This window comes from Portunus trituberculatus, chromosome 41 (assembly GCF_017591435.1).
Source record: "Portunus trituberculatus isolate SZX2019 chromosome 41, ASM1759143v1, whole genome shotgun sequence".
In the NCBI taxonomy this organism is placed as follows: Eukaryota; Metazoa; Arthropoda; class Malacostraca; order Decapoda; family Portunidae; genus Portunus; species Portunus trituberculatus.
In genome coordinates, this window is record NC_059295.1 from 30,925,074 (window position 1) to 30,997,162 (window position 72,089).

General features: G+C 39.3%; 3 protein-coding genes across 6 annotated transcripts in view; 2 read left to right on the top strand and 1 right to left on the bottom strand.

The window, feature by feature from the left end:
* Nucleotides 1-7,775: 7,775 nt before the first annotated feature.
* On the top strand, nucleotides 7,776-18,733 carry LOC123516979 (activating signal cointegrator 1 complex subunit 1-like). 2 transcript variants are annotated; one of them, XM_045276781.1, is made up of 9 exons: nucleotides 7,776-7,909; nucleotides 9,038-9,140; nucleotides 10,639-10,748; nucleotides 10,900-11,051; nucleotides 12,619-12,782; nucleotides 13,947-14,113; nucleotides 14,408-14,547; nucleotides 17,828-17,990; nucleotides 18,587-18,733. In XM_045276781.1, exons 1-8 carry the CDS (start codon nucleotides 7,795-7,797, stop codon nucleotides 17,957-17,959), a joined length of 1,083 nt encoding a protein of 360 aa, XP_045132716.1. In that variant the 5' UTR covers nucleotides 7,776-7,794; the 3' UTR covers nucleotides 17,960-17,990; nucleotides 18,587-18,733. The 2 variants fall into 2 exon arrangements, with proteins under 2 accessions (XP_045132716.1, XP_045132715.1); XM_045276780.1 differs by having other exon boundaries at nucleotides 7,783-7,922.
* A 4,195-nt stretch (nucleotides 18,734-22,928) lies between these two features.
* Nucleotides 22,929-37,223, bottom strand: LOC123517044 (homeobox protein aristaless-like). The gene is made up of 6 exons (XM_045276875.1): nucleotides 35,862-37,223; nucleotides 28,187-28,556; nucleotides 27,685-27,808; nucleotides 26,872-27,196; nucleotides 26,175-26,276; nucleotides 22,929-23,649 (listed from the first exon to the last, which is right to left on the bottom strand). The coding sequence occupies exons 1-6, from the start codon at nucleotides 36,118-36,120 to the stop codon at nucleotides 23,111-23,113; spliced, it is 1,719 nt and encodes a 572-aa protein (XP_045132810.1). The 5' UTR covers nucleotides 36,121-37,223; the 3' UTR covers nucleotides 22,929-23,110.
* A 14,150-nt stretch (nucleotides 37,224-51,373) lies between these two features.
* The window catches only part of LOC123516817 (anoctamin-7-like), a 219,194-nt gene continuing 198,478 nt past the window's right edge, over nucleotides 51,374-72,089 (top strand). The window contains exon 1 of one of the 3 annotated variants that reach the window (XM_045276513.1): nucleotides 51,374-51,656. The gene's annotated coding sequence lies outside the window, so the exon portion shown is untranslated. The remainder of the gene's footprint in view (nucleotides 51,657-72,089) is intronic. The other 2 variants (XM_045276516.1, XM_045276517.1) reach the window with 2 other exon arrangements.

A 72,089-nucleotide genomic window follows, 5' to 3' on the forward strand; every position in this document is an offset into this window, starting at 1 on the left:
GTAACACCAAATACCAAAACAGGCGAGAGAAAAGTTAGGAAGGGAAATGGGTGATAAGATAAAAAGAAAAAAAGATGTATCGTCAACTTTACATATGAAAAAAGAGGAAAACATGTTAGCATAAAAAAAAAACAATGGGAAAAAACAAAATGACTAATAAGATGAGTCAGAGAGTTTGAAGCATCGACACTATGGAAAGGTTAAAGTAGACAAGGAAAAGCTGGCGATATGGAATGAGCGGAAATTAAGGAGTCATTAGAGAACGTGTGACCTTTCTTTTTAACATGTCACTCTATTATCTGTTGATGGGGGTGTTTCTGTTAAGACGAGTCTGACAACATCAACAACAACAACAGATACTACTACTACTACTACTACTACCACCACCATAGCCAGTGAAGGAAAAATGTGTGTACGTGTGCGTGTGTGCGTGTGTGACGTTTATTAATGAGAGGCAAGCAAATAATACAAAAGAAAAACATATCACATTGTTATTTTAGGTTTTTTTCCCCCCACATCTCCCGTCCTCTCTCTCTCTCTCTCTCTCTCTCTCTCTCTCTCTCTCTCTCTCTCTCTCTCTCTCTCTCTCTCTCTCACACACACACACACACACACACACACACACACACACACATCCCCCCTACTTGTTTACAAACAGCGTCCTTCTGCTGCTGTGATGAAGGAAAAAATGGGAAAAAGAAGACAATAAAAACCTAAATAGACTTGATTTCAGTAATTTACTGTTCCATGTATTAACAACAATGAGGGAAGTTGAGATGGGGAAGGTGAAAAAAGGTAACGAGAGAGAGAGAGAGAGAGAGAGAGAGAGAGAGAGAGAGAGAGAGAGAGAGAGAGAGAGGATAATGTTGATGATAAAGGATCGTTTTCGAAAACAATAACACGGAAAACAACACAGGAAACACAGCATTGTCCCCTTGTAATTTAATGTTTGTTTTTCTTAGATATGGATTAAACAATGAAGAATTCCAAAGATATATGCATTTTAGGCTAAAGAATACTTAGCTGTAGTATATCTTATAATGAATTCAAATTCTTTTTTACCTGATTTGTGAGGTTCTTATGGTGAAGAGCCTTATAACACCCCGTGTACATTCACTATAACGTTTTTCCTCAATCTTCGTCCTCTGAATCATCGAAACTCTATTCATTATTTCATCAAGTAATTTTAGGGTTTAACATTGAGAGAAAATAATACAAAATATAATAAGGGTCGTGAAGACAAAAAAATTATTCAAGCTTCGGATCATAAATGTACCATATGATATGTCAAAACTCCTGTCACAGTGCCTCAATAGGGAGGTTCTCAGCTCACCAAATACTTTATCATCTATCAAGTGTCGCAAGTTCTATGCGACACTCACTTTCTAAATCAACAGTGAAATGTAATCTGACTTTCTTTCGATTACTGCCACGAGGGGTCGTCACAACAGATCAACCTTCTTCAATGTTCTCGGTCTTTTGTATCTTCCTAAATCACACTCACTACAAGCAGGTCTTCTTTCACTCCGTTTATAAACCTTCTTTTAGATCTTTCTCTCTTTCTTCTGTCAGATAGATCAATCTTCAGCATTCTTATCTGACTCCATATTGTGATGTTTATTCTGAAAGCAGCGTCTGTGATATAAAGAGAGATTCTGAAAAATCAAAAGAAAAAAAAAACTCCCATGAGAACAGACTTATCACCTGGATTTTGCTACCCTTACCGATCATCTACATCAGTTGTGCTTAATTAGCCTTTTTTGGGGTGACAGGTCCACATTAAATGGTCAATATGTGATAAAGGTCTCATATTGTCTTTAATATGTCACTTTGATAGCCATTGTACTAGATTAACTCAACATATCACCTGTGCACTAGCCTGCTCATCATAATACGTAACATGAAGCTCATACATAATTTGCAGTTCCACCTTAATTTCCTCTCTCAATCATACATTCTTGTCTCCCTAATGATTCGCTTCCTAATATGTGCAGTCAAGACAGCAAGTTAGGGACACTTGAATACATTGGTCAAGACTCATCTTTCTCGGTGGTCGTGAGCTTAGTTGAAGGAATTAGCGTTCAAGAAGTGTGTGTTTGGCTGGTGATGCAGATAAGTCACCATTTCCTTTGATAACAAGGGAAAAACCGTTTGAAGTAGCCTCCTGCTAAGCTTGTATCCAAACCCCATTACACACAACCCCATCCTGCTGGACCTTAAGCCACCACAACACCCTCCCCCAACATCCCTCTGACGGTTAGCAGGTCAGTCTCCCGGTGGCTGTGATAAGAAGGCACGACTTGCCACTATCACATGCCTCACATCCGTTAATTACTTACCACGTTCCCTCAATCCTCAAATTCAGAGATGGACGCGTCATTCACGCAGGGTATTGCGGAGATACGGACGATGGAAAAATGACACTAGTTTTGTGGTGGAAGATTTAAGTAGGTAGATGTGTGTGGGAGGGTTCTGAGTATGTATGGGGCGTGGAAAGGAGAGGGCAAGATGACGCAAGGTGGTGGTAGTGGGTCCTCTATGGGAAGTCGGTAACTCTTGCACTCCATCAGGCATCAGGCAGCTACGTACGTACAATGACAGGGAAATAAGTCTCCTATTGCATCATAGTTAAGAAAAAAAAACCTTACTCCACAACTTTCTATCTTCAATTAAACTTTTTTCGCTAAATAGATACAAGGTAGCTAAGATCACGTATGTATACCACTTATTTCATTGAACCTGTATGTTGAAACGATTCGTATACTCATAAGGATTATTTCCAAGAGACACAGAGATCATCAGTCAGGTTCTTAAGGTCATCTTTTTCTCATGGACGCTGACGTGAAAACTCCAGTGAATACTCCCTATAACTTCCTTTAAAGTTTGTAAGGACAGTCGACATAATGCTGCGAAATGCTTGAGAGTACGATTCTGAGTCGTTGTTATTCTGGCCGGAAGAAGACAAGTTTTTAAGGTTCATAACTCATTCTCTAAAAAAATCTTTCCCGTGCTTAAATGTCTTGTCCTTATTCACAGACATATAAGGCTGATTATGAACATAAACAAATAAGACAACCATGTATTGTAATTAAAATCAGAACAGAATTTTACATAGTAGGTTAACAACACTAAAGAGGAGTGTGCATAATCAAGCGTTTGTTGTCTATATTTAGCAGTATATTGAAGGAAGGCGTTTGTCACGGTCTCCTGTCCCGCCTCGATATGGCATAACTGGTTGCCTCTTTCTTTTCCTATCCTTTGAGCTAGGCATGGACAACTTGTATGTTTGTTTATACGTTTGTTTGTTTATTGGTTTATTTATCTATTTATATGTTATTTCATTTATCTTTTTATGTTACAGTAAATGTTGTGGGCAACAAATTTGGTTTCGAGTCCTCGCAGTTACTCTGTACTAAGAGGGATAGACTCGACTGGAAAATTAACCATCACAAACAGTACACTTATAGAGTGCGACCAATTTTTGGAAATAAATAAGAGTGAGGCCAGTCTCTCTAAAGCATCACTTGACTCTCCTCCTAACATATATTTCGGTGAATCCATCTTTTGCTTCCTTCTGAGTGAGAAACTGGAAACTGAAACCAGCAACAGTAGTGGTCAGGGGCATTTCTTAGGAATGAAAATATTGGGGGATGAGGAAGTCTAGGGGATCCTTCCCGGAAAAAAAAAACTTTATTTCTGTGATTTCTTTAGCCTTGTGGTGACTTCAAAATGTGTCAAAATTCAATTATATTATATTGATAGAACAAGGATGATGCACGTATAGATAACACAGGGATTAAAGCAAAAAATAGATATTTTGACTGAAGCGAAGTCATATTCTCCCACTGCTATTTTTTTTTTTTTTTTACATGTGAGAGGTTACATGATTTTCGATTTTTAGTTTCTCTTGAAGTTGAATTATCCGGGGCTTAAGAAAATATCCGGGAGCTAAGGCCCCGGGTGCCCAGGCCAGGCGACGCCACCGGTAGTGATTTATTCTTTAGAGTTCAAACAGCTTGCAAATATGGAAGAGAAAATTGAGAGAGTAATATACATCCAATTTAGTAGAAATGTTCATAAGGTGAAGATATTGCATCATTTTTTCTGTTGGTAACAGGCAGCAGCAGCACTCTTGAACCGTTCAATCTCTCAAGACGAGTCGATTGTAATTATCTCGTTGACTAATCTTAGTATATATATATATATATATATATATATATATATATATATATATATATATATATATATATATATATATATATATATATAGAGAGAGAGAGAGAGAGAGAGAGAGAGAGAGAAGTTACCAGGCGGCTACGTAAGCTCTGACAGTAAGCTTAATTAACTTGCGTGCAGTTAGTCTCCCATTTTGTCTTGTACCATAGTATCATACGCTGCAACGATGGACTATATTGTGCATTGTTTGTTCGTAAAGTAAAAGCACAAGGCTTTCTTCGTTACAATTCAATAAACTAGACAGCTTTCCTATTTCCATAAATACCCCCTTGGTACTTACGCACCCTTGTATTTCTGGCACCTTACTTTGCTGGAGCAACGCCTGGACCAATAGGATACCTACTGAAAGGGCAGGAAAATGTGTACTGCTTTCTAATTGGATAAGACTTAGAGGCTCGCCTTAGGTATGAAGCCATTCGTTGAACCCTTATCATGATAAATGTTGTAGCAACTCGTTTCCTGAGATTGACAGTGAGTTAGGCAACGCACAATTAAAGATAGGAACAATAAAACAAATGAGGAAAATATGTACGGTAAATTCACAGCTCACATTCCTTTCACCACAAAGCTCACATCCAATTCCACGACATTATATAATTAGCTTCGATTCTTCCTTTTAACGGCTTTCTAACCTACTTGTGTATATGAGTTGCTCCGCGGGAGAACAATTAAGCGCCATCCCACCGAAAACGGGTATTTCTGCGCAAACGGGAGCTCAAGGCATCCGCTTCCATTATATACGCAACATTTAATCAAAGTTTAGACATTATGGTCATGGAGAGATAATCATCTAAGCAACATCTAGTGGAAGAGGATGCCTTCAGCTCCCGTTTGCGCGAGAATACACGTTTTTTGCTGGGGATGGTGCTTTGATCGTTCTCCCGCATATATATACTGTATATATATATATATATATATATATATATATATATATATATATATATATATATATATATATATATATATATATATATATATATATATATATATATATATATATATATATATATATATATATATATATATATATATATATATATATATATATATATATATATATATATATATATATATATATATATATATATATATATATATATAGAGAGAGAGAGAGAGAGAGAGAGAGAGAGAGAGAGAGAGAGAGAGAGAGAGAGAGAGAGAGATATGCAGGACGTCCATGCCTCTAAAGGCTCACACTTACTGTCACTCGTTACAGTTAGCGCTTCCCCTTGATCAGATATTGGTCAATCAATAGCGGAAGTGTGGACAGAAGGCAGAAGGGCAAAACGTAACCGTTGGCAATCTTCACTAATTTTCAGCTCATTTGACATAGTGGACGTTGCCGTCACTCACGAGTCCGTCAGCTCCATGTCTTCATCACAGCATAGGAAGGCACGATCCTTCTTTCGATTGATCATTAAGATAATCAATGAGTTAGTAATTACTCTTGGCAGAGCCAGGAGGGTTGAAAGGTCATTGAAGAGAGTTTGATGGGACTGGAGAGAGAGAGAGAGAGAGAGAGAGAGAGAGAGAGAGAGAGTATACGTACAACTGTGGGTTTACTGACAAGTTCATATTCACGATAGTATGATATTCCATCCCAATGAGAGAGTATACGTTAAGCAATTGCGACCACGGGCAATTCCTTCACTGGTAAATCACTTAATCGAACGCAAACCAAAACCGTGTGAGCACACCACTGGTAGCGACAAGGAAGAATGGCAGTGTGTACGGGAGATCACTGAGGCATCATGATACCACTAATTAAGGAAGCAGGAAATGGTCGTCTCTAATGGCAGGCCCACTGATTAGAGTATACATGTACAGTACTATGTGCCGTGGAGCCTGACGGGCAGCTGACTATCGCCGGCGACAAGAAGATAATGTTAAACGAAAATATGAATAACAGGAAGCCATGTGACGGTGTAACAGGTCTGAGAGAGAGAGAGAGAGAGAGAGAGAGAGAGAGAGAGAGAGAGAGAGAGAGAGAGGAAACCTACTGTTTTTCCTTTTTTTCGCATGTAAGAGGGAGTCTGGCCTAGATAAAAAAAAAAAGTAAATAAGAAAACAAAAACAACAAAAAAGTCCCACTGAAACTACCTTTCGATAATTTTTAACTTAATAAATTTGTATACTTCAGATTTTCGAGGCACCTTCAGTATTCAGAGGAACTGCCACATGTAGCCCTGCTGATGCATGGCTTATTGCAGCTTCTCTTATTTTCTCATGTTCTTGTGTTCTGATGTTTAACAAGAATTATATATCAATTGAAAAAAAAAGTAAATAAAAAAATCCCCGAGTATCTTACTGTAATAACCTATATCAACTGGCCCTTACATGTATTCTTGAGAGAGCTAAACATTTCAATTCAAAGGGCTGCAGCGCAAGTCACTGTTGCGATTCTAGGCTTTCATGAGTTAGGAAGAAGTTTTGGTTGGGTGGCCTAGAGTAACCGGTCATTTGGTACGTATTAGTAAGGATGGTTGATATACGAATTCGTTTTATTTCTATATATTTCGTTATTTATTGGCATATGTTGATAATAATGACACTGAAACTAGTGCCTTCCTGTTATGTTTTCAAGGGATGATGATGAAATTCCACAGTCTGTAATGCAAGATATCTCTGACAGTATCAGTTTTCCTCCTGTGAACATTTGAACACTTGAACATTTGAACATTTATTAATAACTAACAGTTACAATTTGGAGGTATATACTTATATACATAGTGTGGCTGTTGTTAGTCTTTTTTAAAACAGAGCTTTTCAGGCAAAGTGGTAAGAAATGATGGATATGTAGTGAGCAACATGGGATGCAAAACTAGCTAAGAAAAGGGACTGGGGATCGACATGTGACTCCCAAACTATCTTACAGGACGACCGTTTTTCTTTTAACAGATCCGCACACCCCTTTCCTCCCTCTAATATATTTGCTTAAAGTCATATACATTTTTACAGCCAATATCTTAGCAATGTTTCGGAGAACAAAAGATCTCTGAGGCAGAGAAAAAAGGATTTGTGTTGCTGAAGCGTTTTTAAACTTATTAGTGTGATAGAGTAGAATAGTTCAAGACTTATAAGAAAGTTTGCACACAGATGGCTATATAACCCAAAAGACGTGATGTCCTAAAGTGATTTGTGGTGAAGGAATAGTGTGGCAGAGAAATGAAAGAGTTAGGTAAATAGGTGTAGTGTGTGTTTTGAAAACAATTTTCAGAGTGGTTTATGTATAAATGTTGTGATAGAGTTGAAAGTATCTGTGGTGTGTTTTGAAAGTAATTCTCAGAGTGGTCTGTGATATAGAAAATGAAAGAACTAAGTATGAAGGTTTTTAAACTAAGACGTGTTTTGAAAGTCAGATAGATGAATGACTTAATGACAGCGTGGTTCAGATTCCAAATGCCTAGAGATATTACCGTGGAAGCTGCAAGGCAAGATCGTCTTATATAGGATTACAGGCTTGGTATATGGATAGATAGAGAAGTCAAGTTTTGAAGGTGGCGCCGCCGTGAGCACGTGTATTTCTATCGGCGCAGGCTCCGAATGTAAACATCAACAATGGATGTCCTACGACCGCCGACAGTTTGGGTTGCGGGCCGCTGCTACCGTGTTCTTAACCCTCAAACGGCAACTACCACTACTAATTATGCAGAGGCGGACGCATACGGCTTTGGTGAGTGTACCAAGTAAGTTGTGCGGTGACTGAAAGGTACTAGGAACAGTGGGAATCTGGAGATGCTGGGTATGAAGATACTCAATTTGTGGTGACTACTTACATTTTTCCTTTTTTTTTTTCTGGTAAGTTTAAGAAATATACCTTGGGGAGTTTATGAGAATACGTGTTTTAAGAAAAGTAACTTAATGACACCGTTACGTTAACTCAAGTATTCACCTGATTACAGAAAGCAAATAATATGTATTAAGTAAATACGAAATAATGTTCAGCACTCACTTTTTTTATTTTATTTTTTTCATAACTCACTCAATGGTAAAAAAAACCTGTGAATTTTCGAGGAAAGTGGTATTATAGGAGCTATTATATAGTATCCAACATTTACTGTTATGTCGGCCTGTTGACTCTGTGACAGTGGGTATGGGAAGTGCCCACTGGAAAGTAATAGGACAGTCCAGCCTGACTAAAGATTGTGCAGACTTTCTTGATCACTTATGGCTTCAATAGTAATGTGTGAGAAAGAGTATTAATTATTTATTATGTTGTGGAAACATTTTTTTTTTTTATTTATTTATACCATGTGGGCTTTTCACGGGAATTTCTGGGCTAAAGGGGATACTTTTTTGTGGTACCTCCTATCTCAAAGCCCACCCGATAGGAAACCGTTGCCCCGAGTGTGGAAGCCCAACCTACACTCGGACCGTGGACAGGATTTGAACACACGCGCTTGGAGACCCCTCGGACCCCAAAGCATGCATGGTTCCACTGGGTAAGAATTGAAAAAAATAGATAAGAAATAAAAAGAAAAAAAAAAAAAAAACACTTAACAGTGCAGTTCATCATAGCTGGGAGGAAATACATCAACAGGAGGGAAGTGGCCTGATATTGGTCTGATCTCAGGGAAGGATGCTGCTTTTGGCAACATTATATCACTGAGATCAGTTTCTTGGTACTATTTCTGTGAAGTGCCAAGTTGATAACAGTTGGCAAGTTCCATATTGCTACAAAGGAATGAGGGGATCTGTCTCATGGAAGGATGAGTGGCAGCTGTGATTGGTTTCCATATCGACTGTAGAGGACAAGTGAGCTGTTGATTCTGTGATGAGTTTGCTTGTGTTTGTCTTGCAGAGGACAATGTGTACCAGGATGAGGTGGACTGCACCAATGATACAGACTTCACAGTAGAAGAAACAGGCAATGGGAAGTTTCAGACTTCCTTTCCAGTTGCTAAGTATGTTATTTTTTCTTAATATAATGGTAAATATTTGTTAATTTTTAGTTGTTTTACCCAATCCTAGTATATATATTTATAAGGAAACTTTGTTTTCTAATCTCATAGATAAGCCTTATTATCAATACATTTTTTAACAATTTATGATTTTACCAATGTAGCTATTGATCATAAAGAGTAATATTAAATTGTTTCATATGAGTTTTGCCTTGATTGATTGCAGAATTGATTTATTATCAACCTCCTTGCAGCCTTTCTTTCACTTCAACAACAACAAAAGAAAGATAGAAAGTACCAATACCAAAATTAATATTATTACTGGGCTCAGTAGTAATCATAATTGTAGCAGTAGTAGTTGACATACATCACAATATAAAGTTAACACAGTAAGAAAATATGCTAAGGAGGGCTTGGTTGAAGGTAGTGTTATCAGCACTGCTGAAATATTTGTAGATTTACTGAAAGAAATTCAGGAAATTAATGTGTTTTTTATAATGATGGCTAATATTCTTCAAATCAATATCAAGAATTTCAAATTGGAGGCTTCAATGACTTCTTCATTCAGTGAGCCCCTGGTTATTCATTGACCCTTCTGATTTCATTGGCCCCTGGGAGTCAATATTTACCACTTTGAGAACATCTGGATTGTTAAATGTTTTGTTTATTTATTATAGGATTTATTTAGATATTTATTTATTTATTTGTTTATTTGTTCATTTGTTCATTTATTTATTAGTTTTGAAAGAATGGTTGGATATTATCATAGTGATAGTGGATAGTAAGTGGTAGCACACTAGCCTTGCACTCTGAAGCCATCAGATTGAGTCTCACTGTAGTCCATATGATTAAGTAGTTTACTGGTGTGGTTTGACAGCACATCAAGGAGTTGTGTTTGCATGGCTGACTTTATTGATAGCATCAGTGATAGAGATTGGAACTGAAACCATTGTACTAAAATTTGAATATGACACCTTGAAAATTGTTTAATTTAGCCATTATAAGTATAACATAAAATCTAGTATTTTCTAGCTTTGTATATCTGTAAAGCAAGTATGAACATGGCAAGTTTTGCAGCTTAATTTTCCAACTCAGGCATTGTGGCTTATGTCGCAAGGATTATGTGGTCAGACAGCACTAGTACAAATGACTGATGGCACTGGTATTGTAGTTATATTGTTGATTTTAATGTTTATTCAGTGATTATGGAACCTAATTTTATTTTTTATTATTGGTTTAGATTCATTATTAGATTAGATTGTTGAAATTTATGTTGGCAGTAGTTTTGATGTGCAGATTGTGTTTATTATGCAATGCGAAAAAAAACATCTTAGAATTTTCATTTCATATCTTTACATTCATCTACGATGCTGTTTATACTAAATTGATGTGTTTTAAAATTTGAAATGTACTGGAAAGCTTTTATGCAAAGATCAGTGAATGGTGCTTTACTTAGAAGATAGCAAATATTTGTGACTAAGAATTTGTACATTTTTTGCAGTCCATACATTCCTTACTTGATTGGAAGCAAAGGCTCTACCAAAAGTAGGATAGAAAAAGAGACTTACACAACCCTCAAGTTCCCTGGGAAAGGACAAAATGGAAATGTTGGTAAGATTGTAGGTTGAGTTTTTACCAAAATTATTCATATTAGTTTTGTTTCTTTTCTATATTTTGTTTTTCTTGTGGGAGTACATAGTACTGCTCTATATCTTCACTGTGTATGTATTTGCATGTATTACATAAGATTTCTCTCACCAAGTTGTGACCGGTAAGGATGTAAGAACAGTGCGCCAGGCTCGCCTCAAGCTGGAGATGTTGGTGGAGCAGGCACGAAAGAAACAGCCTTCCACTCATTTCCTCTCCTTGCCAGTCAATGCCCCTAACATACAGGAGAGGTTCCTCGAGTTCAAGGTGAAATGCACACATACCTTTTTGAGTATATGAAGACTTTGCATATTAACACTTATAGCAGGTGATAAAATGTGTCGGTGGTATTCATTTTCACACATAAAAATGGGTAATGAATATGGACAGGTGTTTCCTTGTTCACTTTAGCATTCAGTCAAGTTACTTTAACAAAGACTGGAGAAATTACATATCATTTGAAAGCTTAGAAGTTGCTTTCTGCTATTGTAATTATTTTTGAGAAAACTGAGCCTATATATGCATGAAACAAATAAAACATAAGAGAAAATTTTGAGAAAGAGATAAACTTGAATGGGTATTCTTTTAATTCTCACTCAGAAATTATCAGCCAAGCTTTCTGAAAATGGTCCACAAGAGGCTGAATTTTATATAACTGAAAAGCAGGATCTGTTCTTGGAAGCATTTTTTATTATCATTGAAATGAACAAACTTTATTAGGAACTGATACTTTATTCCACTAAGGTGAGCATGGAACCATGGAATTGACTGTTTGTGGCTAGAATAATCACAGTATAATATAACAGTTGGTTTTCTGATTAGCTTCATATTCAATATTATTGCTGAAAAATTATAATTTCTCCTGGTTCTGTTTTACCTTCTTTGATCCACAAATCTACCTCAGACTTCAGTTTCTAATCTCATTCTCAGCATTTTTATGAATCCATTGTTCTATGTACGTACGTACCTATTTGTTTCTAGAACTATTTTATCTATTATATCAGTAGTAAAATGATTTCCCAAATATTCAATGGGTATGGCATCACTCTTAATTGGATGTTGAATCCACTGGCTGCTGTAAAAGGAACACTGATGCTCACCTTCCTTTCTCAGCATATGATGCATTAACATGGTTCCTACTGTCATATACACTACATGTTGTTAGAGTAGCAGAGTTCTCACCACTCTGCATTCCACTGCTAGCTTTTTGATATGTCTGTACTTCTACAATGACAGACAAAAGGACATTTTCTGGATAATATAGCTTGCATTACCATATTGTCATTGTGCTGGCTTCCTAACATTAGTGAAGATATCCATGATTATTGTTTATAGATCAACAGTTATATATGTTTCATGTTGAAAGTTGTGTAGATCTTTGCATGCTGATTTGATATAATGACCATTTATCATCGTTATGACAAATAAATAATTGTAACAATGTTGGTGCAATAAATGAATGTAATTTTCGAGATACTTAAGAATTTTGTTACTTAAGCTATTCTCATCTGTACAGTACAAGTTTATACTTATAACTTTTTTGTGTGTATTTTTAACACAATTATTTATTTCCATATTTTTGTATATTTACATATAGTGAAGCTTTTTAAGCTTATTTTAAAAGCATGTTAGACTAATATATAATGAGTAAACAGGCAAATTTTGAAATGCATTGAAAGGTTTCCAGATGAAAATGAAAGTGGAGTTTTACTGATTTTACACTAAAATATTCTGGTCTAACATGTGTTATTGTATGGATAATGTTCCTTTTTTTTTTATTTTTCTTGGTCATATCATCAAATATAGGCCATAAATCTTACATCTCTGTTAACAGAAAGAGGTCTTGGAGAAGTGTGGAGACAGCCGTGGAGTAGTGGAGTCTTTATTCCAGGAGGCAGCCAAGCTTCACCTGACTCTGTGTGTGCTGGTGCTGGCTGATGACCGGGAGCGCCAGCAGGCTGTCGACACCCTCAAGCAGTGCCCAGAGACTGTTTTAAAGTGAGTGGCAATGTATGGAGGATTTGATTGCTGTCCCTAGGGTGACTTGAAGTGTGTGTGTGTGTGTGTGTGTGGATAAGCAGTGCCAGGAGTAAGAAGTGATTTATGAAATGGCTGATTGTTGTGCTTGGCATAACCTGAATGTGTGTAATTCACTGTTTGATCTGCTGCAGTCTCTGACAAGACAGCCAGACGTTACCCTACGGAACGAGCTCAGAGCTCATTATTTCCGATCTTCGGATAGGCCTGTGACCAGGCACACACCACACACCGGGACAACAAGGTCACAACTCCTCGATTTACATCCCGTACCTACAAACTGCTAGGTGAACAGGGGCTACACGTGAAAGGAGACACACCCAAATATCTCCACCCAGCCGGGGAATTGAACCCCGGTCCTCTGGCTTGTGAAGCCAGCGCTCTAACCACTGAGCTACCGGGCCGTGTGTGTGTGTGTGTGTAATTCACCTCGGTCGTCTGCTGGTCACCCAGCCAGTCTTCCCCATTACGGAGCGAGCTCCGTGTGTGTGTGTGTGTGTGTGTGTGTGTGTGTGCATTTGTGTCAGGTAAGTTGTTGATATGGTATTTTGTATTGATCTAGAATATTGATTAAGTATATGTACATGTAACTTGGTAAAAAGTTTCATAGATACAGGTATATAGATTTCATATAAAAAATGTATCATCATATCACTAATTCTGTGTCCTGTATTTTGTATTCTGGGAGCAGAAATAAGAAGTAAGTACTAACATTGTATTTTACTAAAACATCATTACCTGCAAAAAGTGGAGTTTATTTGACATTTTTTCATAAGTGTAAAGTATCAGTCTTCATTTTCCATATGGTTGATGTTTTAGTGCAATGCAAAAATATTTGTTTTCAGCATATTGTCTATTGTGGCTTTTGGTGTAATTTTTACTGCAGTAACTACATATATCATGGCTGGCTTTGTTTTATTGCTGTTGATGAGGAGTGATAGATGATAGGATTTGTGGTAATTTTCTGATTAGAATAGATTCACTATATTCTGATTTAAAATTGGCTTTTGCTCTCACAGGACATATGAATATTAAATAGCAGATGTACTGGAACAAACTTTTTAAGATTAAGAGTGTGAGATCATTTCAGAGTGGATAATGCTGTGTTTTTTGTTTCCACCTTAGGAAGCAACTTGGAGGTGAGAAGCTACGTTTGGAAATGAAGGGTGTCGAGATCATGAATGACGACCCAGGGGAGGTGCATGTTCTTTATGGACGAGTGAATGCGCTCAGTTGGTCCCATTCTATCCAGGCTATTGCTGATTCTGTGGTGGGAGAATTTGTCAAAGGAGGTGAGTCGCTTCTCATGAGTTTCAGTTTGCAAATATTTTTTTCTCAGGCTTAATGGAGTGTCTTTAGCTTGGTTGAATGCTTTGATTCTCATTTATGTTATATTGCATATTATGTATAGATAGGTGGATTAATGATTTAGCATACTGCACTGGTAAATACAATGCACTAATTCCCTAGAGGTGCAGGCCTTTAATCCACTGTCTATGTTCTGCACATCTAATTGAAGATTGCTAAACATATACATTTCCATGGCTCTTTAAAGTCTTTGTATTGTGCACTCTTCCATATTCCAGGACTGGTGACACGGCAACAAGAGAGAGTCAAGCTGCATGTCACTCTGATGAACACAGCGTTTTGCATGCAGAGCAATGAAGATAGTAGTGGTGTGACTAGCCAGACACGGGAAACATTTTGTGCTAAAAACATCTTGAAGGTGAGTGATCCATTGTCTGAAGTCTGATAATGAAGTGCTCACTCAACAGGCTGTTGTCTTAAGTAACTTAAAGAAGAAATGTAAGGTTCTGTATATTGCTTAGATGTATCACATGAGGGAATGTATTGAAGACATTCAATTTATTATTATGAGGGAAGTCACAACTAGATTATTATGACAAAATGGAGTTTTGCCATTTATGTGGTCGGTCTTTCTCATTTACAAGGAAAACAGCTATGTATGCAAGTATCTTTTACTTTGCTCACTGCTTAATTGTATGAATCACCAACAGCATCATTATAGCTTATCATGAAGCTTTGTAGGTGTTATTGTCTTATGACTTCTCTAATTGAATGAATTGAATTATTGCTGTGAAGATAAATAACTTCTTCCTTGTAGCCTATGATAGTAAGCCCATTCGATGCTATTTAGTGATTTGTTTCACTAATAATGTTAAAGCCTTTTTAGTCAATCAGTTTTCTAATCTTTATGTACCTGAGTTTGTCTGATTAACATAAGTTTAATTCATTTAGAGTCTTAGACAATATATACTGACGTCAGGATACACACTTCTTGTAAGAAGAGATTGAATCTTATGTTGATGATCAAATGGAAGTAATTCATCAGTAGTCTGGGATGATGTGGCTTGTGAGAGTGTGTGTCTGTGTGTGTATATGTTTATGTGTGTATGTGTATGTTTGTTTATGCATATTATAGATTCCTTATTATGGTTTATACTACATGAAGAAGAAATGCTAGCCAGACATTTAGAGTAATAGAAATAATTCTTAGTCTTCTTAACACAAGGTATTTGATGATCTATATTATTGATGTCACAATAATTTATATAGAACATTGTGAAGTTTATCAGAATTGCAGTTAGTCTATCTTATAATTCTCTTTTGAAACATACAGGCATAGCAGCTGACAATGAGACTTGTGTTTATATTGTTGTAATAAAAAAAGTGTCATTAAAAATTGACTTATGGTGAGATTTTAAATATATATATATATATATATATATATATATATATATATATATATATATATATATATATATATATATATATATATATATATATATATATATATATACACACACTAAACTCTCGATTAACATGAGTTTAAATAATGTGAGTTTGATTTAACGTATCTTGATATTTAAGAAGATACAGTTTAATGCGGGTTAACTTAACTTTATGACGTCACATGCACCTTCGCTGCTTCTGAGGGGAACCGCACTGAGATGTATTCTTAAACAATACCTTTCACCTTCGTCAGTTGAAGGATACTGTCTGGGAGAAATCAGTATTCTTAATAGCAAACACTGCCTTCCTGCAGCTTGGGAAGGCAATGATTAAGTAGCATATACCTTCACCATGAAGGTATACCAAAGCCCATGTCTTCATCTCATGAATTTTGCCTCAATGCCTATTATTATTAGTTTTTTGTGAAGTAATTTATTTTAGAAACAAAAACAGGTTATTGTTCAAATAACCTACCGTATTTGATGGCTCATAGGACGCACCTTTTTCTCCCCCCTAAAAAGTCTAAGAAAATGGGCCTGCACCCTATGAGGCCAAGGTTCAGTATTGAGGCAGTGGTTGGTGGTCAGTCTATGACAACAATGGCTATAAAATCAAACTCTTTGAACATGTAAACAAAGTGATGATTGGTACTACACCACAAAACAACTCTTTCTTTTAAGGTAACAATATATTTTGGGTCATATTTACTGGTAATTCACATAGAATAACACCAGGCATGAAGAATTTGCCATATATCACATGAACCAAAACAAAACATGTGATCGGCAGTGTTGATCTTGACACGGGCAGGACTTACTGCGTTCTTTACAATGTTACTCCTTGAGGCAAGACACATTTTCACACAATTGTAATTGCACATATCTTTGAACATTCTTACTTTACATACATGTAAAACAAATTGTGAAAAAAGAAAAATTATGATTATTAGGCCTGTAGTCTCTCACAGTCAGTGCTGATGCCATATGCTAGGTAGTATATGTTTACATCTCACAACAAAATTGGTACATAGGCTAGGCTACTAGCAAATATTAGAATTTTTAAATGCAAAACACTGGGATCTAATAATGAACTAAATGCATGTGAGTCTTCAAATGTCAGGTAAAATCCTTCAGTTCATATTCAGGGCTTAAGTCTGCTCATTTTACCTTTTTTTTCATTTTAATGTCTGCCGAAACTGGCTGCATCTTATGAGCCCATGTATTTTATGAGCCATCAAATACAATACCTCACAAAAAATTGTGATTGGAACCAAACCCTGGAACAACAACAACAAAATCGCCGCTGCCAGCTTCAATCACCGCATCTTTATCTCCCAAGTTTTCAATTGGAATTCTATTTAGCTTATTGCATGATAAGTACCCGTTTATGTAGGTAGCTGGTGGACTGTCCTCTTCCCACAGTCTGCACAGTGAAGGAAGTAGCAATTCTCTCCTGTGTTAAGGCAACTATACAGCCATCTGTACTTTTATGTAGAAGCACTTTTCCTCACTCACTGAGTCTATTAATAAATCATACTATGCGGCAGTAATAGGGCTGGTTCTCTTCATAAAATTTTCCATGTTACCTGTGGTGGAACAATGAGTTAGTGAAATCTGGACTGCGTGGCTCAATCAGCTGGTGATGGTAAACAAACATTGCTACCGACCACCACCAAATTATACTCATGATTTATTTCCATAAATACATTAATAAAAAATGTATGAATATGGGATGATATTCCTTGTATAATAACAAATCACTTTTAATTAATAATTATCTAATTTCTCGGCCAAGAAATATACAAAGATGAAAATGCGTGTTTTTATTGTTTACATGACCTATTGATGTACTTACTGTATTAATAATTTTTTAAGGCTTGAGTAACAAAATCCCCAAAATAGGTAGACTTTCCCAGTGGCCAGGAACATAACCACCTCCCTTGTACCATTATTTTCTGTGAGAAAATAATGTTAGAATAATGTGATTTTGAATAACACATTGTCTCCAGGAATAATGCTTTCCTTACTCGAGAGTTGACTGTATGTGTGTGTGTGTTATGTTTATATATATATATATATATATATATATATATATATATATATATATATATATATATATATATATATATATATATATATATATATATATATATATATATATATATATATATATATATATATATATATATATATATATATATATATATATATATATATATATATATATATATGTTTTTTTTTTTTTTTTTTCAGGAGTTTGCTGATTTTGAGTTTGGAGTGTTTGAAGTGGAAGAGATCCACCTCTCCATCCGCCACACAGGGAGCAGCACCAAGTACTACTCTGCTTCAGCAAAGATTCCAGTCCTTCCAGAAGAAACTCCATAGACCAACAAGTTCCACAAAGACTCATAAATAGGTAGAAATTTTGTATTTGCACTTTTTGCAATTATACATTACTTTGATATGTTCGCTGCTCTTTTGCACTCAAGTAATATTGGTGTCAGCAACATGTCTTTTTTATTATTTAGAGCATCTGTTTTGACTTTTAGTGGAGGGTTTGAAATGTTGGTGTGACTTCTTTGGGCTTCACACTTGCCTATGGTACACTACATTCAACAATGTGATAGATTTTCTTTGAAATGATTCACATTGGAGTCTGCAGTATACTTGTGGCATTATTTCCTGACATTTTCTTGCTGTATACTTTTTTTTATCAATACTTTTTTTTCCTTTTAAGCGTACTTGTATACCACCTTTTATTGTATGGAGTAAATTTTCTTTGGAATCTTATAATGAAAGTTCATTCACCCTGTTGTTTAATGTGATATTATTTTTCTTCTCTGGGCCAATTGGTGAAAAGTGTGAATGTTGTGTGTATGAGTGTGTAGTGATTTTTCTGTCAATCTATATGGGATTACTGGCCTGGTATATAGATAGATAGATAGACATTCTTTTGGAAATGCATTGCTGCATCAAGTTATTATACTGTAATAACTACCTTTTCTTCCACAGATTGTATAATTGGGGGTTACAAGAGATCCTGCTGAGTAAGACCATTTATCTTTTCACATTTTAACCGATGATATTCCATTGCTTTATTGTTATGTAATGTGAAATATATTGAATGCTTGCCTGAGAAAATGCTTGAAATATTTACTTCACTATTTAGAAGTATTCCTCAGAATTCATATGGCTCTAGCTAATATGATACAAGTGCACTTTTATCATTAAACAAAATATATATATATATATATATATATATATATATATATATATATATATATATATATATATATATATATATATATATATATATATATATATATATATATATATATATATATATATATATATATATATATATATATATATATATATATATATATATATATATATGCTGCATGGGAATGTTGTGAAGCATTGGTAACCTGAAAATTTTATCGTTATGTAACACCATATATGATTATTTCGTATTTCTTATGGAAATGAGGTCAATTTTACATATAAAAACTGGAAAACCTTTTCTAAGATTCTGTTTTAATATTCTTTATTATTGTGTTAATGAATTTAATTTTGATGATAATTTCATTTCCATTCTTGCAGTTGTGTGATGGCTTAAAAAAAAAAGAAAATGAAGGAGAAATTAAGAAAATGTTATTGTGTGTATGGGCAGGAAGGATTCCACAAGTGTTTTCAGGAGGGGAGGAGCAGGTATTCTTTTATAGGATTCTATCTTTTTTTTTTTTTTTTTATACAGGAGGGACAGCTGGCTGAGCGCAACAAAGTATGAAAAAAAAAAAAAAAGGCCCACTGTGTTGCCAGTTCCTTAAAAGACATGAGAGTTAACCAAAATTCAGGGACAAATGTCTTGACACTCTTAAAAGAAGTCAAGTCATAGGAAGATGGAAATACAGAAGCAGGTAGGGAGTTCCAGAGTTTACCAGTGAAAGATATGAATGATTGAGAATGCTGGTTAACTCTTTCATTAGGGAATTGGATAGAATAGGGATGAGAGGAAGAAGAAAGCCTTGTGCAGCGAGGATGCAGGAGGAGGGGAGGCATGCAGTTAGCAAGATCATTAGAGCAGTTAGCATGAAAATAGTGGTAAAAGCTAGAAAGAAATGTGGCATTTCGGCGGTGAGAAAGAGGCTGAAGTCAGAGGAGGAGAGACGAAAAGCTTTTGATTCCACCCTATCTAATAAAACTGTGTGAGTGGAACCCTCCCAAACATGCAAAGAGTACTCCATACAAGGACGGATATGGCCCTTGTACGGAGTTAGCTGTTGGATGTTGGATGGCAAGAAAAACTGGCAGAGATGCCACAGAATACCTAACTTCTTAGAAGGTGTTTTAGCGAGAGATGAGATGTGAATTTTCCAGTTCAGATTATGAGTAAAGGACAGATTAGGAATAATCAGTGTAGAGGAGGGAGACAATTGAAAGTCATTGAAGAAGAGGGGATAGATGCCTAGAAGGTTGTGTTGAGTTGATAGATGGAGGAATTGAGTTTTTGAGGGATTGAACACAAATAAATTTTCTCTGCCCCAATCAGAAATCTTTGAAAGATCAGAAGTCAGGCATTCTGTGGCTTCCCTGCATGATCTGATGACTTCCTGAAGGGTCGGTCGTCTCTGAAAGGACGTGGAAAGATGTAGGGTAATATCATCAGCGTAGGAGTGGATAGGGCAAGAAGTTTGGTTAAGATGATTAATGAATAATAGAGAGTGGGTTACAGGACAGAACCCTGAGGAACACCACCATTAATAGATTTAGGAAAAGAACAGTGGCCATCTACCATGGCTGCAATTTAGATGGATGTGTAGATATGTACTGATAGGTGTTATAATGAGTTATATTTTGATGGCTGTTTATTATTTATTTTGAAAAAAAAAAAACTTATAAGAAATTGTTCTATGTCATTGTCATTTCTTTCAATCACTCTATGTACAGACATATATGTAGCATCTACATGAAGCATCTGTGTTTATTTGTTTTTTAATGTATGAGAAGAAATCTGGCCTAGGAAAAAAATAATAAAATAAATAAATAAATAAAAAGGTCCACTTAGATGCCAGTCCCTTAGCAGGTCTGAGTGAGTTAGCCAAAAAATTAAATAAATGTCTTGAAACTTCCCTTTTAAATGAGTTAATTTTATATGAATATGGAAATAGAAAAGCAGAGAGAGAATTTCATAGTTTTTCCAGAGAAAGGGATGAATGAATGAGGGTACTGGTACTCTGGCATTAGAGAGGTTGACAGAGTGAGGATGGGAGAAATAAGAAAGTCTTGCAGCAAAGCCACAGGATGAGGGGAGGTATGCTGTTACCAAGATCAAAAGAGCAGTTGGCATGGAAATAACAGTAGAACAGGGGCTCTCAACTTTTCTCTTGTTGGGAACCCCCTGAGTTATAAGATCATCTACCCGAACCCCCAGTAATCTGACATCAAACAATGCTAATTTAGTGACTGACACTAACTCATTATGTAGTGGATATCATTAGATCAGCCATCTAAGTAACCATGGAATTATTCTTGTTAATTTAGTGGCTGACACTAACTCAGTATGCAATGGTACTGCATGCCTCCCATCCTCCTGCAGCCTTGCTGCACAAGGCGTTCTTTTTCCTCTCACCCCTATTCTGTCCAACTCTCTAATACAAGAGTTAACCAGTATTCATAATTATTCATACCTTCCTCTGGTGAACTCTGGAACTCCCTGCCTGCTTCTGTATTTCCATCTTTCTATGATGACTTCTTTTAAGAGGGAGGTTTCTAGACATTTGTCCCTTTTGGATAACTCTTAATAACTAAAGAAACTGGCAATCCAGTGGGCCTTTTTTTTCCATTTTTGTTGCCCTTGGCCAGTCTTCCCTCTTACATAAAAAAAAAAAAAGACATCATTAGGTCAGCCATCTAAGTACAGCTGGAAATCTTGTGAACTCGTGGGGTTTGTGAACCCCAGGTTGAGAACCCCTGCAGTATAAGACAGCAAGAGAACCAGCACTGAATCAACACTGCTCAAAAAGAAAAATATAAAATGAATTAAATAGAAAAAAAGAAAAATAGCAGAGGGACAAATTGGTATCTCCTTCCAGTTCAGCCTCTTGAAATACCTTTTTCTTTTCATCTTTGAAGCTGAGTGTTTTCTTGTACTTCAGTTTCAGTGATGGACAGCTTTAGGCTGAATGGTTTTATTTTCATCTTATCTGTTTTATGATTGAAATGATTAGAAGATTTCATAAAGGGAAGTGACAATTTGTAGTCATAATATTAATCTCCACGCTTTTTATTTATTTCATGCTGTAAGTACACTAATGCATGTTTTTAATTTTGGTGCTGTGGTGATTAATATATGTTTTATATGTTCCATCCCCTTACCAGAGAAAGCAGAACTGCCTGACGTTCGTGACAAATTAACACTAGGTCAATAAATACAACGATTATGGCAGTCATTAACCAAACATTTTTTCTTCCAATGTGATGAGGAGTGTTCATGAGTGTGTTGCATCTTCTTTCTTTCCTTTCTTCTCTGCACTTTCTCCCTTCTTTGTATGCCTCCACATCATTACATCTTTAAAATCTCTCTCTCTCTCTCTCTCTCTCTCTCTCTCTCCGTTTTGCTCGTTTCACTGAGAGAGAGAGAGAGAGAGAGAGAGAGAGAGAGAGAGAGAAAGGAAATATGTGTTATGAAAAAGACTGGGGAGAGAAAAATCGAGCGAGAAAGAAGGGGAACATATTGCGTAAGAAAACTACCCTAGCGAGGCCGCCGAGTGAGGACGCTTACTAAGTCTTCGCGACATAGAAAAAAGTAATCACGTTTTAAATTGAGTCTGTGTGGCGCCTCTAAGGGAAGACTGAAAAGTGTTAAATCCAGGAGCATCGCTGAGTAGGAGGCTGTCTGCTGGCTGGCTACTTGGACTGTTGGGTTGGGTGGGTCCTCTCTCTCTCTCTGTGATTGGTATTAATGCAAATATCCAGTTGGTATTCTTTATTATTACAGTGTTCCTCTATTTTACATAAGTTTGCGATGTATGATAGTTTTACAGCTCTGTAGGAGAGAGAGAGGGAGACAGAGGAAACATCGAAAACTACTATGGCTTCTGGAGAGTCGTTATGATTACGTACGCACATAAAATCAGCAAAGATTCTTTTCCTACACTGAGCTACACACACACACACACACACACACACACGGTAGCTCAGTGGTTAGACAGCCAGATAACCGTTCGATTCGGCCGGGTGGAGATATTTGGGTGTGTCTCCTTTCACAGCCCTGTTCACACACACACTTATCCCAAGATCGGAAATAATGAGCTCTGACACGTCACACACACACGTCACACTGCTGCACACACACATACACACACACGTTCGTCAACTCAACCTTCTCTCATTTAAACATTGCGCAAAAAAAGAAAAGAAAAAAAAAAAAAGAAACCGCACACTTAGTACAGTACAGATTCCAATTTCACGTAGATCTTCCTCAATTCTTGCGTGGAGTTGGGGACGAGGCGCCTCACTCACTCACTCCCTCAATCACTCGGCGTTGAGATTGATGAACGACGATGTTTGTTCCCTCGCCCTCATCCTCAGCTGGGAGAGACTGGTAGGGGTGAGGGAGAGGGAGGTGGGAGTGAGAGGTATACTGTTAACAGGGGGGAAGGAAAGTGACGTAGAAGGAATGGACAAAGTTGTAGGCGACAGTGAGACCGAGGTGGGCGGTAATAAAGTCGTGGGGGTAAAAGATAACGTGGTGGGTGTGAGAGGAAGCGTTGTGGGTGTAAGAGAGAAGGACGTGGGTGTTAGACTGAGGCCGGTGGAGGGAAGGGGGAGTGAAGGAGAAGGGAACGGGATGCTGGTAGGGGTGAAGGGATGGCTGAGTAGCGGTGGTTTCTCGTCATCCGGGACTTCAAGATCTGGAGGACGCACTGCCAGGTAGTAAGGGCTAGCCAGTACGGGCGTCGACGGCGGAGATGATGTTGGTGTAGGCGTGGTGGGCGGCGGGGGAGTGGAGAGCGTGGAGGGGAAGGGCGGCGTCCACTCCATACCCAAATAGACTCCGGGAGACGAGGACCCTGAGAGAGAGAGAGAGAGAGAGAGAGAACGTACGAATTTAATAAGTTTTGCAAAAAAAAAAAAAAAATGCTTTATCATAATATCAATCTTAGGTAGAACACAAAATTGGTATGTCTCCCCCTAAATGATAATGGTAGTAGTAATGATAATGGTGAAGATGACGACGATGATGATGATGACGGTGATGATGATGATGATGATATAAATAATAACAATGGTAACAGTAATAATAATAATAATAATAATAATAATAATAATAATAATAATAATAATAATAATAATAACTGATAATAAAAATATAAAAATGAATATGTAACCTGAATAAACTCAAGAATAGCTAGACTAAACATGAAAACAAGCTAATAAAAAGAAATTCATTACACAAACTCTTAAGTAATTCAAGAAAAAAGTAAAATATAAAAATAAATACCCACTTACTCCCCCCACACCACTCCCCATCAGGAAAAAATTTAAAAAAAGTTAAAAAAGGATAATTGATAAGTGAAACCTTTTAATTAAGAGTTCAGATTCCCTAGCGTAGGATCAGGCAACCTCGTCTGGTCCGGGAAGCGTTTGATGTCTGATGCCGTAATTGTATTAAGGGATCTGTTAATTAGCCGCCGCGACCTGGCCTGGATCATGTGACCACAGATGCGCGCGCCGATTGGTATCAACTCTTTCGCTTCCTTACCTATCTTGACCTTTATGTGATAGAATAAGAAGAGGAAGAGGGGACTCTCTCTCTCTCTCTCTCTCTCTCTCTCTCTCTCTCTCTCTCTCTCTCTCTCTCTCTCTCTCTCCGTGTGTGTGTGTGTGTGTGTGTGTGAGTTTCCTTTTCTTGAATGACTGAATTTTAAGATAGGAAAATCAGCAGAACTCGTTTTTCAATGTAAGCACACACACACAAACACACACACACACATAGCCCGACACCCTATAAGTGCAGCTCGCCCTCTCGATCCTTGGGAGGTTTCTAATGATCGCGCATGAGCGCGCGTACGCGCGCACGCACACACACACACACACACACACACACACACACACACACACACACACACACACACACACACACACACATATATATATATATATATATATATATATATATATATATATATATATATATATATATATATATATATATATATAAAGACACACACACACACACACACACACACACACACACACACACACACACACACACACACACACACACACACACACACACACACACACACACACACACACACACACACACCTGTGTGATGTAAGAAAACAGCAACAATAGTTGCGTAGTGAGTTCTCGTTGTTTAAGAATCCAATACCGATGCATTTCGTTCACCTATTTCTTATTGTTGCGGAGAGTTATGAATAGTAGCCACGTATATTGATTAATCCTCGAAAAAAACCCATTTATATATATATATATATATATATATATATATATATATATATATATATATATATATATATATATATATATATATATATATATATATATATATATATATATATATATATATATATATATATATATATATATATATATATATATATATATATATATATATATATATATATATATATATATATATATATATATATATATATATATATATATATATATATATATATATATATATATATATATATATATATATATATATATATATATATATATATATATATATATATATTTTTTTTTTTTTTTTACCGATAAATATAACAGCCTGCAGGTTCAAGTCGAATTCGGTAACATCTGAGATTGTAGAGTTTCACTGAGAATGGTTGTCATTTGATTGCTTTCCACATACCAATGAAGATCTGTGTCGATGATTTTTTCCTTTTATTTTACTGCATTTAAATTCTATTTAAAATTGTTATGTTAATTAGTAATCTATATTTATTGAAACGGGTATCAACAATTATCATAAACATGAAAATGGCTTGAAAATCCCAGTAGCTTTCTGTAAAGCTCTTACAATAAATCAAGATAAATTAAGCGTTTGATAATTCGCTCCATGGCTTTTTATTCTCTAAATTATTTGAGCTAAGATTAAAAAGTGTTATAGATGCTCTTTTAAAATCACTGAATCGTGCATGGTTTTTACTAAAGTATATGGTTCAAAAGTCTTTTTTTTCGTACAATTGTTGTTTACAATTCAGTTCCAAAAGAACAACTCCATTATAAAATCTGAATTCTGAGACTCTCCCTATAGTAGCACTAGAACAAAATATTCACATGTTGAAAGAAGGTTCGAGGCATCGCGGCATAAGCCTTGATTTATACAGTGAACCCTTTTTTGAATAGAGTGGGTTCTTTTATAATGCAGTGTGACTTTATTGTCATATATTGTCCTTTTTGTATGCAGAATGGTCCTTTGTTTTCAGTGGGCCTTTATTAATCAGTGAATCTTTGCATATTTTTCTTGCCCTTGGCTTCACACACACACACACACACACACACACACACACACACACACACACACACACAAGATAGGAGAAAGCCATGCAGGAAACTCACCAAAAGAAAGGGTGTGTGTGGGAGAAGAGGACTGCGTGCTGACGGGCGGCGGCGGGGTGTTGGGCGTGACCAGAGAAGATGACGTCACCTCAGGGGGCGTGGCTGACCAAAGTGGAAAAAAATGGATGAGTGGAGGGATATTAGATTGTGGTGGTGATGGTGGTGGTTAAGGAAGAAAGGATAACTGAAATGAAATGGCAAAGAGTAAAAAATGAACGCGTGGAAGAAAGATAAAAAAAAAAAAGAATATTAACGAAAAGAAGAAATGGACTAGAAGAGGGATAGTGGATAAAGTGGATAATAATGGAACATATTGGTGGTGGAGGTGGTTGTGGAGGAAAGGACACACACACACACACACACACACACACACACACACACACACACACACACACACACACACACACACACACACACTCAATTTGATGGGAATTTTGTGAAAAACTGACGAAGGAGACAGTGTTTTGGAAGAGTCTATAGATGAAAGTGAATCAGTAATTAAGTAAATGAATAATTGTATACTTATGAAAAATACTAATATGAATGAATATACTACATAAGTACATAGATAAATTGATAAATAGGTAGACATGTAATAATTGAGATTATTAATCAAAGACCAAGTGAAATCCCAGCACGTGACATTTATCCTATTACCAGACGGTTTCTCTTCTAAGCCCACAGGAAGAAGAGTCACCTGTGAGGGGCGCCAGCACCACCTGCTCCTGCGGGTGGGGGGCGGCGGACAGGGTCACGTTGATTCCCTGATGCTGAGCAATCGCTGTCTGTTCCTGCTGCTGCTGTTGTTGCTGCTCCTCCTGCTGCTCATGTTGTTGTTGTTGTTGTTGTTGTTGCTGCTGATGTTGTTGTTGCTGCTGCTGCTGCTGTTGCTGCTGCTGTCCTCCTACCATGCCCATGGAAGCTACCGCCGCTGCCGCCGCCGCTGCCGCCGCCGCCTCGTGTTGCTTGGCCATCAATTTCTCTTGCTTTCGCCATTTGGCTCGGCGATTTTGGAACCACACCTAATGCCCGATGTGGGGAGAGAAGGGAGAATGACACGAGAGGAAGGAGAAGAGGGAAAGGAAAACAACACAAAAGAAAAGGGGGAAAGAGTAGGAAGAGTGTGACAAAAAGGAAAGGGGATGGGTGAAAATAGGTAACGTTAGATGGCGGAAGTAAGAAAAGAAAGAGGAACGACTTTGGGAGAGAGAAGAGAGTGAAAAGAAAATATCAGTTTTTAGGAAATACAAAATCTTTTCCATCCCTATTATTTATCTGATTGTTTCCTTTATTTCATAAACAAATGAAACCGTGAGTAAGTCAGTCATTTAATTCTCCTCATCAGTTATGGATATCAAATCCTATCTCTTCTCTTTCTATTCCACTTCTCAGTTCTTTCAGTCCCTATCATTATTCAAACATAAAATTCAACTAAAATAACGTGTTTTCTCCCTCTCTGCAGTTTCACTATTCACTCATTTCCTTTTATCCTTTCCTTCTTCTCTTGTACCTGCACTCTCGCCTCCGTCAGGTCAATCCTCAAGGCAAGTTCCTCCCTGAAAAACACATCAGGATAGTGGGTACGGTGGAAGGCCCTCTCCAGCTCCTCCAGTTGGAAGTTGGTGAAGGTGGTTCTGGAAGAGAAAAATGGAGAATGAGTGAGTGAGTCAGTTAGTGTATTCATTATAAAATTTCTATCCGCCTTTTTAATGAGTAGTATTTTTTTTGATAAAGTGAATTAAATGTAGTGTGTGTCTGTGTGTGTGTGTGTGTGTGTGTGTGTGTGTGTGTGTGTGTGTGTGTGTGTGTGTGCCCCTGCATCTGAGGTTATTACTTTTGTGTCTACTACTACTGCTACTACAACTACTACTACTACTACTACTACTACTACTACTACTACTACTACTACTACTACTACTACTACTACTACTACTACTCTCACTACCACCACCACCATCATCACCACTACCACCACTACCACTACTACAACAACTACCCTCCCTTCACTTCACCTGTATCTCCTCTGCTTCCTCTTGAGAGCCCCTGCGGTCAAAGTAGTGAAGGAGATGGGCGTGGCCGTGCCTGTAGGGGAGCTGCTGCCCAGTACTGGGGGAGCTGTGGGGGCTGAGGCCATGGGTGACATAGAAAAGGAGGCTACGGTGGAAGTGGATGAGATGGACGGGGAGGAGGAGGTGGTGGAGATGGTGTGGTGTTGTAAGACCTGAGGGTGGTGGTGGTGAGAATGATGTGGGTGGTGGGGATTGAGGGCGTGGTGCGGGTGTTGATGGGGGGCATGGGCGGGAATGGGTGTGCCTAGAGTAATGGAGATGCCAGTGGGCGTTGTCATGGTGCTGCCGCCCATGCCGCTGCAGTCTGGGTAGCCTGTTGTGGAGGAAAGGGAGTTATAGTGTCGAAGGTGTAACATTCTCTCTCTCTCTCTCTCTCTCTCTCTCTCTCTCTCTCTTTCTTATAAACAGTTTGCTTGGGAAAGCTAAGAAAAAATTACCATCATCTCCGAGATTTGAAGGACGCGCTGTAACAGGTGACCACAATGTTTCCGATCATTTCAGTGATTATTTTATCAACATAGGCCCACGCTGGTCAATAACATCAATGAAATGCAGTTTTCTTTTTCTACGTATACTCCTCCTGTTCCACACTCCTACTTATGTCAAACAACCCTGAGTGAAGTAAAGTCAGTCATAAAAAAACCTTATGAATTTTTCTCCTGTTTTTGACGAGATTAATGTATATAAAAGTTATTAAAGAATGTACAGATGTGATAGCCCCGTGTCTCGGATTCATTATTAACAAATCTTTTGTAGAGGGCACATTTCCTAATCATCTAAACATTGCTAAAGTTATCCCTATATTTAAAAAAAGAGATACATCTTTACCCGACAAATATAAACCCATACTTATTCTACCAAGCTTTAACAAAATATAATGTCAGCAATCGCTTTTTTTTCCGACTTGCCTCTCTTTTTTCTCTTCTTCTTCTTCTTTTTCTTTTTCTTCTTCTTTTTTTTTTCTTCTTCTTCTTCTAATTATAATATAATTATAGTTATTATAATTATCATTATTTTTTCTTTAACTAACATTTTTCATTACATTTTTATACATGTGTAGGTTTACCCCTATGTATGCATATATATATATATATATATATATATATATATATATATATATATATATATATATGTGTGTGTTTCACTGTTTGATCTGCTGCAGTCTCTGACGAGACAGCCAGACGTTACCCTACGGAGCGAGCTCAGAGCTCATTATTTCCGATCTTCGGATAGGCCTGAGACCAGGCACACAACACACACCGGGACAACAAGGTCACAACTCCTCGATTTACATCCCGTACCTACTCACTGCTAGGTGAACAGGGGCTACACGTGAAAGGAGACACACCCAAATTAGAGATGTATCGGATATCCGCATCCGCATTCGCATCCGCGGAACATCCGCATATTCTTTCACATCCGCATCCGCATCCGCATCCGCAGTTGTGATAAACTGAACATCCGCATCCGCATCCGCATCCGCATTTGTGATGTAATATACATCCGCATCCGCATCCGCATCCGCATTCAACAGAGGATGTGTGGATGCGGATGTGTGTTGTGTATTGCACAACCTATATATTATAGAGTAATATACTCGTAATATAGAGTATAGACACGCAGTTACAGATACAGACCAGCAGAGTACTGCCTGCTGCTTACAGACTTAGAGTTCAGACAGAGGTTAGAAATGTGTAGTAAATTTAGTGATGTGCGTCTAATGAATTAATTATCTAGTAAAACTAAAGCAAATAATATCACGGATTCATTTCCTTTCAAACTTACACAACGTAATGTGTCTAGAATTTAGGGGGAAGGTCAGGAGGAGGGGGCGAATTTTACTTAGTGACTATGAAGTACAAACATAGTAAATAAACTTCTCCTGTCTGCATGGTCTGACGTTGAAACAGGCTTTTTTTTCGGGAGGGGGGAGGGTGCTCCTCTTGGTGAGAACGTTTGACGTAAAAAACATCCGCATCCGCATCCGCATCCGCGAGGATGTCATATTTTGATATCCGCATCCGCATTTGCATCCGCATTTTAGTAGAGACTGACATCCGCATCCGCATTTGCATCCGCAAAATGACATCGCATATACATCCGCATCCGCGGATGTCTGAAATTCGACATCCGATACATCTCTAACCCAAATATCTCCACCCGGCCGGGGAATCGAACCCCGGTCCTCTGGCTTGTGAAGCCAGCGCTCTAACCACTGAGCTACCGGGTGTATGTGTGTGTGTGTGTGTGTGTGTTTATCTGTATAGTATGTATGTCTGTACTTGTATGTATATACATGTATGTGCATGTGTTTGTGTGTGTATGTACCTGTATGTGCATGTGTTTGTGTATGCATTTGTACGTGCACGTGTATGTGTATGTGTGTATGTAAATGCACTTCTATATGGATATGTGTGTATGTATTTATATAAGCATGTGTATATATGTATGTTCATGTGTGTTTATGTATATATGTATGCGTGTGTACATGTACAAGTGTATGTACGTGTGTGTGTGTATTCATGTACACGTATAGGTGTATGTATATGTATGTATGTATATGTATGTATATTCATGTGTATATAATTTTGTATCGTTCACGGCCATAACTCGCTACTCGCTGTGATTTCTTTTTCCTAGTAACCTTTGGGTCCTACAGAAGCTACGGCTTTTACATATTAAGTAAATAAAACTGATATATATATATATATATATATATATATATATATATATATATATATATATATATATATATATATATATATATATATATATATATATATATATATATATATATATATATATATATATATATATATATATATATATATATATATATATATATATATATATATATATATATATATATATATATATATATATATATATATATATATATACATATATAAAATATCATGAAGGCCAATAAATAATCAATCAATCTCTCTCTCTCTCTCTCTCTCTCTCTCTCTCTCTCTCTCTCTCTCTCTCTCTCTCTCTCTCTCTCTCTCTCTCTCTCTCTCTCTCTCTCTCTCTCTCTCTCTCTCTCTCTCTCTCTCTCTCTCTCTCTCTCCATTTTTGTGCAATTGTGTATAATTTACAAATCTTGGGATTCATAAATGATCAATGTGAGATTGTTTGTAGCGTATGTATAGTAGGTATGTATACTTATATATATGTACTATTACGAGTACATTGTTTCGAAAGGCAATTATGAAAGTGTTAAAATTAGTTTATAGCGAAACTCATATAAAACTGACAATATTTTCCCAATCCATCTTCTTTGAATCACGTTAAACTGCTGAGGCTTGCCAGCAGCAAACTGCCACACCACACGTGCACCATCGCCGCGCTCCTCAGGTTGGTGATGCAAAGCGGCAGCAGCAAATACGTAGCGTTGTCACTCTTGATATGACATTACATCATAATCATATTGTCAGCATAGGACCTAGTTGACAAAAACTGAGATTACTAATCAAATTGTTACTGAATACTGTAAGATAGTAATACTGATATAAGATATTAACTTCTATTTGTCACTGATTTAACTTTTGTGCTTCTGTCCAGGATCCATACGACAGACTGTCGTATGGATCCTGCTTCTGTCCTAACCAGGTTGAAGACATTCCTGTGAGTGTCAGTAATGCATCCTCCCTTACCCATTTTCCCGCCCTGCAAGTGATGCCCATCACAGCTCAGCAAGGCTGCACCTCATTTTACTTAGGCCCACACCCATCCTGTATCCATTTCTTTTTATATATGTGGCCAATATTTGTAGCATAACTGTTAGTTTTTGTGCCCATGCCTATACACCGCATTAACAAAACCTAAACCTGCACTGCAGTCTGTCCACGTCTTACGGTTCAAGGACACTTTCCATGTTTTTCAGTGACACGCCATGTGATCATCATGTACTCTAATGAAGAATACCTTATCTTTAATGATGATATGTCGCAGCAATTAGAGAGCATAATCTTAGCCATCGGATAACTTCTCCTTGAAAATTTCAGAAACAGGTGGTCAAACTCTCTTACTAATTCATCTACCGCCTGAGCTGTCAAGAAGCAATGGCTCCATACTCTGCTCCTTGAGAGATAATTTCATGAAGTTAACGTGGTTGTCGCCTCCATTGACATGCTGATCTGCACATATCTTGCACCCATCATTATTACATTCACATTTTTCATACACACTTAGACTATCTCTAATTTCAAACTTCACCAGAGATACAAAAAAATTTTCTTTCTGTTGTAATGTGGATGCATCTTCCTCACATTGAGAGCGACAGCAGAACCCGCTTCAGGCTGTTAGGGTATTCTAACTTCTATCGCCAATTCATTCTATTTTTGACGTAACAATGTCTTCATCTACCACGAAGTCTGACAGACGCCTTGCAGCGAAATATTGCAGACAAGTACATGAACTTGCAATCCATCATATTAGTTAAAAAAAAAAAAGTCAGAATCGATACACAATCGATATATATATATATATATATATATATATATATATATATATATATATATATATATATATATATATATATATATATATATATATATATATATATATATATATATATATATATATATATATATATATATATATATATATATATATATATATATATATATATATATATATATATATATATATATGCCAAAAACAACTCCAGTAACTTTGCTTCTTCATCTTTCCCTCTTTATTTCATCATGATTTCATTACTGCCATCTCATCTGTTTCTGAATATGTACTTTACTCTCAAACCTTTGCTAACAACTCCACCTTGGATGATTCTGGGTTTGACCCTACCTCTCATCCTCCCTCTGACTATTTCATGCCTTCAAATTTCTCTGTAATGATGCTTTCCATGCCTTCGCTGGCCTAAACCCTCAGAAGGTTTATGGAAGTATGCTTCCGTGCTTGCACCTTGCCTGGCCAAACTCTCTCAAATATGTCGATCGACTTTTACCTTTCCTTCTTGCTGGAAATCTGCCTACATTCAGTGTGTCCTAATCCCTCAAACTACCGCCCTATAGCATTAATCTCTTGTTTGTCTAAAGTCTTTAAATCTATCCTCAATAGGAAGATTCTTAAACATCTATCACTTCATAATCTCTTATCTGATCGCCATTATGGCTTCCGTCAAGGCCGTTCTACTGATAATCTGGGTTCCTTACTGAGTCTTGGTCATCTTCTTTTAGGGATTTTGGTCATACTTTTGCTGTTGCGTTACACATATCAAAAGCTTTTGATAGAGTCTGGCACAAAGGTATGATTTCAGAACTGCTCTCCTACGGTTTCTATCCTCTCTGCAACTTTATCTTAAGTTTCCTTTCCGGCCGTCCTTCCTATTGCAGCCGTGGTAGACAACCACTGTTCTCTTAAATCTATTAACAGTGGTGTTCCGCAGGGTTCTGTCCTGTCATCCATTTTCTATTACTCATTAACGATCTCTTAACCAAGCTTCGTGTCCTGTCCACTCCTATGCTGATGATACCACCCTACACCTTTCCATGTCTTTTCAGAGACTTCTGTCCGGAAGTGAACATGCAGGTCACTGTAGGGACACCACATAAAGCCTGATTTCTGATCTTTCTAAGATTTTTGATTTGGGCAGGAAAAACTAATTCCTCCATCTTCTAACACGACACTACCTTCCAGACAATTATCCCCCTCTTCTTCAATGACACTCAACTGTTCCTGTCTTCTACACTGAATATTCTCGGTGTGTCTTTTACTCATAATCTAAACTGGAAATTTCGAATCTCATATCTTGCTAAAACATCTTCTATGAAGTTAGACGTTCTGAGGCGTCTCCGCTAGTTTTTCTCACCCCTCCAACTGCATGCTAACTCTGTACATGTTCTGGGGCGTTCCACTCACACAGTTATATATAGATAGGGTGGAATCAAAAGCTTTTCGTCTCATCAACTCCTCTTCGCTGACTGACTGTCTTCAGCCTCTTTCTCACTGCCGGAATGTTGCATCTCTTGCTATCGTTTATCGCTGTTTTCATGCTAACTTCCCTTTTGATCTTGCTAACTGCATACCTTCCCTCCTGCGGCCTCGCTGCATAAGGCTTTCTCCCTCCTCTCACCCCTATATATTCTGTCCAACTCTCTAATTCATGAGTTAACCAGTACCTTCAATCATTCATACCTTTCTTTAGTAAACACTAGAAGTCCCTGTCAGCTTCTGTATTTCTATCTTCCTACGACTTGACTTCTTTTAAGAGGAAGGTTTCAAGACATTTGTCCCAGACTTTTAGCTAACTCTATTTGAACTGGCAATGAAGTGGGCCTTTCTTTATAATTATATTTTTGTTGCCCTTGGCCGGCTTCTCCTCTTGCATAAAAGAAGAATATACATATACACGGCATGAATGAATATACCAAGTTTTTCAGAATGAGTGTGTGTGTGTGTGTGTGTGTGTGTGTGTGTGTGTGTGTGTGTGTGTGTGTGTGTGTGTGTGTGTGTGTGTGTGTGTGTGTGTGTGTGTGTGTGTGTGTGTGTGTGTGTATCTGTGTGTGTGTGTGTGTGTGTGCTGCAGCATCTACGCACACATAGCACGTTATTACGAAAGACCACAAACCACTTACAAGTCGGTAAAAAGGGAAGGTAATGGAGAAGGGAGGCATAGGTTGCGTGGGTAACGGGGTGAGTGGAGGAGGGAGGAGGGAAGGAGGGAGGAGGGCGGGAGAAGGGCACAGGGAGGCAGGGAGGCGGGAGGGGTGGTGGACGAGTAACTGAGTTAGCCTAATAGCGGTCATTGAGTTAGGGTAAACGATTTAGTCTGCCTTTGCTCCGTATATAAGAAGCGCTCCTGGTGGGGGAAACTGAGATGTCTTGCTGCTCGTCTTGGCTGCGCGGCGCCCGGCGGGAAGAGGGAGAGAAAATTTGAAGGTAACGACGGGACCAAGGAAAAAGGAAGAAATCCAATAAAGAAAGCGGATAAATCACTGTTTTTTATAAAAAGAAAATTTTCAAGACTCGAAAGGGAAAGAAGATGACGGAAGAAAAAAGAAAAGAGAAGGACAAGGAAACAATTGTCTTGGAAGGAGGAAAAAGAGTGTGAATAATAACCAAAGTAATAATAAAAATCGAAAAAAAACGTGCCATAATATTACATCCCGTGAAGATAAAAGGAAAGGAAAAGTAAAAAAAAAAATAAAAAAGAAAAGAAATATGTATTGCTATCTACTTAATGGAAAGTAATGGGAAATTTACATTACTGAAAAAAGAAGAGAAAGAAAAGCCATAAGAAAAACAAGTGGCGATTAAATTAACTTCAGGAAATTCCACAAATCAACGAATGAACAGAATGTAATAAAGAAGAAACACGACGACGACGACGACGACGCTTTCATAGTGTCATGCAAGTGATAGTGAGAGAGTGACTGGTGATGGTGGTGTTAGTGGTGATTGTAGTAGCAATGATAACAATATATATATAGTAATGGTGGCGTAATGGTGATAAACAAAGGAGAGAGATGAGAAATCTGTAATAACCACAAGAATTTGGATTGTAATAAAATGTTGAACTATTACAGATAAAAATTAACTCTCTCTCTCTCTCTCTCTCTCTCTCTCTCTCTCTCTCTCTCTCTTCACGTACCGTACTTGATGGGCGTCAGGTTGTGCAGGAGAGCGGGTCCTTGCTCACTTTGCATACTCTGGTTCAGGAGCCCGTTGATGGAATACCCAGCCATGTTCACGCCCACACCTGCTCGCAGCCCTCCACCCCCTCGCAAATGATCATCAGAGAAACCACCACCACCGTCACCACCACTAGTACCTCCTCCTTCTCCGGTTACGTTGCTCCCTCTGTTGTCCACGCCGCCACCGCTGGTCGCTTCCACTATTTTGTCGTCCATGTCGGGTTGTATAGGAAGGAGAGAAACGTGTTGTGGGAGGGGAAAGTGTTTTGGTAGGATAGATGTTGGTCTGGGGTGTCTGATGCGCTACTAGTTGATGGGCTGTTGCTGTTGTAAATTGTTCTCAGTTCATATTTCGCTTTTGAATTTGCACAATTATGACCGTCTATCACAGTTTTTTTTTTCTCTCTCGTTTTGCTTCCTAAGACATGTACTTTTTTATAGGTACAGAATTGTTCTTTCTCTCATTATATACCATACTTATGTTTCATTGACGCAGTTCTGATCTTGTGCATACGAAATACGAAAAACATAAATAGAGTCCTTCCGGAGACTGCCAGACACTCACCAAGCATCACGGATTGTCAGCCATGTGCACATGCAGATGCTCCTTCTAGACACGCACAGTAGATACAGCTTACATGAACAGTACCCGGAGGAGACGGCATCGAAGTAAGCCAACTTGATCCCTGCAACTGTGCACATATTAACTGCAGAGAAAGATCTTGGTGGGCGTGATGGCTTCCTGGATATTCTCATGAGCTTCACGCGTCATAGAGTCTCTCCTTAAACACCCAAAGGGCCAAAAGATGATACACGGCCAATAGTGAACATTTGGTTGATATCAAGGGAACCTATCTAGACCGAACATAGAAGGAAACAAATGGACATGGGTATCACATAAGAGGTCAGAACACAGACACAGCACACACCATTCCCTCAACACGTGCACACAGTCACAGGAGTTCGGCGGAAGTAGTGGGACTATCTCCACTTTTCCGGCCAAACGACAGGAACGCAGGTCACTTCGGGAGGAAGCTTCGGCTCCATTATGAGATCAGGTCTCAGCACACAAGGTCAGTTAGGGTCAGCACGAGTGTTCACCTCCAGGGCGATGGTGCCGCTAGGAGAGGGCGGCGGCTGGCGCGTGGGTGTGGAGGCCGGGAGGGTGTGGGCGGGTGTCGGCGGTAGAGAGAGGCGCGCGGGCGGTGCCGTAGGCGGAGTGCCGCGTTAGGGGAGGAGCCACTGCCACTGCGAGGAGGAGTCAGTGCCAGGGTGAGGAGGAGCCAGTGCCAACAAGGAAGAGGGGAAAGAAAACTTAAAAGTGCTGCGAGATGGACTCAACCCAGAAAACAAAGCATACTCTCATATCTCTCTCTCTCTCTCTCTCTCTCTCTCTCTCTCTCTCTCTCTCTCTCTCTCTCTCTATATATATATATATATATATATATATATATATATATATATATATATATATATATATATATATATATATATATATATATATATATATATATATATATATATATATATATATATATATATATATATATATATATATATATATATATATATATATATATATCATTCTTTCATATATATACATTCATTCATATTTATATTGATAGATAGATAGATAGATAGATAGATAGATAGATAGAGAGAGAGAGAGAGAGAGAGAGAGAGAGAGAGAGAGAGAGAGAGAGAGAGAGAGAGAGAGAGAGAGAGAGAGAGAGAGAGAACAATGAGAGGAGTATTTGAGCGTCATATAAAGAGCTTCAAAAGACACGGCACACTCCACTCTCAACCAGCAGGAAGCCGTACCAGTAAATCCCCAGCGGAGAGTAAGGTTGGGGATCGCACATGTGCACTGGCCACATTGCCGCCACACATGAGTACAGCCTGCCCTGAGAACCTGCCTTTCTGTTCCCTGTCTTGGTTCTCGCTTTTCGTTGTAAAATACATGGAGGAAGATATAAGTTTTACCATCACTGAAGATAAGAGTCGCAAATTCAGTCGTAGTTGGATACCGAGTAACCTTTGAAATTTATTTTTCCTTAGATTTGGTTTTTCTTCACACAGTTTTAACTCGACTGATCTATGAATCTAGACTATCTCTAAACATATTGCCTTATCTTTTTAATTTAACAGGATGTAATGTAAGTCATTTAGATTTTTCAAAGGTGTTTCCATGAGTTTAGCGTCAGGTTGAAAACAATTCTAAATCAACAAACTGAAAACACTTATGATAACACAACTTATAAATCCTATGATCTTTGAAAATAGACCCGATGAAATGATGACCCAATATTCAAGAACATGGGCCATCATCAATTGTCAGATTTTGTCGAGAACTTACCAACAGAATAGAAAAGGGAATTTAGTATTCAGAAAAAGAAACGCTATACATGATCGGACTGAGCGGTATGTCACTCTGATATTGTCAACCATGACCATGATGACAAAACTGCGTAAAATGTGTGGGAGAAAATCTGCGTGAACGAGAAGCAGGCAGGAATGAATATAGAAGAGAAAGAGTATGTATTCGTGTGCTTATCTTAGCTCACTAGGGTGAGCTGGAGGGAGCGACTGCGTGGGAACTGTGGGTCTTCATGTATCAATACATCTTCGTGGCAGTGGTGGCGCTGGCTGTAGTGGTGGTGGTGATGGTGGTGGAGGAAATGCATGCCATCACGTCAACCTCAGAGGACGAGCCGACGACTTGTTGCTGTTTGAAACTATCTTTTATAGGGTCGCTTCACCACCTCTCCATCAAACGACCACCAAGGCTTCGTTTTGTGCGAAGTCTGTGAGTAAAATTGAGTCAAAACGAAGACAATTTACGAAAGAATGAAACTGGAGGGATGGATGAGGGGAGTGGAGTAGGGGAGAGAAAGTGGTGACAGCATGGAGGAAGGAATGATAGGGGAGGAGGTAACAGATAGGAAGAAAAGAAACCGGGGAAGGAAGCAGGAAGGGAAGAATAAAATATGGAATGGTAGGATGAAGTAGATTGAAGGGATGGTGGGAACCAGGAAAGAGAAGAAGGGTAACAGGTGAAAAAGGAGGGAGGAAGGAATGGAACGGAGAGGGAAGAAGGGAAAGAAGGATGAAATGGAAAAAGAAGGATGAAGAGAGATGAGAGGATGAGGGAAGCAGATAAAAGAGAGAGGGAGCTCAGCATGGAGAAAAGTTGAAATGAAAGATGTAAATAAGGAAGAAGGAACGATACAGAGAGGGAAGCATGAAGTGAAGAACGAGGAAAGAGAATGGAAAGGACGGAATGAATAAAGGGAATTGGGTGGAATAAAAAGAAAGGGAGGGAATCTCTGTTTAATAATGACAATAGAGACTTTGTTTACTGTTAACGGTATAAATAAAAAAAAAAAAGGGAGGAAAGCAGAACGCAGTGTAATGATATACTCGTAAGTGCACATTGAGAAAGGGATGCTGACGTTACTCAAGAGACAGATAAGTAGATACAGACGGGCAGAGACATGATGCAACACAAAGGAATACAATGGAAGTCCAAACAGCAGAGGGCTCATACGATACTTGTGTGAGGAAGGTGAATAAAGTTGTTTCCTTATCCGGCTTCTGAATAACAAAGCAGCAACGCGATCCCTTGAAACCAACATAATGTGACCATTTTTCACCAAGCAGCAATTTTTCCCTTTGTTGAAAAAGCGGGATTTTTTCATATTCTTCCTTATACTCTCTCTCTCTCTCTCTCTCTCTCTCTCTCTCTCTCTCTCTCTCTCTCTCTCTCTCTCTCTCTCTCTCTCTCTCTCTAAATAACTTGATAAAAATTGAAATAAATAATGGTATGTTGAAGATCCATGGATGAATAAACTTAGACGTTGTTGATATGATGGTATCAATCGTCCTTGGTGTTGAATGCACAAACACATTACTATTTCAAGCAAGTACTAATTGAACTTTGACTTAAAGAAGATACAGTTTGCACTTTCTTTTCTGTGTTTATGATTCATGAATGTGTGTGTGTGTGTGTGTGTGTGTGTGTGTGTGTGTGTTTAAATATTCTGCTCCGGCAATTAAACCTATGGGTGAAATTTGATTTTTTACACGTTACTTTACATTAATTCCTCTAACATTGTCTTTCAACTTTGCCAACAATAAACACTTCAGGATGTTATCTTTGTTAGGGAATAGATAATAATGAACACTATACACAAAACAAAAACTAGACAAAACAAAAAATGAAAACAACGGAGCGAGACGATTTAATGTATCAAAGAGCTTCTTGAAACGCCGTAAAGAGACAACCACTGAACCCAAGGGCGAGCATCAGCGAGGCCAGCGGTGTACGAGTCATTAGTGGCTTGGTACCCTTCTGTGTGTACGCTAGAGGTCCTATAGGTGGTCTGTCATCCTTTGGACACATACGTCACCTCCTTACTCTTTACTGTTCAATTCTGAGCCTACCTTCCCGTGGCGAGGAGTGATGATGACGGCAGTGGTGTGGTGCCTGCTGGCGGTAGGTGGGGTGGTGATGAGGAACAGCCTGAGCGGTGAGAGATATGGCAAATCTGAGCTCTTAAAATTCATGTTATTATCTGAGTGTTATGTGCCTTTATCCTTCAAAGCGGAGGATAAGGAGCAAGATAGTAGTATGAGGGACAGGGTGGATTTACGTAGTTGCGCACTCATGCCTTTGAGTGTAATGTGACTTTTTCCCTGAGGTGATAGGTAAGAGACAGGTAAGTTTACATACTAGCCCATCGATACCACATGTGTGTTCTGTGATTGGGTGAACGCTTTCCCATTCATAGGATTACTTGATAGCAATTTAGTAATGTAGGTGATATATTCGGTGAATTTGCAGTTTCATCACCACTTCAGGTAAACTAACCTAATCTAGCAACACGGGAGTGGTAGAGGGCTGGCTATAACATCTGGGCCGTCCTATAAAGTAAACTTAGTATTAATTTCTGACAAGGTAAAATGGGGCTAGAAATGCTCCAAACAGTTAGAAGTAGGCCCTATTGAGGCCTATAGTTAAGTACTGTGTATTGATTGAAATGGCAACAAATCCATGTGTTCATCCAGGATTACTAAAAGCAATTTTGTCTCTGGGCTTTATCATGGTTAGAAGTCATGGACAATCAATTGAACGGCTATTAACACGAAAAGTTATGTGTTTATTCTAATAGAATAAAAATGATAGAGGTGTGTAACGATTTTGATGAAGTTTTCATAGTCATTCTTTTAACATAACATATAACATAACATAACATAAATAATAGGATAACAAAGGGCCACCAGGGCCCATCTAGGTTATCCTGTATTAGTCGCACAGCGATCTCGTCATCAGTACTTAAAGATACACTTACAAGTACACAATACATTATATACTAATTCTAAATATTTGGCCCATTAACAGAGCTAAGTCCTGCAGCGAAATCCTCTACAATTTGTGGTCCCCATACATGGGGATCATGTCTTGTTTAACTATAGTAAATTTCTTATAAAAAACTATCATGCAGTGCTATATATAATTATAAATCTAATAAATTTAAGTGCTTATCTAATCTGTTTTTAAACATTGTCAAACTAGTGCTATTTACTAGTGCTTTTGACGAAAGCTACTTTCGCATGGATTTCCTGTTTAGGGAAGGATATCGTATAAGGCTGAGTTGTATTGGCTTACCTGGAGTGTTCATGTTCACACGACTGATTCTTTAATTAAAAACAGTAGTATGGAAAGTTGTAGCTAAAAAAACCTGCGTGGCAGAGATGAAATATGTTAAAGTGCTGCCCTGCTCCTGCTTGGTAGTTTTCATAGACAACAATGGCCTGACTGTGGAGTGTTCCGATGCCACCACCATCCCCACTACCACGTTACCACCAGGTGCCACTACCCCGGAGTCTGGTGACGGTGATGACGGAACAGGTGACGGGCGAGGTGAGAGGCATTCGTGTGTGTGTGTGTGTGTGTGTGTGTGTGTGTGTTTATTTGTTTTTGTTTGTTTAATGTGTGCGCGTGTGTGCGTGTGTGTGTTTACCTAGTTGTGCACATTATGTGCTGTAACAACTTCATCACTCAATGCATTCTATGTGGAAAACTGTATTTTCCAATATCCTTCACACACTGCCTCATCCTAATCTTCTTTACATATCCTCTTGTCCTTCTAGCTTCTTCTGTCACCAGCACCAGGTCTTCCTTGTCTATTTTTCAATGCCATTTACTATCTTATACATTGTTATTAGGTCTCCTCGTTCTCTTCTATCTTGTAAGGTTGGCAGTCCCATTTCCTTCAGCCTTTCTTCATATGTTAGGTCCTTTAGTTCTGGCACCATCTTTGTAGCTATCTTCTGGATCCGTTCTAATCTTCTTATATCTTTTTAGAGCTCGGTGACCACACCACTGCTGCATATTCCAGCTTTGGACGTATCATGCTTGTGATAATTTTTTCATCATATCTTTGTCCATGAATTGAAATGCCACTCTAATATTAGTCAACATTTTATATGCTAATCCAAATATCTTACTTATGTGATTTTCAGGGTTCAGATTTTCCTGTATAATCACTCCCAGATCTTTTTCCTCTTTAGTCTTCATTATTTGTTCCTCTCCCATCAGATAGTTCCATACCGGTCTTCTCTTACTCTTTCCTAATTCCATTACGTGACATTTCTTGGCATTGAACTCTAATTTCCACTTCTTACTCCACTCGTAGATTTTGTTTATATCTTCCTGCAGCAGCAAACAGTCCTCTCGGGTTTTGATTACTCTTAGCAATTTTGCATCATCAGCAAACAAATTAATATAACTGTTTACCCCATTTTGTATGTCATTTACATATACCTGGAACATAATGGGGCTAACACTGACCCTTGTGGCACTCCACTTGTTACTTTACCCCAAGATGAGTATGTATCTCTGATCACAGTTCTCATCTCTGTCCTTCAAATAATCCCTTATCCAATCTAACAACGATCCTCTCAGTCCTCGTATGCTCTCTAACTTCCAAAGTAATCTGCCGTGAGAGAATTTATCAAGAGCCTTTTTTATGTCCAGGTATGTATACTGTATCCACCCATCCATCTCTGCTTTCCAGTCCATCTATTACTCTTGAGTAGAAACTTAATAAGTTTGACACACATGACCGTCCTGTCCTGAACCCAAATTGTCTGTTCGATATAACTTGTTCTTCTTCCAGATATTTAACCCATTTTTCTTTGATAACAATTTCACATATCTTTCCCACAACACTTGTAAGTGACACTGGTCTGTAATTTAATGGCTCAGTTGACTTTCCTCCTTTGAATATTGGGATTATGTTGGCTCTCTTCCATTCTAGTGGTACTCTCCCTTCTTTTAATGAACTTGTAACCATTTCCCAAATTGGATCTAACAGCTGCTCTTTACATTCTTTTAGTGCCCAGCCTGATACACCATCTGGCCCCATTGCTTTTCTGACATCCAAATTATCTAGTAATCTTCCAATATCTTCTTTGTGCACTATGATTTCCTGCAATCCTCGGCAATGCAATGTCCTATTTGGTTCTGCAAATTCCTCTTCTTCAGTGAACACAGTTTTGAAGCTCTCATTCATTATTTCACTCATTTCCTTTGCTGTTTGGTATGTCTTCCTTCCTTTAATTATTTTTCTATTTCCTTATTCTTCATCTTACCATTTATAAATTTGTAGAAAAGCTTGGGTTCATCTTCGCTTTTTCGCACCACATCTTTCTCAAAGTTTCTTTCTTCCTCTCTCCTTACTCTAATATATTAATTTCTCGCATCCTTATACTGCTGTCTGTTATTTTCATTTCTCTGCTTTTTGAGTTTCTTCCAAGCTTTATCTTTTGCCTTTTAGCTTCTATACATCTGGCATTGTACCAAGCATGTATACTTTTCTTTACTCTATAGATAGGTACATATTTCTTCACTCCTTCGTTATATTTCTGTAGGAATATTTCATATTTCCCCTGTATTGTCCTTCCGTTCATAATGTTCCTCCATTCAATATCAGCAAAAATTTTCTTAACTTTTCAAAATCTGCTCTTGCATAATTTAATCTCTCTTTTTTGTAGTCTTCTCTGTATCTTATCCCATCCTCTTCCTGCATTTCCAACTCTAATGTTACATGATCACTTCTTCCCATTGGACTAAGGTATTGTATGCTGGGAGGGGCTCTGGCTTCTTTGTGAATACTAGGTCAAGCAACGATGGTTCTTCTTCCCTTCTGTACGGTGTTAATTCTTCCACCCACTGATCCATTGTATTTACCATAGTCAACTGTAACACCTCCTCGCTCCATTGTCCAGCATTCTCCATTACTTCCATCTCTCTCCAGTTTACTCTTTTATAGTTAAAGTCTCCAACTAATAGTATTCTTCCATCTCTTCTTATCATATTATCTAGGCACTTAATCACCTCTCTTTGCATTTAATTATGTTCCTCAGTTCTCCATGTATTTGTTTTATGTTGTACATAGGTAACTATGGTTTTCCTTTTTTTTTTTTTTTTTTTTTAATTCCTCTGTTTTGATTGTTATTTCCATTACTTCCACCATGCCATCACCATATTGCACTTCCTCCACACTTCTCCTCTTTTTCCCTTCCTGTCTCTTCTCCAGCTATTATATCCTCTTCTTTAAAGTTATCATGGATCTCCTCATTTAATTTTATTTCTACAATGCACATTACATCCGGTCTTTTTTCTTTTAAATAATCTCTAACCTCCAACACCCATCTATATTAGTATAAGTCACTCTTAATTTCTTGCCTCTTCCATGACCCCCTCCTTCCGTGGATACCACTTCTTTAGTTTCATATCTAGAGCCCTCCACTAGAAATTCTTTTTCTCGATCTCCGATCTTTTCTCGTTTTTTCCTTAGCTTCATTTCTTAGCACTTTCTCCTTTTCCCTCTCTTCCAGGTTCATATCTCTTTTTATCCATATATCCTTAAATTAAAGTTCATCAGCCAGCTTCCCTTTTCTTGTCATAATATCCTACACCGCCACCTGCGATCTCATTCTCACTTTCATTGGTCTCTTACTCCCTTCATGCATTACATCTCCACAATCTAATTGCTTCCTCCACTTCCTGGTCCAACTCCTGTGTGCTGTCCTGGACCTGTTTGATAGTAGTTTTAGCTAATTTTCTCTCTTGTCGCTCTCTCACGAACTTTTTTTTTTTCCGTTAACCCCAAAATTAAGAAACAGTTCCTTTTATCCACCGTATCCCTCACTAGATTTCTTTATCCGTAATTACTTGTATAACAGTGTCCTTTGTCTTTTCCTGAATTTGCTTCCTTACTACCTCTGAAAATTTAACTTTTTCCTGTTCCTGTTCCTGTTTCCATGCATTTCGTAATTCCTCCCCATTAACTTTCACCCATTCCCTTTTCTACTTTATTCTCCCCATCCTGTATTTTTTTTGTAGGCTCCTTAAGGAGTCTTCGTAGTCGCAACATGTAGCCTTTAGTATATCGTTTTGTTTTTATCTCTTTCATCTCCTTCATCTCTTGATATATTTCTCTTACTTTTTCACATTCCTCTAATCTCACTTTTAGTTCGGTGTTTTCTTTTATCAACTTGTCTTGTTTTTCGATCATACTTGACATCAGCTCCTTCATGCATCTTATCTCCCTTTCCATGTTTATCAGCCTCCTCCTATTACTTCTTTCCTCTCTAAATCCAGAAAAAACTTGTCCGTATTATCATCACTCAGTCTTTTCAGTCCAACAGGTGTTTCGATAAACCTTTGGTTTTCAAATCATGGCGTTTGTTTTGGTCCCGTACGTTTGGCAGCGGCACCTATCTCCGCCTCTCTCTCTCTATTTTTCCGTTCTATACGTTATTCAAATCTTATTCATTTTGGAGACAGGAGAACCCTATGGCTCCCTACCCCTTCCCCCCTGTACATACGTCTAGGTCAAGCTCCACGCCTGGGAGCTGTTTTTGCACGTCTTGTCGGTATGGCGTCTTGACAGTGTGTGTGTGTGTGTGTGTGTGCCCGCGCGTGTGCGTGTGTGCTGCATGCATATTCCCTTGCTTGCTCACAGTATTCGTTTCCTCCCAGCGCTGCGACATTTGGCAGTGGTGGTCATGATAATGATTGTCGTGGGACTGCTGCTGCTGGGGCTGAGTGCAATACTTCGCAAGCTGCGTGGGCCGCACGGCAGGACTTGCAGCACCACAACACTCATCAAACGTGAATGCAGAACGTCCACCAAAGCCACACCAGTAGATGAACATGAAATCACATGAGCTTCATCCCAGTAATGGCGAGGTGCTGTAAGGGTGGCAGGTTTTAGTATTTTTAAACAATGCGTGTCATCAATACCGCAGTCTGCGGTGAACCTTGGAGGCTGTTCTAGATTTTTTAATATGTCATTTATTTTATTTTATCAATATTTCCTGTCAGTGCAGTTTTGTGTGTGCAATAGAGCTTGGCAAAATTGGTTTTCTTGTACATTCTAATGTAAGTGTTTGTCATACAATGAGCAATATAGATGTATGTTGAGTTTTAGAGACAGGAAACAAATAATTATAGAACAATTTCAAGAAAATTAGTGCTTATGATGACTACTAGGTAACGAGAAACCTCAAGGCAAACGAAAAGAAAGACAGGGAATTTATGAGAAAACAACGTAAGACAATCTCGTTAAAACGCTTTCAGATATCATAGCATAGTATTCCAGTAAGTCTTAACTGAAAGTAAGATAAACTTTACACTATAGAATCAAATGTTCATCATATCATATTGAAACAAAAAAGAAAACAATCCAGACAGAAGATCAGAGAACACTTGTCTTTGTATATTTATATGACCTGTTGTGTACATGCTTTATTTACTAATGATGTGTGTATAGACCATAAGTCTTGTGCATGTGCTGACATGTTTTTGTCCAATAGAAAATTAAGTGAGTGTGGTAATTATGATTGTTCTCGATGCGACTTCTAAGGAGGAGGAAAATCAAGGTTTATTGCAGATGCGCAAGAAGCTGCGTTTAGTCTTCATGAACATGTCTAACCTTACTTAGTTACTTGTTAAAGAGAAATATATATTTTTGCATTATGTCAATGCTCAACGAATATTTTGCTCGTCGATTTTATTAATGGTAGTTTGGATAGATTGTGTGTGTGTGTGTGTGTGTGTGTGTGTGTGTGTGTGTGTGTGTGTGTGTGTGTGTGTGTGTGTCTTTGTGTGTTTTTGTGCGTTTTTTTTTGTGTGTGTTTTTGTGTGTTTTGTGTTTTTTGTTTTTTTTTTTTTTTTGTGTGTGTGTGTGTGTGTGTGTGTGTGTGTGTGTGTGTGTGTGTGTGTGTGTGTGTGTGTGTGTGTGTTTGTTTGTTTGTATGTGTTTTTGTGTGTGTGTTTTTGAGTATTTTTGTGTGTTTGTGTTTTTGTGTGTTTGTGTGTGTTTTTGTGCGTTTGTGTGTTTGTGTTTGTGCGCGCGTGTGCGTGTGCGTGCGCGTGCGTGTATAAACGAAAACCATCCTGCTTTTCAATGAAATAGATATAATAAATTTTCCCTCCAAATAAAAATACATATCTTTTATTCTTGGCTCGTGAAGATTGTAAATTGACCTCAGTTGGCGCACATGCATCAATAAACAAATTCGTTGCAGGTCAAGAAGGGAGTAAATGGCGTTGCTCGTGAAGACCATGAAATTATTCAGATTCAAATAACGTCCTAATATTTTATTGAAGTTGCCGCATTTTTGTCAACTATTCCTTGAGTTTTCGTATAGAATGAGAAATTTTTTCATCGTCGTGCTGCTGGCCGGGGTCCGCGTAGCGTGGACCTTGACGGAGGGAACACCTAACTGTCCCGTGGTCGGGAACTGGAGTGACTCCGAGGGCACGAAGGTGCTGGGCGTGTGGAGTTTCTCTCTGAACAACGCATCAAACATTGGCGGTATAGATCTCAGCGTGAACGGCTACAAGATTACTCACGAGAACCATAACTCCACTACTACGAATATTTACAGCAATCCCGCTTTTGTTGTTCTGGTAACGAACGCCACGGGTCCCAACAATCATTTCAGCACCGAAAAGACGATCGTGCAGCTTCTTTGTGCCAACAACATTCTTTACGTTGATGTCTTACCGGTCTCTGATTCAGCAATGGAGGAGATGGCGTTCGCACTCCGCCGCAGCACGGTGTTGCCGCTGAACGAGGAACCCCAGGAGCCGCCCATAGCCTCTCCTGCCGTCACTCCACAGTTCATCCTCGTCAATATCACCTTACCCCGGCGCCAGGACGATGACACCGGTGAATACATGGAGAGCTATTCTGGTGACGAGCGCGAAGCCTCCTTAGGACTCTCCCAGGCTGAGACGACCGTTTGAGTATTGTGTTTTTTGAGCCCACTTCTAGAGATGCATGTCCTCCTAAAACATGAGAAAGGATGTGAAATACATGCATGATATTATATAAAAGTTTTCCAGGAGTTGCGCTGAGTTTTCTTTTTGCACTAGATTACATAATCATAGAAAACAATAAGTAAAAGGAGTATTAGATTTACAATTGTTAGCCCTTAAAAAATCACATCCCTTAAAGGAAGAAAACTTTTCTATATGAGTAACTAATGTATTTATGCGAGCTCTCGTAGGGTCTGCTATGACAACGAAAGCGACAGCAGCATCAGTATCATCATCAACAACAACACCAAAAACAATAACAACAACAACTGCTGCTAATCCTACTGTTCCTGCTAATACCACCACCATTACCAACACTACCATCAACATGTGCTGCTGCTGCTGCTGCTGTTGCTGTTGCTGCTGCTGCTGGTTACTAAGATGCTTTGAATAACAATAAAATTGTGCCTTGCTGGATTTATGTGTTTAATTTCTTTTTAGTTTCCTCTTTAGTCTCATTTGTATTCCTTTTCTCCTTTTCTGTTTCATCTTGGGTCTCTCTTCTCCTTGTTCTTCCTCTTTTCCTCTCGTTTCTTTTCCTTTCCTTTCTTCCCCTTTCTCTTTTTTTTCTTAATTTTGAGCCTGTTTTCCTTTTTTCTTTTTCCCTTCTTATCCTTTCTCTCCTTTTCGGTATATTGTCATGTCAACTATTTGTATGTATGAATCTCTCTCTCTCTCTCTCTCTCTCTCTCTCTCTCTCTCTCTCTCTCTCTCTCTCTCTCTCTCTCTCTCTCTCTGTGTGTGTGTGTGTGTGTGTGTGTATCAACATCGTGGTGTAATGCTGCTCTATTGAAGTGTGGGATAGTTTGCGTTGCTGCGTCTACTGTGGTGGGTGCTGTAGTTTCCTGTGGTGTAGCGTGCTGTGTTGGTCCTGTAAGATGCTGTGGCTGGTGTGGTGTGCGTCGTAAACTGTAGCAGCATATTGCAGTGTCGGTGGTGTGGTGTGATGCTGCAACTGCGTGGTGGTGCATTATTAAGTATGTAAAGATGAACCTGCGTTATGCTCGTTGACTGCGCGTCGTGAGGAGGAATTTTCAGGCTTGGTGATCATTTCCAGGAAGAGAATGAAAGGGCGACTATGAGGGAAGAAAGAGAAACAAGGAAAAAAAAAAAAATCAGGATGCGATAGTTGTATATAGCTCTTGTGATGATGATGATGATGATGATGATGACAATAACGGGATGGTATGATGGCGTCCCTATAGCAATGAATCGTCTTTTATGATACTGAAATCTACGAAAGTATGGATATCATCTAACTTAGACGTGAATGCTGGTAGAAAAAAAGGAAAGGAGGAAAAGGAGAAGTATTGCTAGTAAGTGAAAAGGATCAAATCAGAAGTACGAGGAAAGATGAGAGAGAGAAATGATAAGAGGGAAGCTGGGAAGGCCAAGAAAATTGAAGGATGGGGAGGAGAAAGGGAGAGTAGACGGCAAGAATGAGAGAGAGAGAGAGAGAGAGAGAGAGAGAGAGAGAGAGAGAGAGAGAGAGAGAGAGAGAGAGAGAGAGAGAGAGAGAGAGAGAGTCCCAAGGGAGCCGTGAGAGAAGATGTTCACTTACTTGTCTGTCTGCTTTGACGCATTCCAAACGTCTGGCACTTTTACTCAATCTGACTCTTGGCAGTTCGTAACTTTAGACAATTTGTCAATATCTGTTTATTTATTAGTGCTGTTACGGTAAGTAAAACGGCAATTGTGTTGAATTCCAGGGTGGCGCAAGCTGCTGCCCATACGTACATTAGAAAGACAGGATATACTGCAGCAAAGCATACCAATAGTTTTTATCTTTGTAACCACACACACACACACACACACACACACACACACACACACACACACACACAAGCTTCTTGCTGAATAAAACATAATCATCTTGCTGTTTTTTTTATGAAGAAAAATAAGGAAAACTTGATGAAATGTCGTATTGCTATTCATCTTGGCAACAAAAGATGTCAGAAAATAGAATAAAGTTAATGCGAAAGGAATACGAGAGAGTGCCTGGGTTGACAGCACTACCTTTTATCTCTCTCTCTCTCTCTCTCTCTCTCTCTCTCTCTCTCTCTCTCGTGTAAACAGAAACAATGGCTGAGAAATGTAAAAAGTTGAGGAGAGGAGTTTTTCGCCAGTCTGAACAATGGCATATGCTTCTGTTGGTTCTATTTATGTCAAGGAAGGCGCTACAATACATCAATCAGTCATCAAAGAACAGAATGGCTTGAAATACGGAGGAGGTGAGCCACAGAAGATATGGAGTGTACTGAAAGACTTTATATTTCTGTCTGTTAATTTCCGGGCCTTTCGTCCGTAGGTGAAGATTGAGACTATTATATCTAGGAAGGGTTGGGTTGGCAGTAAGCATTTAAGTCCATGGGAAGTACTTTGTTTTGTCATCTGAAATTTTACCTATATCTATTGAAGTTTTAGTAAGTCTCTCTGAAGTTTTCCTTTTCACTCCTCAGGGTTTTTCTTGGTCAGCCGTCCAATGTATCAGTGATTGGTTAAAGAAGGTAGTAAGTGAAAGGGTGTTGGTTGAAAGAAAAAGAGACGCGTAATGTTGATTATTCAAGAGAAGGAGGGTGTAGAGAGGGAGCAGAAAAACAAAGGAGCGATAGTGGGAAAGAGGCGTGGGATGGAGAAGGGGAGAAGGGTGTCGATTATGGAGTAGGGGGGAAATGAAAGGAAAAAATGGATTGAGAGTGAACGAGAACAGAAAGGAAAATGAGAGAAAATGAAGAATGAAATAATAAAAGTTGAAAAGAATAAGAGGATGAAGAAAATATCTGAAACTAATCTCATTACTAAAAGAAGGTATGATTTTTTTTATTACAATTAGGTGATTTTAACCTAACGAGGGAACGACTGTGTGACGCAGAAGCGCAAAGTGACAACAGCGCTGCGCGACAAGGAATCGCTTGCCAAGACTAAACCGAACGAAATGAAGCAAATGCTGGAAAGTATCGTGTGAGGGAAAGGTCAAGTAATGATAGTCGATGGTGTGAAATACTCTTGGTCAAAGGTTAAAGGTTTTAAGATTAATCGGGTGGGCAAAGCAACATCGGCAGCGGGTTGGTATGATCGCTGCTCCCTGCGCATCGGCTGGCCCGGCAGTGAGGCTTAGCGCTCGGTGGGAGGAGGTTGTACGAAATCCTCGCTCCCTCATACCTTGACCGGACTCCTGTTTCAGCGTTGGGACAGTAGCATATCTGGACGATTTTGATCACAAAGAAGTTCCTGACTGGCTATTCATTGAAGGGAAGGAAGTAGTAATTGTGAAGTGGTGGAAAGTGTTCTAAGTGGAAGTTTTATTACACAGAGTTCCGAACTGCCATCCAAAGAGGAACTGCTGCTTGAAAAGGTAAGTTGATCCTGACATTATAATGATATACTGTGGAGTTAAGGTAGGAAAGTTGCAAGGTTAAGCTTCATTATTTTCAAGAGATACTTCCACATCCTTGTTAGTATTTTTCTTGCCCAAGAGAACTTTGAATTAAAGGATATGAAATAGTTTAATTTCCAGTTGTACGTTTATGAACTAGCTATATATTTATGTATATGTGATGAGGAAACTGGTGTATTCTGTGTGTGTGCTGGTGTGAGGACAGACCGGACAGTGCCAGTGGGTGATATGCCACGGTCACTATGGTCGTAACTCGTAAATATCACTGTTGGGTCCTCCTCGCTGGACTCCCACCGTCCCGGATTAGATCACGTGTAGTTGCGCGGGATCGCCTTTTCTCATTTTTTTTTTCGATTTTTTTTACTATGGTGTATTTCTTTTGATTTTTCATTTATTTACTCTTGTTCTAGCTTTGTTTTTACTTAATTTGTTATTCTTCCTTTAGCTGATATTTTGATGGTGGTAATCACAATCTTTAATGATTTTTCTCTGATTTAAAACTACTCCTCTATCGTGTACTCACTTTCCTAACCAACATCTGTTCTACTTTCTTGTTCTTAATTTCCAAAAGCCGCGCTCTGTATCCTTAATATTTTTCACCTCTTCCTTGTCTACAAAATCAGATAAAAAAAAAATACTGTGATTTGATTTTTGTGTTCTTATGGGTGTTGTAGTTTCCCCACTCATCCGTGATTATCACACTGCGTAATGAAACACTGGGGCTCCGGGACTTCGAGACGATCTGACTGTTTGCCAGTCCTACCATCGAAACAAGCAGTCAGGAATATGGTAGCAGGTTGTGACAGTGGACTACATTTTCTTCCTGGTGGCTCGCAGTCTCCAAGAGATAATGTGCTCCCTCAACGATCTGGTTAATACTGTTCCCTGGTCTAGAATTGATGTTTCATGTATGTTTGTTTATCTGTCTGTCGTCTCCATGGATTTTTTTTTCCCTTGAGAATCAAATGAAAGATGTATAGTAATTTTCCGGTTTCACGTCGCATTAGTCATGTGATTTTTCTTTGTTACCTTTTTTTTTTATACTATTGCATGCTTCGGAGGACTAGCTGGTTATTGATATATTAATTTGTTTATTATAATTCTGTTTATCAATATTTGAATAGCTTACTTCATTGATTTTTACTGTGGTGAGCACTTTCCCTTATTTTTAAGTTTTAGGATCTGCTGAGAATGTATCAGTTACCGGGTTTTGTAATGAGACTGTCAGTAGATAGAAGGATTGTATACCGAGAGAAAACACTAAATGCAATGGAACTGAATGCATAGCGATAATCGACTTCTGATCCCGAGTGTACACGATTGCACCCGTGGACCAGTAGACCCGCCATGCCGCAGGGCCGAGCGATATCAGTGAGTGATGTGTGCTTGGCTTTCCACTACCAAGAGGAGGCAGTGGAAAGGGAGACTATATGTAAGGTGCAGCGTCTCTTGACACTCTCCAGTGTTGTTTCTGGTGATGAATTCTCTCATACTTAAACATAACCATTTCTTATTAGGTTTATTAAATTTTTAAACTTAACCGAACGACATTACTTAATAATTCGACAATGAAACTTGCATTGTATTAGGTTGTCAATTTACATAGTCAGTAGGGATATTGTAATGAGGATCAGATGAATTTATGGGTTGGGATGTTAGGCGAATAGGTGAATGCATATTGTAGAAAGGGACTGCCATGTATAGGCGTACTGTTTTTTCTTCAGGTCTTTTTTGTTGCTATGTTCATAATTCCTAACAGGTCTACAAGTCAGACTCAGTCACATTATTGCAACATTGTACTAGAAAATACCATTCATTCGCACACCAACACAGTAATTCCGCGATGCAATCAGCCCACAACACGTGATGCAACACTCCATCTCGATCTAACAACTGGAATTGATTGAGTTAAGGCGCTGTAATAACAGGGACGTACGGCACCTGGTAGGGATACGACACATACGCGGGGAATAGGAGGATAACCGACATGAGAGCAGAACTACAATTTGTCACTCTTCTTCCTCCTCCTTTCGTCTCGTTGTTGTTGTTCTTTTTCTTCTTTTTCCTTTTCATGTTCCTCTTCTTTCTTTTCTTCTTTTCCTGTTTTTATTCCCTTCCTTCCCCTCTTCTTCCTCCTCCTCCTCCTCCTCCTCCTCCTCCTCCTCCTCCTCCTCCTCCTCCTCCTCCTCCTCCTCCTACTACTACTACTACTACTACTACTACTACTACTACTACTACTACTACTACTACTACTACTACTACTACTATTATTACTACTACTACTATTTATTACTATTACTACTATTACTATTACTAGTATTGCTACTACTACTACTACTACTACTACTACTACTACTTGTCCTCTTGTACACAATCCTGCAATCTTTACCGTTATCTACAATACATAAGCACTAGTATTTCTGTTGTGCCTCAGTCGTTAGATGGAACAATAACCGAGACACTTTCCTTTACATTTGTCCAGGAAGAGACCATTCCACTGATGAGTGCCGCTCCTCGTTACTGTCACATATCGACCTGTCATACCTCACAACCCACGCCTCGTTCCGCCTCTCCACATGCCTTTCGTTCCTGTCCTTCGCCACACTTATTATGATCCTCCTCTTCTTCCTCCTCCTTCCTTTTAATCTGTTATTGTGAAGTGCCGTACCATACTTCTTCGTCTGTACCTTTTTTTACTCATAAACTTCACGATCAGTCTCGGGTTTCCATATATGTTTTGTTCCTGTCTTTCTCGTCACTCATGATCCTCTTGTTTTACGTCCTCATCCCTTCAGTCTTTCCCTGTAAACTGCCTGCATTTTCCCTACCTTCACCTCATCCTCTACCTCAAAAACTTCACGATCATTCACACGTCTCCACATGCCAATCGTTCCTGTCCTGCGTGCCACTCATTACGATCATCCTCTTCTTTCTAGCCACCCCTTTTTTGTCTCTCCTTTTGAGCCGCCATGCCTTCCCTGCATTCACCTGTTTTCTTGCACCTCTTCCCCTTCACACTCACTCGGACCATCCTCCATCCGGCCACAGAAATCAGAGAGACGTTTGCGTGTATTTATATTCATTTACATTTTTCAGGGTTTAATGTACCTAGCTTAGTCTGTGATTGCCGTTTTCTGTCTTTCGTTCATGTTTTTTTTTCATCTACCTGCAACATTTATTCGTACTACCTTACCTATACTTCTCTCTCACCTGCTTTCATCTCTCACATTCCTCTGCTTTCTTTCCTTGCCTTGTTTCCATCTCACAGTCCTACTTGCCTCAGATTGTCAGTCGTTAGTCTCTGGTACAAGTATTAGGAGGAGGCACAGCTGGCAGACGGGCAAGACCATCGCCAAGTCATGCTGGAATCTTCCCCCGTGCTGTGTTTGTTATACTGGCCTGAGAGGTGCTTAGTGCCCGCTGGGGTGAGAAAGGAGATCGCTTAGTTTCGGGGAGAGAGAGAGAGAGAGAGAGAGAGAGAGAGAGAGAGAGAGAGAGAGAGAGAGAGAGAGAGAGAGAGAGAGAGCGTTCTCGAGTGAGTGAGTGAGTGAGTGAGTGTGTGTGTGTGTGTGTGTGTGTGTGTGTGTGTGTGTGTGTGTGTGTGTGTGTGTGTGTGTGTGTGTGAGTGACAGTGCTTTATGTAAGAGAGGGGAACTGGCCAAGGGCAACAAAAATATAAGAGAAAAATACCCATTCAATCGCCAATCTCTATAGAGCTGATAGAATTAGCCAGAGGATAGAGACAAATGTCCTGAAACCTTCCTCTTGAATGAAGTCAAGTCATAGGAAGTTGGAATTTTGAAGTTGGAAACATTGACGGTGTAAGACAGTGACCTGGGAACTTCAGGTGCTTGAAAGTGACAGAGCTGAACAGTGATGAGGGAGGTGTGCGTAATTGACAGTGACAGTAGTGACTCCCTCGATCACAAAGCCGTCCCATTCAGCAGCTTTAAATGAACGATGAACGACACTGACATTGCATTGCTCCTTCATAGCTAAAGATCACCTCCTACTGAACACTATGTAACATTCTTTCATGTACATTATGTTTAGACTTGAGAGAGAGAGAGAGAGAGAGAGAGAGAGAGAGAGAGAGAGAGAAAGGGGAAATCTTTCCAATTTATTTAAGGAAAGAGCTTTTGAAAGAAAGGAAAAAAAAAAAACTGATTAATTAACACCCAAATTCACGCCTTATTGAAGAGATTCGTGCTTCCAAAAGTTAACTCATTTGGCCTTTGCTCTTCATCAGCCTAACGGGAGGTCCACAAGAGGGTTCAGGACTCGAGGGAATACCAACGCTTGCATTGAATAGATAATTCGAAAGAACAATTAATTTAAAATGCTGCGAGCGGTCGGCAAAGTGTTGGAAGCTCGAAAAAAACAAATCGCGGAATATAAACGCATCCATTTCCACCGTATATATTTATCGCTTTCACTGACTACGTACATTTATTAGCAACCGAAGGCAGAGTCAAATAAAATGGCATTGGTCCTTTCTCCTTCCTGTGTTGTCATGATTAAATCTTTCGTACATTTAAAGCAGGAATAGTCAAATGGCCACTTACTATTTTTTTTCCATACCCTAGCGAACGAAGAAACCTTTTTATTCTGAGGTGGAACTCTGGCCTTGGGGAAAACAAGCTATATACAAAGAAAAGAAAAGACCCTATCAAGTTACCAGCCTCCAGAGTGAAAATAAAAGAAATGAGGAATAGTTGCTTAAACTTTATATTTCTACACGTGCAATAAAACAAAGAGTAGCATCTTATGGGGGATCATGAACAGGTAGACACAAGGAAAATCTTTCAAGTGAGGTGTCGATGAAGGGCGGGGCGGTAAGTGGCGCGTCTATTCATCTGGCGGAGTGGTTAAAGGGCAGGCGGCGATAAAGGCACGACGGCGAGAAAATGAGTCAGGGGTGGTAGGGCGAAGGAGGCCTGCTGAGTAACTAGGTAGGTAGCGGCTTGCACCTGATGGCCGTGCACCTAATGGCGGCCTGGAAAAGAGAGAGTGAGAGTGAGAGTGATAGAGTTTAGTTTCTCTTTCTTTCTCTCTCTCTCTCTCTCTCTCTCTCTCTCTCTCTCTCTCTCTCTCTCTCTCTCTCTCTCTCATATCAATCATCCATGCAATAATAACATATATCAACAAAATGAACCTCAAATACTAACCCTCAACTTGTTTTTCCTGTTTTTTCTCTTCATTCAGTCAACATGGTACAAGTTTTTGTTTACTTTACCACCACCACCACCACCACCACCACCACCACCACCACCACCAGCATCATGTATAAGTAAATAAGGAAAAAAACGTAATAGCCTGCTCAGCTTACGAACCCCTAGCGCATATTGACTTAGGTGTCAGATGGTGAGGTAGGACACAGTGGCGAGGTTAAGCTAGTGGTGTTGCTTTCCAGACAAGGCCGAAGGGGCAGGTAGGGTCCTTAAGTGTGTGTGTGTGTGTGTGTGTGTGTGTGTGTGTGTGTGTGTGTGTGTGTGTGTGTGTGTGTGTGTGTGTGTTTATGTTTAGTCAGTAGAGCAGAATCAAAGTTTTTTACCTGAGCTCTTAATCCATTGTTGCGTTTCGTACCCTAAGGACTACAACAATAGCAACATTAACAACAACTACAACTGCAATCACTTCTAACACTACTGCTACTACTACTACTACTACTACTACTACTACTACTACTACTACTACTTCTACTACCACTACTACTACTACCACTACTACTACTACCACCACCACCACCACCACCACCACCACCACCACCACCACCACCACCACCACCACCAACACCACCACCACACCACCACCACCACCACCACCACCACCACCACCACCACCACCACCACCACCACCACCACCACCACCACCACCACCACACACCACCACCACCACCACTGCACCACCACCACCACCACCACACCACCACCACCACCACCACCACCACCAACACCACATTACCACTGCTGACCACTGACACCACACCACCACCACACCACCACCACCACCACACCACCACCACCACCACCACCACTGCTGCTGCTGCTGCTGCTGCTGCTGCTCACCACTGCTGCACACCACTTTTACCACTGCCACCACCACCACCACCACCACCACCACCACCACTACCACTGCTACCACCACCACCACCACTGCACCACCACCACTACCACTACTACTACTACCACTACCACTGCTACTACTGCTATTACTGCTACTACTACTACTACTACTGCTATTACTACTACTAGTGCTACTACTGCTACTACTAACACTACTACTGCTACTACTACTACTACTACTACTACTACTACTACTACTACTACTACTACTACTACTACTACTACGAAGACCAGATGTGCAGTGGGAGTGAAATTTTTGAGAAGTACTCCTTCGGTTCTCCTTCCTGCGTGGCCTTCCTCCCTCTTTTCCTATATTTTTCATTCAGCGGTTCACGAGGATGTCCCTTTCCCGGAGGCTTGAGGGTGTAAAGGTTGCGTAAGGCAATACAAAAAATGCGTCTACTCCTTAATGTTTCGCGAGTTTGTGACTGACTGAGTGACTGGATCCTGGAAGTGACTTGAATTTGTAACGAGTGAGTGAGTGAGTGAGGTAGCGGTGAAAGGGAAATGGATGGGAATGTTTGAGTTTTGTCTTCCGCGTGGAGTGTCTATTGGAAAACATCGAGGCTTGGAGGTGACGAAGTGACTTGGGTGCCTATTTTCCATGGGGATCATTTACCGTTTATTGGCAGTTTATGTGCATTGAATTTACTGTTTAGCGTGCACTTCGTGTTGACGTAACTATTGACTGGCGACTTGGAATGCCTTCTCAAATAAGTAAATGAATAAATAAGGACAAAAGAATTTACAAGTAGCAACATATTCTCAGGTCCCTCTTGAGATGTTTGAATGTACACTTATCTGCTCCAAACTTCTCTGTTATTAAGTCTTTCTCTTTCCACGGGGAGAAGTATAGTTAATTTTTTTTTCTTTAATTGTCATTGTCCTTGAAACTTCCTCTTTTATGCATAAATGTACGAAGAAAAGAAAAAAAACTGTACCAGACCATTAAATTAACATAATGAATCATAATTGTCAACGGTAACCGGTGTTCTCTTTCTGAAGCTGTATTTTGTCCTTGAATATTCCTCCATTGTACATTAAGAAAGCAAGCACACACACACACACACACACACACACACACACACACACACACACACACACACACACACACACACACACACACACACACTCTTACCAGACCATTACATTAATTTAAGAAGCCATAGCGGTCGAAGGATAAACTTTATGAAGGCTCCCGTCGCTTGCTTTGAGACTGAAATGAACTCTATTGTAAGCATCAGACGTCCGCCATGAAATGTATATACCAGGGATGCATGCTGAAGGAGGGGGTGGGGAAGGTTGATCGATCTCCTCACGCCATGGGATTAATAATTTTCATCATGCTGGACTGTTCTTCTTTCTCTTCCCTATTCTCGTCTTCCCTTCGTCGTGCCCCAACCTTTCCTCCCTTCCCTCGCCCTTCAACGGTTTCATGTTTTCTTTTTTACTCGTTTTATTTTATTACTATTTTTACCCTTTCCTCTGATGTGTCTCCTTTTTTTTCTCTCTTATTCTTGCTCTGTCATTATTTCTTTCTTCCACCTTTTCTGTTAAGTTTAATCCTTTCTTTGTCCTTCATTTTCCTCCTCCTCTTCCTCTTCCTGCTCCTCCACCTCATTCATCCATGATAATGTCTGTCTGTCTATCTGTCTGTTTGTCAGTATAATCATCTATTTGTTTAATTTAGTGACAGCCTTTGTATATACTTACCATCCTATCTGCTGCTGGTTAATGTATAAGTTACATGTCCTCCATTCATTACGTTTGTCCTCAGTCTTTATCGGCTTCCTGCATGATTGACAAAGGAACTGTGACTAAACGTGCGAAAAACCAGGAGAGAAACGAACCTGCTGTACGGGATTACTTGTTGAGGGATATTTAGTGAAAAAAAAAGAAAATAAACGGAGTAAAAGTTGGGAAAAAAATAATGTAGCTTTTTCAGAAATATACTTGTGGTGGTTCTATCTGTTATGGCCAGATCCACGGAAATGTTAATAAAAATGTGGAACAAAATAACACGTGTATAGGTGGTTAACTGAAAAAAAGATATGATGCAGTATTGATAACACACACACACACACACACACACACACACACACACACACACACACACACACAGACACACACACAAGAATAGAGGAATGTAGGGCGAGAAAAGAAAAACAAAGGCAGGCACTGGTAAAAAAATAATAAATTGAAATTAGAGAAGAGAACCGTATATAAATGATGGAGGAAAAATATGTAGATAACCTATTTTGTACTTACAAGTCCAGGGATTGATTTTGACATTAAAAGAAAAAAAAAATCTTTAAAAGGGTTGCATATTGTCAATAATGATACAAGAAAAGTACTAAAATAAATGTAGCTTCATAGAAATATTGGACTGAAAGATATTGTAAGCATTTAATTTTTTTGTTTTTACATTAAGGAGACTGGAATGAAAACCAGCTTTGACGTTTAAGAAAAATATGTATCACGTTTATATATTGTGAAGAAATGAGACACAAGATTAAGTACTTAATAGGAATATATAGAAATGTTAACTGAAAAGATATTGCAACACTCTTTTTCCTTTCTTCCGTCATTAAGACAGGAGTGAAGATTAACTACGATATTTGGAGAGAGAAGAGATTCATATAACGTTTCCATGTTGTTAAAGTTTGAAACAACAGATAGAATATTCGAATTAAGGCAATGGTAGATATATAGAAATGTTTGGATAGATGTATTTTTTTTTTCATTAGCAAGAGTGCAAAATAAGGTTAGGTATTGGCAAGGGAGAAGTGGAATGCTGAATGCTGGTCAAGTTGAAGTGAAGGGAAAGGTTGTGTAAGGCTGGTGCAGAACTACGGAAGGTTAAATGTTAAAAAAATGGAAATGGTGCAGTGACCCCTCTCTCTCTCTCTCTCTCTCTCTCTCTCTCTCTCTCTCTCTCTCTCTCTCTCTTCGTCTGTAGGCTTGTATATTGTTTTTCTCCCAATTATGTCTTGTGGAACAGTCATGAGTGGGTGAGAATCTAAGGCCTCACAACGACCGTCCCTGTTTTGCAGTGCCTGGTAGCATACTGGTGATGTAGGAAGCAATGGGGTGCTGGTATGAGGTACTGGAGTGGTGAAAAAGACAGAGCAGACGAAAAAGTTTAAGATTGATTAAGTTCGACTAAATAATGAAGAGGGAGAAATAATGGTAGATGATAAGTGTTATTTTAATTAGGGGATTTAAAAATAGAACAGTATATAGATTCATAGATAGGTAAGGCAGTCATAGGATGGTTAGTTTTGTAAAGGGACTGCCACGTCTAGGCCTGATAGCTTCTTCCAGCTTCCTTTATGTTTTAATGTAACTAAATGGGGATATGAATTTAGTTTTACTTGGATGGCTTGGGATGGAAGGAGAGAAAGACGGAAGGATTAAGTTTGGAGAGGCCATTGTTCTTCACTGAAATTACAGACTGGTGATGATAATGCTGCTGCTGTCATAGTAGTGATCTTTGGGAATTGACTTCACTTAGGAATTATAAATAGGTCAATCTATTAGCGTTATTACATATCGCGTGCGTGTCGCAGTGTGTTAGTTGGCGTGTGTTTGATGCAGCAAGTCGCAGTATGCCGGTCAATACTCGTAACAGAGCGTAAGCCACCACATGGTCACGGCCACTTTTTTCAAGGCGGCGATGACATTCAACCCAACAAATCCTTTATTCTCCCTTCCACTCACCTGCTCTCGAGTATGTCCTGCAGATCATGATTCGAATACTGACATTTCCTGTGTAAAGCCGACACCTTAAAGATAATACGAGTGATAAGTGAATGTCAGTCTTTAGTCTAGCGTCGGTGGAGGAAGTTTGCTTCACCAACAAGGAAGCAAAGCATGGAGAGTGCGCGGCTTTGCATAACTGCATGTGTGAATTTGCAATTTGAGAAGTGAGTGATGAATAGGGCTAGCTTGTACGCACGCACGCGGCACGCACGCACGCACGCACGCACGCACGCACGCACTGCAGCATCTTGTTCCACGTTGCCAATATTCAAAACACGGCACATTGCCATCTCCCATGCAGGCGGCCACTCCAGCCTTCAACCTGACGAGACTAACAAAATCCCGTCATTCTCTGTGGTCGTTTCCTTCTAGCTGCCTGACATGTGAAGGCTCCACTGACTACGCTGAAGACTGCTCACTGCGTTTAGTCACGTTAGGGATAGAAGAGGGATTCGTAGGCTTAAGTAATTATTTCTTAGACTAAATCTCTTGAAAGGAATTGAAGATCATTTATTTTTTGTAATGATTTACGTATAGAGGAGCTCAAACGTTAAAAAAAGACATGGTAAAAGACCACATACTAACCATTTAATTCCCATAAGTGTTTAGACGTCCTCGCTCTTGAAATAGTTGAACTCATAGCAGATAAAAAAAAAAAAGATAGGCACGAAACTCGAGGCATAACAATTTCTATATCGTCCATGCGAAAGGAAGTTAACAATCCCATAAATCTCAGTGAAGTTTAGTAATTATCATAAATGGCTAAGTTTAGAATCGTGGAGTGAGGAAGACTAGCGTGGGTATACAAGATGGGAGAAGAGGCGAACTTCTGTGTGAGTGTGGGGATGGATGTAGTGGTTTAGAAAAGGTCTCATACATAAATGAACCGCCTTAATTTATTCAGTGCCCACGTAGCTGTAGCAAGAACCTCCCATAGGATGTTATGTGTTGTAGGTATCGATTTTATATAGGATAGTATTTTTGATCGTGTTAAATGTATTTGAGACATCGAAGAAATAGCTTGAAGATTTCAGGATGAGGAAACTTTTCAGGTTTTAAGAGTAACGAAAGAGAGAGAGAGAGAGAGAGAGAGAGAGAGAGAGAGAGAGAGAGAGAGAAAAGATAAATGTTGAAGGGACTGAGTGACAGGATGAGCGATAAGGAAGGAGGGGAGGGCAGTGTTGTCTGTCGTGCGGGGAGAGGACACTTGAACACGTATGTACATCACCATCATCACCACCTTTGGTTTCTATGAATCCACGACGTAATAAAGGCTGCTTCCAACCTACGTCACCTGCCTTTCTATTTGTCTTTCCATTTCAGGTTATTGCAAACTAGTTCTCGTTTATCTAATTTTTCTTATTTTTAGTGTCATTTTTTACTATCACTAGTATATTATTGTGGTACGCTAATTGCCTAGTATATCTTCAATACGTAACGTGGCGTATACATATGCAGTTTCATCTTTAACACCACTGAAGATATATTTAACTTTTATCTGCACATAAATTACAAACTTGGAATGTTATGGAAGTTCTTGCACCAAAACTTGAAATTGGTTTGAAGAGAACGAAATTTTCAGAATGATCCAAAGAAAAAAAAAATATATATATATGTGGAGGCTCTTTACAGAAAACGGAGAATTCAGAACAGCCAAGAGAAAACGAAAACTTGCAGGATGATAAGGAGAAGTGAGTATATAATAAGTGGCATGACATGGATATAAGAAACCGAAAACATTAAAGATAGATTATGCGATAGAAAACATACATGATAATACCGAGATCAAAACAGGTGACATCATAAATAATGACACTCGCGGCGTCCTCATGAAGCATTCACGGAGACACATGTATAATGAATCGGCCTTATCTTTACTTAATGCTGAATAATTATCACCATCAGCCGTACTCAGAGGAACATGACGCCACCTGAGCCTCACCACCGTGGATAATTACCTGCTGGATCTCCTTGATTAAGAGGGAAGACAGGTGGGGGTGTAATTAATACTCATAAGGTACCATCTGATGCTGTCTGTTTCTAGGTCGCTTCTTGCCTTGTGTTCAGAAACTCAGCTCACGTATTTTTGTATTGCATATGTATGTTGTGTGGTGTGAATAGCATGCTTATTAATTATTTTAAGGAAGGGAATATTACGAATAAAATTAAAATTGCCGACTTAAGCATTTTCACTATTGTAGGAATTTTACTGTTTCTATATCTGTCTGCTCGTGCACGGATGGGGAGCAGCTTGTTGTAGTGTCGGGGAGGATGGGGGCTGCCGGGAGGAGTAGGTTCCTGTGGCGCGGGTGGTGGAGGAGCTCGGTGGCGAACTGCTGGATGAGGTGCTGCTGGTGGCGAGCCTGAAGGGTGGTGAGGTGCAGTGTGTGTCTGTGTGTTTTCACGCATACACACTAAAATCCCCCCCCCCCCTCTCTCTCTCTCTCTCTCTCTCTCTCTCTCTCTCTCTCTCTCTCTCTCTCTCTCTCTCTCTCTCTCTCTCTGAATGCCTTTAAAATTATCATTGATAGCATTAACCATATGATTCACTATTAACTGACACATACACTCATACTAATAGAATCTTTGATGAATGAAACTTGAACTGATATATACATACTCCTACTAATAGAACCTTTTGATAGAGAAACACTGGTGGAGATGGAGATGGATGGCGATGTTGATATAGTCAAGAAGTAGATAGAAATATAGGGAGAGGAGAGATTGGCAAACACTGAGGGCAAACAGACAGATATTGACGCGTAGCTTAAGGGTCTTTTATAGCCAGCTGATGGGGGAAGGGAAGAAAAAAGTGGGAAGTGGTGATTGCAGGGAAGTTACTTGACGGAATGAGGGGGTGGGAGGAGAGAGAATGGACGAGCAAAGAATATGAATAAGTGACGCGAATGGCAATGGAAAAGATGCACTCAGATGGTGAAGAAGTAGTTTTTATACAAGATACACGTAGAAAAATGGAATGAATGTATAAAGGTGAGAACGGAGGAGAGTAAGGAATATGAATAAGAGACGTGAGTGGGGATGGAAAAGATGGTCTGATTTAATCTTGGAAGGAGCAAAAGGATAAGAGATAATAGTGTACGAAAGGAAAAGAAAGCGGGGAAAGGAGACAGGATATATTGATGGGAAAGAAAATAACAGTACTGAAACTCACGAAAATAAATCGCTATGACGAAGACCGTTTATTTTTTTAATGGAGATGACAAATGAGGATAGTAAAGGAAAGGAAATGGAAAATGGAGTGATAGAGATTTTGATGATGTAGAAGTGAAAGAAAAATGAATTGAGTATGTTAGTGATGTAGAAAAGTTAGAATTGGCAAGGAATAGCAACGAACGGAAGGCGTTTAGATCCAAAAGAGACAGAAAATCCAAGGGATGATGATGTTGAGAATGAGTGTGTGTTTCAGATAAAGGAGGTTGGAAACATAGGAAAGAGATAAGAAAGGCAAGGAGAGATGATGTGAAACAGGGTAGAATGATGCGATTGGATAACTTAGAGAGTATAAAAGAAGAAAGAAAAGAAAAAAATTGATATTGCAAAAGGAAGACACTGATGACTTACAAAGATAAATAAGAGCGGAAAATACTATAATGGAATCTTACAATATAAAAACATAAAAGATAAGAGATTGGATGAGATACCTTAAAGAATGCAAAAGACAAACGAGAAATATCAAACACCTAAGAAGTAAAACTGGGTGAAGGTAAAGCTTGGAATAAAGAATATCAACAGGATTTTGCCAAGACAGATGGAAGGTACAAAGGTGTCAGTCTGTTCCTTACCAGGCTTGGCAGCTTAGAAGGCAGGGGCGTCTGGTTTGGGCATAAGAGGCGCCCTGGGGTTCCTGCAAGCGAAGGGAAGGAAAGAGAGGGAGAGAGTAAAAGAATGAAAGGATGGAAGGAAAAAGAGGGTGAAGGAAGATGAGGTACGTAATTAATATAGTGAGGGGACAGATGCAAGGGGAGAGGGAAAGGAAAAGAATGAAAAATGGTAGTGAATGAATGAACAACCACAAAGGGAGAGAAAGGGTAGAAGGAGAGGGATTTGTGATAGCTCCGTGTAGGAAAAGAAATAAGACAGAGAAAGCGAAAGGAATTAAACAGAAACGAAAGGATACGGTGTAGAAAGCAAAAAGAAAAGAAAATCAGAAAATATAAGGAGTGTTGGAAAAGGCGAGAAAGGAGTGAGAGAATAACACTTCAACCAGTAATAAAGTAAGATGGAAAGATGGAATAAGAGGAAAAAAATATATGTGAGGAAGGAGTCACAGGAAGGCGAGAAAGAATGATGAATGTTAGATGGAAGTGAAAGACCGAGATAAAAAGGGAAGGAAGGAAGAAGCAGAAGCTTAGGAAGGGAAAGAAAAATGTTGTCTGCAATGATTGTCAAAATTCTTCCCGCATGATATCACTACGGGTTGGGATTTATTCTTATGAATTCACTCTCCTCCTCCTCCTCCTCCTCCTTCTCCTTCTCCTTCTCCTTCTCCTCCTCCTCCTCCTCCTCCTCCTCCTCCATATTGTAAGCCATCAGTTCCACACGTTCAGTTTCCCTTCGAGAGAGAGAGAGAGAGAGAGAGAGAGAGAGAGAGAGAGAGAGAGAGAGAGATTAAAACTCGACATTAACAGACTAAGCAATGAAAATTAGTATAAATGAAATAGAAGTCATCCCCAATGCACTTTCGCCTCACCTCGATCGCTTTTTCAAGATCACTTACTCCCAGACGAGCATAATCCTCCTCCTCTCCCCCCCACACCCACCTACGCCTCCTAATGACTTCCTTATTGACTGAATGTAATGACTGCAACGACTTTACCTTTGCTGCCCACCACCACCACCACCACCAACACCACCAACACCTCTTAGAAAAAAAATATAAAGAAAATAACAAAAAGAAAAATCTAATTACTTTTAAATCGATAATGCCCTGGTTTGCTCTCCACACACACACACACACACACACACACACACACACACACACACACACACACACACACACACACACACACACACAGACCCTCATTGCCACTGCCACAACCTGCAAACTCATCCTCCTCTGTTCCATATGGATAAGGGAAAAGAAAGCCTACATACATACTTTGGGTCAGAGCTGTCTGCTGCTGTACGAGTATCGATGAGGGCTGTCCTTTGAATATGCATGCGAGAGTATGAAATATGTATGAATATGTATGTATGCGTGGCTCGTTATCTCGGTCACAGTCAGGTCTCCTCTCCTCCTCCTCCTCCTCCTCCTCCTCCTCCTCCTCCTCCTCTCTTCCTCTTCCTCTTCTCTCCCTCATAGTAAATGAATAGTGTCTCTTTGCTTAGATATTTGCTTTGATTTTGTTGCAAAGAATTGGTACTCTCTCTCTCTCTCTCTCTCTCTCTCTCTCTCTCTCTCTCTCTCTCTCTCTCTTTGTTTCTCTCTTTCTCTCTCTCTCATTTACTTTCGGTTTTCGTAACGATGCACTTGATTAAGTAAACGTTTCATTAGCAGGAAGAAAACGGTATATTGGTTTCGTTGACTATTCTATTCTCTCTCTCTCTCTCTCTCTCTCTCTCTCTCATCCTGCTTATGAAAAATGAATAAAAAACAAAAGAAATAATGGCGTTGCTTTTAGTGGTGGTAGTGAGAGGCAGTATGATTTGGCTGGTGTCTGTCGTGGTGATGCTGGTGGTGGTAGTGATGCTGATGATTTCCGTGGCTATGGTGGTGGTGATGATGCCGGAGAGACCTGTAATTGCGGTGGTGATAGTGGTGTTGGATGCAGCGGTGTTGGTGGTGAAAGAGGAGGTGGGAATGAGATGGTGGTGACAAGTGGTGACGCTAATGATGGTAGTAATCATGATATTGACAATTACTCACAGTTGTTTGATCTTTTTGATGGGGGATGTGGTATTTGCACGGATGAAAGTATAGTTTGTGTGTGCAATTACCACAGAGAGAGAGAGAGAGAGAGAGAGAGAGAGAGAGAGAGAGAGAGAGAGAGAGAGAGAGAGGCTTGTTTTTATCATATTCTGAGCCTTTAGTAAACCTTGACACATGTATGAAAACTGAGAGTATAAGTAAAATGAATGCACAAAACTAACGTGAAGTGATTTCAAAAGATATCAAGCTCATTGTATTTCTTATTCGATCTTAATGAATGCATGAATCACTTGTACCTTCACTTCATCAATGCCTTTTCCACATATCTTTATTTTTTTGTCCTTATATTTTGGATGCTCTTTCATAATATTTTAATTTTTTTGCGCTCCTTCCTTACAATCTTAATGCTTACCTTCATATTTTTACTGTACTTATTAATGTCAGAGTTACCTGTAACTTTCACTTTTTCGTAGGCACCTGCATGTATCCCGCCAGTCGTACTCTGTTCTCTCTTTGTTCATAACCTTGACGACTTCAGAAAGACAGCATCCAGCCAACAAAGGAACTACATTAGCCCTGTGGTTTACGAACAATGTTTTTTAGGAGAAGCATTTAACTGACTTTATTGTTTCCCAGTCTGTGTTGTAACCTTTGGTCTCTCATCTTTTGATGCTCAACCGTCCCAAGAAAAATAAATAACGAGATATATTTTTTCAGTTTTCTGTTATTATGATGAATTATTTATTGATTCACTTATCTATATATTTTATATATTTATATTTATATATTTATCTTTTTATGTATGTGTTTGTCTATTTTTCTACCTATTTATCCATATATCTATCTCGTTAGCCATTTGTTATAATCATATATTCCAAATATCTGCTTCTGCACCACTAGTTAGTTGTAACCAATACCGTTATAAACATCAGTGATAACCACCACCATCACTCCTTTATGTAAAATAATTTCTTAAGTACACGATCTTACGGAAGAGCTTCATAAGAAACCACGGCCCCATATAGATATGAGAAAGCCGAGAGAAGAAGAAGACGACGATCTTACGGCAGCTTTGTGAATATACCCTTTGCCACTGAAAGGTGATGGGAAGGACTGGCTTTTCATCATAGACTAACACGATAATCACTCCATTATTCTCCTCATCCACATTCCTCCATCTTCCTTCTCCCACTTGGCCAAGACTCGTCTTAATTTCAACCTTATGTAAACTTTGATTATTTCACAGCAGTTTCACGATTCATAGGTAACATGACTGTGACTAAAGGGTGAAAAGCTTAAGGAAGACGAGTCCATACGGCATGAGACTGACGGCCGGATTGTTAAATCAACCATTCCCTCTTCCCTGATGGGAAGGGTTGATTTAACAATCCGGGCGTGATTCTCTACCACACCAGTTTCATCCGCTCTTCTCTGCTTCCTCTGGTCTCTTTCCTCTCCTCGCACCACACGCCTTCTTTCTAGTCCGCGTTATTCCCTACGCCTCACCCCTTATCCCATAAAATCCTCAACTCTGATCTTCCATCATTTTGTCCCTCCCACGCCTCTTCCTCTTCAGTCTGAGTACTCCATCATTTTTAGCTTACTCTCTGTTATTTTTCTATGTAATCAGCCAGGAGTTCCAGAGTTTTACATGCTAGTGAAAGGAATGAAAGATGACAATATTGGTTAAAATTTATATTATGGAGGTGAAGAGTGTCTGTCAGATTGCCAAATCCTCAACTCAGTATTGATGCGAGTACCCACTCAAGTTTTTTTTTTCTCTTCCATGACTTTTCCTCTTCAGTTCGAGCACACACTCCTTCCTAGTTCACGTCCTACCATGCCTGTACCCGTCACACCCTTCACTTAACAGTCAACACTCTGGTTTTCGTCCCTCCTTTTCCTCCTACGTCTCGCCTCGCCTCCATTTCACTCGCCCCTCGCTCTCATCTGAACTCAAACATGCTTCTGTTACTTGCTGTGCCTCGACTTTTCAGCCTCGTTTTTGATGTCACTGGCTGGATCCTTGTGATTTTTGAGGGAAAAACATATAGGCGAGAAGCGTGCGCAGTACCACTTTAAAACTGTCTGTAGCGAGGGAAACTTTAGCAGGCGACATCACATAGGCTCCCATTACCCAAGGGAGGCTCGTGACTCGGAACGGGATTAAGAAGCTGCGATTAAATGCGATAGTCTCTTGATAGTGCTACGACGCCAGACTACTCAGGGACTGGCGGTGAGGTGTGTGTGTGTGTGTGTGTGTGTGTGTGTGTGTGTGTGTGTGTGTGTGTGTGTGTGTGTGTGTGTGTGAGTGAGTGAGTGAGTGAGTGAGTGAGTGAGTGAGTGAGTGAGAGAGAGAGAGAGAGAGAGAGAGAGAGAGAGAGAGAGAGAGAGAGAGAGAGAGAGAGAGAGAGAGAGAGAGAGAGAATGTGGGGAGACAGGAGACGAGGAAGCAGGTTAGTTATTAACCTGCTGCCCAACTAAGCGTCTCATTATCGCCATCACTTTACGTAATTCCACTGCAGTACTGAGCTTCCCCCGCCTACTGTCATCTGTGTTCGTTGCCGTTCATTCCTAGTTAACACGGAAAAATCTTACTCTATCTTAATATTAATTTTGGTTTTGTTTAATCCTTTTCACGAGAGCATTACGTTACTGGTAAAGGAGCGAGAGTACGAAAACGTCTTGGAAACCGAATCAAGGGTAGTATTGCCCTAAGACTTTTATCGACAAGTATTGAAGAGGTGGGAAGGGATAATATTCCAGGTCGCAGAGATGATGAAATAGATTCTTATGCATGTTTTCTCTATCAGCGACACAAAATCCTCCTTCATCTACCTTTAGAGCATGAAAACACAATTCAGAACTCTTAGAAATTCCACTACAGTCTCTCAAAGGTAATTAGGATAAGACAAACCGATAGAGAATGCCGACCCTTGTTACTTCGCACCCTTTGATCTCTGTTTGTTCATCTCGTAAAGGAGACCATCAAATATTCAGGTGTCCTCTTACGTGAAGTGCGTGACCTTTAACCTCTAGCGACTAAGGGACAGTGTCATCAGGGGACTAAGCGCCGACGTGTGTGTATTATTGAAGTGGATTTCGTCATTAACACATTGATGCCTCGTCCTGTTCACTGCTTTGATACGGGCGTGAGGTAGTGGTGGTGGTAGATTGTATATTGATGTGTGAGGTTGGAATTTTGGGCATAGTGGGAAAAACAATAATGGTGAAAAAAAAAAATAAAAACGGATTTGATTGAAAAGGAAGTGTAAGTATGATGAAGCATAATACAGCATGTGAGGAAAGTATTTTAAAAATGATTTAGCAAAACTGTTTGGTAATAAGGAAAATGAACAGTGGTAAGATTGGATCGAAGTGAGAGGAGACAAAAAGAAAAGAAAAAGATAGTCAAAATTAGGTAAGGGAATGAGAAACCCAAAAGAAATTCATACAAATAGAAGAACTATGTTGATTAGAAAAGGTAGTCATTTAGTTAACTAATTTAGTTTTAGAGAGAGATGCTTTGATATTCCTGCACTGTCAGTCACTGATCAGTCTACAGTGTAAGCCGGCCATCGCAACACAAGACAACCCAACAACACAGCAATAACACACAAGCGACACAAGCAGAGTGTTAGTCCATCTTATAGTGACCCTACGCGCGCAGCAGCGGTAAAGGTGAATGACAGCAGCACGTCAGCAACACGTCAGCAGCGGAGTAACGGAGCCCAGGCATTTCAGGACAGTTCCAGCGAGTAGGCACCGCAGTAAAGGCACACGTCAACCACTGACGTCGCAGTTGCCGGGCCAGAATTACTCCGCAGTCTGACTCTGATGCGACGCAATCTTGCCGCCGCAACGCACTACTAGTCTTTGTGAATTCGCGGCTCCCACAGAAAGTAATCGTCATGCACACGATAAACTATTGTCTGGCTCCGCTTCCTCGGCTCTCCGCTCCCTTCATTTGTCTCTCCTTCCTGGTTTGCATATTCAGTCTGCATCCTTGCCTCCTCCTCTTCTTCCCTTACGTATGTCTTCTTTCTTATTTCCACGATTCTTTCCATGATCCGCCGCACTTATTTCAATATTTCCCTCGTTTGCATATTATTTGTTCTCATGTCCTTGCCCTGCTCTTCACCTTCTTTTACGTAGTTTTTTCCTTTTAGTCTTCATACTCCTTCTCCTTCTCTTCCTCCTCTTCCTCCCTTTCCTCTGCTTCAGTCTTATTCTTCTTCAGCAATCATTGCCTTCGTTCTTTCCTTTCAGTCGGTAACTTGACGCTCCGCTGAGTCAGGAAAGGCCCGTGAATCACGTGGGAGACACCCAGAAACGTGACGCTACATATACCGTCGTTGTTTCCTTAGTGACGTTCCCAAATCATGATGGACGGAAAGCATGTGTGGAGGTTGTATTTCAATAACTATTGGACGGTTGGTGGTAAGAATAAGGAAAAAGAAAAAGGCAAGGTTAGTATGCAGGTTTTCGTGACGTGCCTTTGCAGTGACCATCTCAGCAGATTAGTGATCTCGCTACCAGGTGCTGTAAAAAAAATCCTCAAGGCGTCAGGCTCATATATAACGTTAAAGTAGATCCATGGCTGGCTTCCTTTTT

Coding starts and splice junctions, on each gene's coding strand:
- LOC123517044 (XM_045276875.1), bottom strand. CDS start 36,120: ATGGACGACAAAATAGTGGAAGCGACCAGCGGTGGCGGCGTGGACAAC. Junction 27,197..27,684: donor TGACGGAGGCGAGAGTGCAG/GTACAAGAGAAG, acceptor ATCGGGCATTAG/GTGTGGTTCCAAAATCGCCG. Junction 26,277..26,871: donor GGTGCTGGCGCCCCTCACAG/GTGACTCTTCTT, acceptor CACTTTGGTCAG/CCACGCCCCCTGAGGTGACG.
- LOC123516979 (XM_045276780.1), top strand. CDS start 7,799: ATGTCCTACGACCGCCGACAGTTTGGGTTGCGGGCCGCTGCTACCGTG. Junction 10,749..10,899: donor AGGACAAAATGGAAATGTTG/GTAAGATTGTAG, acceptor TCTCTCACCAAG/TTGTGACCGGTAAGGATGTA. Junction 14,114..14,407: donor GGGAGAATTTGTCAAAGGAG/GTGAGTCGCTTC, acceptor TCCATATTCCAG/GACTGGTGACACGGCAACAA.